Source organism: Musca domestica, unplaced genomic scaffold, assembly GCF_030504385.1.
Source record: "Musca domestica strain aabys unplaced genomic scaffold, Musca_domestica.polishedcontigs.V.1.1 59, whole genome shotgun sequence".
Lineage (NCBI taxonomy): Eukaryota > Metazoa > Arthropoda > Insecta > Diptera > Muscidae > Musca > Musca domestica.
The window spans coordinates 2,670,051-2,742,139 of record NW_026712362.1 but is presented as its reverse complement, the minus strand read 5'-3'; the positions used below and the strand labels follow the sequence as shown (position 1 = coordinate 2,742,139).

The following is a 72,089-nucleotide window of genomic DNA, read 5'->3' as shown; positions in this document are numbered from 1 at the left end:
TTCCAGAGGTAGTTATACCCTACACCACAAGGTGGTCAGGGTATTATGTTTTTGTGAATTTGTTTGTAACAGGCAAAAGGAAACGAGATAGACCCATAGTTCCTTTTGATGATCTGCATAGAATCACATTCTGAGTCGATGTATGCATGGCCGTCCGTCAGTCTGTCCATGCATTTTTGTAAATAGAGTACAGTTCGCATTTATTGCCCTATCCAGATGACATTTTGCACAGAACATTTGTTTGGCCCAAGGACAAATCCTATTGAAATTGGAGATAATCGGTCAAAATTTAGATATAGCTCCCATATATATCTTCGTCCGATTTGCCTTTTATTGCGCACCAAACGCCCGAATCAGCCCGAACAGTAGGTAATTTTGCACATACAACCATATTAGGCCTGAAAATAAGTGTGCCAAATTTGAAACCGAAATCGGTTCAGATATAGCTATAGCTCCCATATATATTGCTCATCCGATTTGTTATTTTTGTCCTCCACAGCCGTAATATGCACTCTGTAACAACACTATTTGGGGAAATATAGCAAATACAGCTCAGAAATATCTTTGCCAAATTTCATCGAGATCGGTTCAGATTTGGATATAGCTCCCATATATAACTTCGTCCAATTTAGCTTTTATTGTGCACCAAACGTCTAATATTTGTCCAAATGGAATGGAATTTGGCACTTACGACCGAATTGAGTCTAGAAGCTAGTATGTCAAATTTGATGAAGGTCGGGTCAGATATAGTTATAGCTCCCATATATATTGTTCATCCGATTTGTTATATTTGTTACCCACAACCGTAATATGCACTCCGTAACAACGATATTCAGGGAAATATATCAAATACAGCTCAGAAATATCTGTGCCAAATTTTATCGTGATCGGTTCCGATTTGGATATAGCTCCCATATATATTTTTATCCGATTTCAAATTAATTGAGCACCAAATGGGCAATACAAGTCCGAATTTAAGATGCAAATGCTTCGGCATATTTAGTCCTTTGAACTTTAAATTATAATCACAGCGTGTATGATTGAATTCTCCCATAAAAACTTTTAATTGTTATGTGGAGCTCTACTAAATTAGAAAAGTGGTGTAGGGTATCATAAAGTCGGTCCCGCCCGACTTTAAGACTTTCTTTACTGGTTTTATTTTGGCATTTACTCGTATAGCATCGCTACTGCTTTTCGCATAGTCCCTGCAATTATTCAATTTTCTTCTATTTTTGCACAATTTCTACGCAAAAAATATTCTCCCCTCTTTTCCCAGAATGTTGCATTATCATCAATCATTTGTCATCGGGCATATAAAGATTCGTCACACTGGGCCATTACAAATTTCCAAAACAAAAAATCACAAAAATTCCCTTAAAATTTGTAGGCCAAACAGCAAATATTGTTAATGGTTTTTTATTACGATTCGTCCGACCATCCATCCCTCCAAATGACCTTGTTGCTTTATTTTATAGCTGACCACAAACAACACGAAAATAAAATCACCCCCCTACTGATGACTTGACGTCGCTGAACTGTAAACCAAAATTAATGATGATAAAACTTTGGGTAATATCATCAGAATTTCTTCAACCATTTCTAAAGGGAGGCTGAATGTTGTAAAAAACAATGTCATAATTTCATTGAACGGGAGAACAAATAAAAACAGGATCATATTTTTCATATATTCAGTTTTTTGCCCATATTTTCTTCATCCACTTGCCTCGGCAGCAGCAGCAGGTCATGTCTCGTATGGCTTGTCAATGGACTGTAAAGTCATGCATGAAAGAATATTGTGAACCGACCGTTCATATGTGAACATTTATTGGCGAAAATATTATTATTTATGATATTGTTGAAATAGAGAAAGAGGCATTGTAAAACAACAGCAAAAACAACGCACAACATTCCGCCCATGTGCACTTGAACTTTCAAGGCAACAATATAAAAGCGACTTTTTCAAATTGCAATAAAAATTCGTTTTTTATTAATGATAAAACAAATTTCAATGATTTATGGTTATGTTGTTGAAGATGCGTTTTAATTTTTTTGAAATGGGAATTTTAGAGAATTTTCATAGACAGAAGGTGTTCTGTGAATAGAAGACTTATCAAAAGTCCTTTAAAGACAGAGGTTATTTGAAAACTTTCAATAGGAAATTTCATAGGTATATTGAAGACAGAAAAGCTTTTAAAGTTCATATGTAGATCGAAGAGCTTTTAAAGGCTCTCTAAGAGTAGTAGAAATTAGAAAAGTCTTTTTGGACACAAGACTTTGAAAAGACTTTTATGGAGAGAGTAGCTTTCAAAGAGCTTTCAATGTTCCCATAAAAAAAATCATAAATTAAGATCTTTCAAATATATTTTATAGGCAAAAGAGCTTCTAAAGTTCACAGGTGGGCAAAATAACTATTAAGGTATTTTTTAATAGAAGATGTTAAAAAGCCCTTCAATAGACAAAAGACTTTTGAAATTCCTGTGAAAATACTTTTACAGAAATAATAGCTTTTAAAGCCCTTTAGTGGACAAAAAAGCTTTTGAAGTTATTTGAAAAACTTTTAGATATTGCACAGACTACCTTTCAAAGACACTCTATAGACAAAAAAACTTTTTTGATACGTAGAGAGAAGAGCCTTCTCAGATCTTCCTTAGATGGGAGATCCGAGATTCTTGATTGGGACATCCGGAGAAGACTTTGGAAAGTTCTTTCAAATCATTCTGATTATAGGTATAAAGGACTCCTTTTCAAAAGGGATATTGCCTAGGTCTTCTGGAGGCAGAAGAGTTGTTTAAGTTGTTCAAATGTTGTTCAAATGTAGACAGATGAGCTTTTTTATAGATTGAAGAACCTTGAAAGTGCTCTTAAAGTCATTCAATGGAAGAAAAGCTTTTAGAAGTCTTTCAAATATGTTCACTTTACAGAATATCGTTCAAAGATACTACATAGACAAAAATGCTTGTAAAGGTATTCTTCAGAAGAAAGCTATCTATAGACAGAATACCTTCAGTAGAAATAAGACATATTTCTTAAAAATAGAGCTTTTAAAAACCTTTAATTGGCAAAAGAGCTTTTGAAGTTTTTGGAAAGACTTTCAGTTAGTGGACAGCCTATCTATATATCCTATTTAAAGGTTATTGTAGACAGAAGAGCTTTTCCAGCTCTTCCTTAGATGGATGACCCCGAAAGCTCTTTTATAAATAGAAGGCTTTGGAAAGATCTTTGAAAAATTTCTAAGTATAGAGATCATTTGAAAAGCTTCCAAAAGGCAGAGGATATTCCAAAAGGCTTCTGGAGGCTGAAGAGCTTTTTCTTAATTCAGAAGAACTTTTGAAAGTATTTTACAGATACAAGAACTTTGGAAGTGTTTTGAAGGTTTTAGTAGAGGAAAAAAAATGAAAGATTCTTCAATGGATGAATAGCTTTTAAAGTTCTTTGTAAAATTTTTCACAATCTTTCAAAGATACTATATATAGAAAAAGCTTTCAAGGCATTTCAGATACGAAACCTTAAAGAGGTCTCTATAGACAGAAAATCTTTAAGATGAAGATTTGGAAATATCTATGAGAGAAGAGCTTTCAAGGGCCTTCTATGGACATAAGTATTTTTCGGTTTCAAACGGAGGAGCTTTCAACGACATTCTATGGACAGAGGAGCTGTTTTTATTTCTAAAATATTCTATAGACAGAAGAGCTTTTCAAGATCTCCTACAGATGGAAGGCCTTAAAATACCTTAAAAAGTTCTTTCTTTAAAAAGTAAAAAAACATTAAGTTCGGCCAAGCCGAACTTCTAATGCCCTCCGTCATTTGGTAAAGAAAACATTTTTATGCAAAAGTATCTGAATTCAAACGTGTTCCATTTAAACTACCAAGATCGGTAGGAGAATGGTTGGAGCCGTTATATGGGGCCATATCTAAACGTGAGCCAAATTTTAAATAATTTCATAGGTAAATGTGACAAGGATGACTAGGACCAATGTTTTGACGCCGGTTGTAGAACCCATTTCGAAGTACAAGTACCAAATTTCACACAAATCTATTACAAAGTGTGGCTTTAATATAGGAAAACGTGGACCTAGATATTCAATGTTCTGCCCCGGAGATAGAACCCATTATAAACAACAAATACAATTTTTTAGACAAATCCGTGGAAGAATGTGGCTAAAAACATCAAAAATCCGAATATCGGGAGTTACAGTTATATGGGGGCTATACGAAAACGTGGATCTATATGTACAATGTTCCCTCACTAGAGCTAGAACCCATAACGAACTACAAATACAAATTTTTAGACCAATCCGTGGAAGAATGCGGCTAAAATCATTAAAAATCCGAATATCGGCAGGTACTGTTATACGGGAGCTATATGAAAATGTTGACCTATATGTACAATCTTCCGCAACTAGAGCTAGAACCCATAACGAACTAAAAATACTAATTTTTAGACAAATTGATATGTGGCTAAAACTATCAAAATTCCGAATATCGGGAGGTACCGTTATATGGGGACTATCCCAAAACGTGGACCGATATATCTGATTTTCAATACCAACCATCCTAGACACAATGCAAACTACTGAGCAAAATTTTTAAGCTCTGCGTCAGGCCAGACAGGCAGACAGACGAACATCGTTAAATTGACTTAGAATTTAATGCTGATCATGAATATATATATTTTATGGGATCTATCACGAATTTTTATACCACTTTTCCAAAGTGGAGGTTATAAAAAGATCTTAGAAAATACGACTTCACAGAGAAGAGCTTTAAAAGATCTTCAAAGTCCAGAAGAGCTTTTAGGAATGCAGCTATACACATAATTCTTTTAGCCGTAATGAGTATGCTGAAATCTTTTGCAGGACTTCTTTTGAAAGGCATTCTATAGACCGACGACAATTGAAACGTATTTTACACAATAGACAGAAGATCTTTGAAGAGACTTCTATAGGAAAAACGCTTTGTGTGTAATAGCCTCTGGAATATCGTAAATTTTAAGAATACCTTTTATAGGTCTTTTTCGGAAAAAAGTTATTTAAAACGCCTTCAATAGGCGAAAAAGTCTTTTAAATGCCTCATACATGTAAAGGTAAGACCAGGTAAGCTTTTAAATATTTCTATAGAAGGAAGACCTTCAGAAGGTCTTCTAGAATCATTAAATATATTCTGTATACAGAACACTTTCAAAAACAATGGTACCTCTTGGTACTATAACACCCCTTACGATCGAAAAAGTCTTAAAAAGAGGCCAAAATTTGAAGTAATAAAATGCCACCTTTACCCACACGCCTAAAAGAATGGCACAAACCCTAGTTTCTTATGGAAATTTTTCTACCGAAATTTGAATTTTCCTTATTTTGGCAATACACATCAAAGAACATAATTTTAATTCTCGGGTAAATCAGGTATTTATTTATCTGATTTAGTACCTTTTGAGTAATATAAGTATCATATTAGTTTGGATTTATAAAAACCCAGTACTATCCAACCTTTATACTCCAACATTGAGTCTTATTCCAAATATTAGAAAGTCTAGTTTTACCCATCCCACGTAGCATTTAGTACATTTTAGTACCCCTTTACTACACATGAACTTTTCAGCGGAAGAAAATTCTATAAACGAAAATTCTATAAATAAAATACCTATTAAAGACATTGTCTAAACCCTACACCTCCAGCAAAATTCCTTTGTTCCTACCCCGCTAATTTACTGTGAATCCTCTAAAATTAAGCTATGCAGCGAACTTCCTTATTTAACTTTTTTTATCGCCATAAATAACAAATCAAATCTTATATTAGGGTTAATTAGAAGGGCTATTGTTTTCCACCAAGTAGTCCCATAAAAAAACAACAAAAAATATGCAACAAGAATAAAATCTCGAAATTTATGTTCGAGCTATTTATTAAGCTTAATAGTGTTAAATTTTCCAAAACCACAAACAAATGACTTTCACTTTTCACGTTGCTTGTGGTCGCTGGTTTTGCAAAACGATTTCTCTCTTATCAGTGCTAAAATTTATAACCAACAACGACAACAATTGTTGTTCCCGGGAAACTTACTTTCCAAGTGGTCCTTGGCATTTACAAAATGGTCCAACAAGAAATCTAAGCCACACTCCCCCTCTTTTGAAATAGTGTCATTGTCTAAGGACAATATAGCTATCATCAGTGTCCACCCCAACTCCACTCCCTTTTGTGGAGTGAAAATCCCCCTCCCACTCGGAAATAAAAAGAAAGTGTTAAAATTTGTTCGCCAACAAAACACCATTCAAATCTCTTTCTTATCAATGCCAGAAAATCAGCAAACATTTGTTGTTTTTCGGTTTTTTGCTGTTTCGGTTTTATTTTCTTGTAGCTATGGTTGTTGTTATCCTACTTCTTTATACATTGCGCTTGAATAACTTTCACACCAACAATAACAAATTACGCACACACACACACACTGTCGCCCTCTTTCACCATCCGATTGATATTTGCCAATGTTTTGCTTTATCCTCTTCTTGTAAACCCCAATTTGAATCTAAATTTAAACTTCTTAAATCTTTTCGTGTAAGATGGCAATAAAAAGGGTTTAATCTCAAGGATTCTTTCGAAGAGAACGTCGTTGGATTTTCTTTTTATTTGAGTAAAATATATTTTATTTATAGTGAAGATAGTATCTGCAGTCACCATAGCTTCATCACTCACTTAGCCAGCAGCCACCAAACCAAAACCAGACTCCTTGCAATAACGCACACTTGCCTTGGGCTTCGTAACTAAGAGAGTGAGTGTGTGTGGGTGGGAAGAAATAAAGGATTATTTTAAGTAATTGCTAACCATTGTTTACATCTTAGAGTCGTTTCTTACAAATGCAAATATTTACTAATTTCTCTCAAACATGGTGAAAGTAGGTAGGGATTCCAAATGAAATAGAGATAACACGTAACAGCTACATTCATCGAGAAATGTGGCCTGTATGACAGTACATCGAATTTAATTTTGTGAGCCGAGGTCCCAGAAGAAATTGACAAATGTTGTCCATATTTGAATATAAACTTTTTGAGTTTCTTGAAACCAGTAAGAAAAGCATAAAATTAGCGGATTATTTGGTAACCTACATCAGTGACATCCTCAGATGGTATTTCAAGCCTATTTTGGGTGGCGGCGATCTAATAGCAACATATTAATTTTTCCATGTAAAATAAACTAAAACCAGTAAGGAAAGGTCAAAAGTTGGGCGGGGCCGACTTATGATACCCTACATCACTATGTGTATATAGTAGAACTCCCGTAACAAAAAACTATGGACCTTATTTGAATGCGAATCATGGCTTTAGAGTAGTCACAGTTTGGGAACTATATATCCAACTCTGAATCGATTTTCAACAAATTTGACAGAGGCTTTTGTACCTCTAGTACTAAATTAAATTAATTAAATTAAACAAGTAAAAAAGCTGTAAGTCGGGCCGGGCCGTACTTTGAATACCCTCCACCATTTGGAACGGCAATTCTGTTAAAATCATTAAAATACCAAATGTAGCTGTTATATTACGGTTTATACGACGACATGGACCTGCATAGGTAACTTTTGTCAAAAACCCTTACAATATTCAAATGAGAAACTTAAAAAAATCGGTGAATAATGTAGCTAATATCATAAAAATACCGAATATCGGGAGGTTCCGTTATATGCGGGCTATACGAAGACGTAGACCTTCACAGACAATTTTCTGTCTTAGGCATTAGTATCCATTACGAACTTCAAATACCAAATTTGAAAAAATTCCGGCGAGTAATGTCGCTAAAATCATCAAAATACCGAATATCGGGAGGTACCGTTATATAGGGGCTATACGAAGACGTGGATCTGCACAGACAATCTCCTCTCATAGGCTGTAGTATCCATTACGAACATCAAATACCAAATTTGAAGCATTTTCAATACCAAAAGTCCTCCAGACATAACATACATTTGAGTAAAATAATATCAACCTACTTAATTTCTTTCGGAAGCTAGAGTGATTTCCACAGACGGACATCCCTAAATCGACATAGAATTTAATGCTGATCAAGAATTATATACTTCGTGGGGTCTAAAATGTATATTTTGAGGTGTTACAAACGGAATGACAAATTTACTATACACTCCATACTATGGTGAAGGATATAAAAATATTTATTGGAACAGTTCATACACCAGACCGGGTTTCACCAAATGGAAAAAATTCGGTTGAAGATGAAAATATCTATCCAATTATGGCTGATATTATATAGAAAATATATAAAAATCTGAAATCATTATTGTGGAGTGTATATTACGCATGTGGGGGATTTTAGCATCAAATCGAATGAAACATATATATGGGAGCTATAGCTACATCTGAACCGATTTTCACTAAATTTGGACTACATGCTTCTAGACTTCATTCCGTCGGAAGTGCCAAAATTCACTTCATTTTGGCTGATATTAGCCATTTGGTTCACAATAAACCTGATATCGGATAAGGGTATACATTGAAGCTATATCTAAATCTGAACCGATCTTAATAAAGAGAGGTATTTCTTGGCTGTATCTGATATCTGGTACCAAATATTATACTTGTAGAGTGCATGTTACGAATGTGAGGGAATTAAAACCCCAAATCGGATGAAACATATATATGGGAGCTACAGCTTTAACTGAACCGATTTTCACCAAACATGCTTCTAGGATGAATCTAGTCGGATTTGCCAAAATTCAGATAATTTGGACTGATATTAGTCATTTGGCGTACGTTTAACACGAAATTTGATGAAGATATATATGGGAGCTATGTCGAAATTTGAACCGATTCTTACCAATTTCAATAGGGTTCGTTCTTGGGCCAAAATAAATATTTTTTTGAAAATTTCATCTCAATTGGATAATAAATGCGACCTGCATTTTGAAAAAAGTGAAAATAATGACCTTGAGACAGCTTTAAAATAAAATCGGATAAAACAGATATAAGTGAGATACAACATATCAGAATCGATTTGATCCCAAATTGGAGACTTTATTGTAGCCAAAATTTGATCGTTAGTATTTAATTTGCATTAAATCAGAGAGAGATTTTATGTGGGAGCTATATCAAAATCTGACCCGATTGAATGTACGAAATACCAGGTGGTCAGATATAATGATTGATAGCTATGTTTATTTGGGGAGTCATACGAATACGTGGACCTATGTAGTTCACGTTCTACCTTATAGTTTGTATACCCACTTCAAATATTAAATAAAAAATAAAACTTTATGATTTCCTTAACCCACTACAAAATTTAGTACTATTCAGTCCTTTTCGTATAATTATAGTACACATATCCAATACCAACATATCTCAGTTCCAAATACCAATATCAAATTTGAGGATTACAGCCTTATCCCTTCACACAATACCAAATTTAGTCCCAATTAGTACTTTTCGAACAACTAGAGTACGTATTTCCAATACCACTTCCATATCTTAAACTCCGGTTCTAAATGTTGTCTAAATATTAAATTTCGGGATTCCAGCTGTATCCCTTCACCCAATACCGAGTTTGGTACCACTTAGTATTTTTCGTACAATTATGGTACTCATTTCCAAAACCACCGTCATATGTCAGTTTTAGATACCAACTTTGTCGTCAATGTCAAATTTCAGTTCTATCCCTTCACTCCATACCAAATTTAGTAACATTTAGTACTTTTCGTACAAATATATGACATATTTCCACACTACCGCCAAATCTCAAACACAGTAATCTTAATATCAAATTTTAGAATTTTCTATCTATCCCTTCAACCAATATCGAATGTAGTACCATTTAGTACTTTTCGTACAATTATGGTACATATTTTCGAAACCACCTCCATATGTCAAGGCTACACGTGAACAACGACCTAATACAAAATTTCCAACTGCAAGCACCCAATTTACCCAATACCAAATTGTACCAAATATAGTACTATTTAGTACTTTTCGTGAATTTGTAGTAAACATTTGCAAAATAACCCCATTATCACAAACCTATCACCAGCAGGGACCCCAAATCGTAAATTTTTAAATTCCAGCGTCATCCATGCACCCTTAACCAGGCTGTTCCAAATTTAGTACCATTTAGTACAGTTCCCACACTTAGTACACATTTCCTTTATATATCAAACTTACTTTCCAAACATGGTTCTCATACCTTATTTCTCCTTAGCTCTCTTTCTATTCGTTCACGTAATACCAAAATCTATCATTTTGGAGATTTAGTACTATTTTAGAACTTTTCGCAACCTTAGAGTTTTCAAAAATAATGTTATACATCTAACCTGCATTCCATCAGTGACTCTCATTCCAAATTTCAGAATTCTAGTTCATTTAATTCGACTAATACATAGTATTCAATTTTTTGTAAATTTTTAGTACTCTTCGTACCTTTTCGCACCTAAAGAATGTTAAATTATTTTCCTCTAACTGATTTATATTAACATCCCATATCGTCATCCCTATCGTCTTTTGTAAGACATTTGAATCACACTTCCTCCATTTCCTCCCCCTCACACATATCTGTTTCAGTCTTTGATATACATTTTTGTGGGTGTTAAAGGATTGTTTGTTTTAGTCCTTACATTTATCTTATTAAAATCCTCAAAAGGAATCTGTTGGATGAGGAATCCGCCTCGCTAATGGTTTCCACTGGATTTTGAATAAAGATGCTATTGGTTCAAACAAACAGTATAACTTTATTTAATCCAACATATCTTATATTAAAATTCCTGAAAATATTCAAATTAATTTAAATGTACGGATTTCGATGTGGATATTCTTACTTTTTGGTATGGAAACCACTAGAATATCAATTGATGTGTTAGATATTTTTTGATTATTATCCGTCTAAAAATAATTATGTCCGGCCAGGCTAAGTACCAATTTCCAAAAGACGGAAATTGACGCCTAGTCATTGACAGAGAGGCCATAAACTAACTCCGAAAATATTTTCGACGAGTTAGTTACAAGCTGTTTTAAATGAAAGCTTAGCGTATAAAACACATCTACGAACTAAATAAGAGTTTTGCAGGTGGCGGCAACATCCTCCCCCCCAGTATGACAAGAGGAGTCCTCGCCGTCATACGACTTTTGGGAAGCCACATCCAAAACTGCCAGTTTCGCCACAGGTCTTTCCATTATTCCATTTGCCGTTAGAACCTTCGCACTTCTAACCTGTCCATCCTTTGCCAACCTAGTCTCCAGTATCTTACCTCGTGGCCAGACATTACGAGGAAAGGAAGGGTCAACGATTACCACCAAGTCCCCTTTACGAAGAGGAGCCTGCCTTTCAAACCACTTTGACCTACACGTTAATGTGGGCAAATATTCTGCCAGCCATCTCTTCCAGAACACATTTGCATACTGCTGAGAAACCAACCAACTGTGCCTTAACACTACGCCACTATCATCACACGTAGACATCGGTTTGAGCCCATTTGAACTACCCACTAGCAAATGATTCGGAGTAATCGCTTCTTCAAATTCGTCGCCTATCGGTACATACGTCAAAGGTCTTGAGTTCACAATATTTTCTACCTCGATTAAATTGCTAAACAGTATCTCGTCGGTGGGAGCTCTTGACGGGGTTATCTTATACAAAATAGTCTTTATCGACCGCACCAACCGCTCCCACGCACCTCCCATATGTGGAGAAGAAGGTGGATTAAAATTCCACTTTGTGGTAGTGGTGGTAAATGATCTGATGAATTCATTTTTGTCGACGTCATGTAGAGCTTCTCTCAGCTCACGTTCAGCACCGACGAAGTTCGTACCATTGTCGCTAAAAAATTCTCTCGGAATTCCTCTTCTCGACATAAAATTACGAATGGCTAGTATACAGGAACTAGTGTTAAGAGAATGCACGAACTCAATATGTACTGCTCTCACCGTCAGACATGTGAATAAACAACCATATCGCTTTTCTCTGTGACGACCAACAGTCACAATTAAGGGTCCAAAAAAATCCAAACCTGTGTAAGTAAAAGGTGACTCAGAAGAGGCTAGCCGAGCCCGTGGCAATTTAGCCATTTGGGGAGCGTTTGGCTTGCCCTTATACACTTTGCACCACTGACAATTTCTAACTACGTGTTTGTAAGCAGTACGTAGTTTATTGATAGAAAAAAGCTGTCTAATTTCGTTGACTGCAGTTTCATGATTCATGTGCTGAAATTTTACATGATAATCCATCATTAAAAGGCTCGTTATATAACTTGATTTAGGCAGGATTATAGGCGATTTCTGTTCATCCGGTATTTTGGCGTAATCAATCCTTCCATCAATTCTAAGAACTCCATTAGGGTCTAAGTAGGGTGATTTTTTATATATGTCACTAGATTTTGGAATCACTCCCCCAGCCTGCAAGCATGATATTTCATTGAAATATTTTTCCTGTTGAGCTTGTCGTGTAAGTAAGTTTATTGCTGTCGCCAATTCTTCCTGCGTAAGTTCCCCCTTCTGGATTTTTCTGCATCGTATGTAATTTACAAATCGAAGAGTATATGCAGTAGCTCTTACTAAACGCTTCCATTTGGAAAATCGTGAATAATCTATAAGTTCATTTGGCATTGTTATCTTAAAGGCATGGTGCTTCATTTCTTCATTAGTATCGGTAAATTCAGTGGATGTTCGTGGCCAATTACTCTCATCTTGGTATAGCATTTCAGGACCAATAAACCATCTACTACAGCTGTCAACTCGTGGTATTCGAGACCATTTTGTGGCCTCATCCGCTACATTTTGCTTCGAAGGTGTGTATCGCCAATCCTTTGTCGAAGTTAACTCCAAAATTTCTGTTATTCTAAAAGCCACAAATTGGCTATATTTCCTGTGGTCTGAGTTTATCCAGCTCAAAACGGTCTTAGAGTCCGACCAGAAGATTTTCTTGGAAATCTTTATTTCATGATTATCGCAAATATATTTTGAGTAACGAGCTCCGATCAATGCAGCCATTAATTCCAATCGAGGCACCGATGTTATCTTTAGAGGAGCTACTCGCGTTTTGGATCCAACTAAAGAGCAAGTCACTTTATTACCTTTTAACAATCGAAGATAGCAAACAGCAGCGTATCCATCTTTACTAGCATCGACGAAAGTGTGTAAATTAATATCGGTATTATTGTAATCAGAAAAGACTTGCAAATAGCAGCGGGGTATTTTGATATGTTGGACACTTGGCAAAACATCTATCCATTGCCGCCATTTTGAGGATAAAACGGGGGATATTTCCTCATCCCATTCAGTTTTGGATCTCCAAACTTCCTGTAGTAAGGTTTTAACATACATAATGATATTGCCGATAAGACCTAGTGGGTCAAAAATTGACATAACTATTCGAAGCATTTCGCGCTTTGTTGGGCATCTTTTGTGAAATATATCGCTATCTAATAACCATTGCGAAATTTTAAAAGTAATTACATCTTCTTCATGATCCCAAAAAACACCAAGAACCTTTTCAATTAGGTTAGTGTCTTTGGGATTTAAGCATTTGCTATTGTTACTACCAAGCGAGTCGGATAGACCGTTCAAAACCTCCTTACTGTTCGAAATCCAATTACGGATATAAAAGCCACCCTTTTGGTGTATATTTTTGATTTGCGATATCAATTTAATGGCTTCTTGGGAAGTGTCGCATGAAGTCAAAAGATCATCCACGTAGTGATTTCGTTTTATCGATTTTACAGCAAGAGGATATTCTTTTTCGAATCGCTCAGCATTCAAATTTTTGATGAATTGTGAAATGCTAGGTGCACATGAAGCACCAAAGATCATAACGTCCATAACGTAGACATCCGGCTCAGCAGTGGGATTGCAATCCCTCCACAAAAAACGTTGAACATCACGATCCTCCTGTCGTACATAAATTTGGTGAAACATTTCTTCAATGTCGCCACACACGGCCACCTTTCTTTCGCGAAACGCAAACAGCACTTTAGGTAATGATGCTAGCATATCAGGACCCTTTAATAAAAAGGAGTTGAGGGACACACCACTAACTTTAGCTGCGGCATCCCACACCACACGCGACTTTCCAGGCTTATTTTTATTAAAAACAGCAAAAATTGGTAAGTACCAAACTCTCTGGTGCGTACTGATTTCTTCAGCTGAAAGCTTTCTGATGTAACCCTTTGAAATGTATTTTACAATTGTATTCCTAAAAACATCTAAGAGCTCAGAATTCTCTTTTAACTTTCGCTCGAGGCAAAGGAGTCTTTTCATGGCCATTGGATAACTGTCGGGCAGATTTAAAATATCAAATTTCCACAACAATGGCGTTTCAAAGTGACCGTCATCCCTATATCTTACAAATTTCTTTAAAAGTTGAAGAGAACGCTCATCATCCTTGCTTATAAGAGGATCACTATGTACAATCCCTACACTATCCAGGGAATAAAAACTCTTTACCAAATCTTCTATTTCACGATCTTTCCTATTGCATTCGCAAACATGGTAACAAAAATTTTTACTTGCCTCCATATTTTGTGATATTGCTCCATAAATAACCCATCCAATGGGTGTCCGTACTGCAACAGGTTCATTTTGAGATCCTTGTTTAATTTTGGATGAAAGCAGCAAATTGAAATGATTCAGTCCAATAAGAATTTTTGGCATGGCGTTTGTGTAGCTTTTTATTGGTAAGTTGTTTAAATGCGGGTATTTATGCTTAAGGTCCTCGTAATTTAAAGTCTGACATGGAAGATCCAATGATTTTACAGTGTTTACGTTCAATGAAACACGCTTCCCTCTTTCACCTGAAATATGTATGGTTAACCTTTTGGAATTATTTTCACATCTCTCCATACCGCCTGTCCACCGAAGACACAAAGGGCTGGCCGCTCCAGTCAGTCCCAATCCATCTGCAAGTGACTCGTCCATTAAGCTTATTGACGAACCTTCGTCAATGAAAGCAAACGTATCAATCATTTTATTATTTCCCAACACTTTTATCGGAATTATTTTAAATAAAACTTTCATAAATTTACAACGGTGTGTATTAATTGCTTCCACTTTATCCACGTGTTCATTATTATTTTCGTATGTTTTATTGTTACCAGCTGATCGGGCACTATCATTTGTTGGAGAATGTCGATGTAAAGTGGAATGATGATAATATTGACATCCCTGCTCACCACATTGTGATTTCCTTTTACACTCTCCGTTGTGTTTGCATAAGCAATTCTTGCAAAGCTTATGTGCTCTTACAATATTCCACTTGTCGCTACGATTAAGAGAAAGGTATTTAGAACAGTTGGCAATTGATTTACAACTGCTCAAATTGCAAACATAACACCTGCGACCTTCGTTATGAGTGTGAATGTACGCCCTATTATTGTTGTTGTTTGATTGCATTCGTTCTCTTTTACTGGAATAAGAGTTTTCAACTGTTATACAGCTGGCAGATATTCCAATGTCAAATATCCATTGAGCGAATTCACTCATATTGGGGGTTTTGTTTTGATTTATTAATTGCAATTTTTGTGTTCCCCATTGTAGTTGATAAAAGGGCGGCATTTTTTGTATTAACTCTTGGAGAAGTGATGAGTTGTTCAATTCATCTAACAAATTAGATGATTCGATTGTGGCAATCAAACTTTTTACATTAATGGCAAATGTGGTAAATGATTTCAAATTTCTTTCATCAAGAGGAGGTGTATTTTTAATTCGACTTTTAATGGAATTTACGATCTTTTCAGGTTGCCCATATAGAAGGCGCAATATTGACATAACCCAAGTTACGTTTGTTGGATGCACCAAAATGTGTTGAACTTGTCTTAATGCATCTCCAGTTAAAGCTTTTTGTAGTCGAATAAGATTTTCGCTGTCGGTAAATCCACACACATCCGTGGACCATTCATACGTGGATGAAAATAAAGGCCAATCCTCTGGATGTCCCGAAAATGTTGGTAATTCCCTAGGAACAGATTTACGAGCTTGCTGTTGACTATGGTTCAGCTGAGTCGTCTCTAAGTATCTCGTTGAGGTCGTTGGTGCTGTAAATTCAACATTATTTGTGGACATGTTTGGTGATGAAAAATGATGAGTGGATTGAAAAGCACTGTGGTTGTTATTATTTGAATGCCTTTGTACATTTGTTACTATTGAATTGGTTGTTACTGGTCGCTCTTGTGAAGACGGAATGGATGCATTTTGGTTTATAGTATTTGAATTGGTGAATATAATGCCTGTTGATGGAATCTGACCAGATGTGCCGGTTAACGGAAGTGCATGTCCCTCTTGACAGTTGATATTAGAAGGTTCATGTGAAAGAAATGTAGCGGCTGGATTTATTCGACGTGTTGTAACAGGAATATTGGTAAGCCTCGTTTCAATGTTGTTATTCCGAATTTCGTTATTGAAAGTAGAAGTTGGATCAGTAATATTACTGAAATAAACTGATTTATTTGGCAAGCTGCATTGTGCTTGCGATTGGGCCGTTTTATTTGGATTCTCAGTTCTTGTTCCAGATTGGTCTGGAATTAGAACTATCGTTTTTTCTTGAGTTTGTTTATTTGGGGCTTCGTTGGTAGGAATTGTTTGATGTTGAAGCAATGGATCTATGCCATTTTGCACACCTTGTAACCATTGGTGAACCGATAGGGAACGTTGTGTCGACGACGTACTTAGACGATCATTTTCATGGCGTTTTAACAATCTATATTTCTTCTCTAAATATTGTTGATTGAGAGATCTCTCCTCTTCCAAGCGCTGGAGATCCAGCTGAAGGAACCGAGATTGGGAATCATTCGAATGTCTTGAGGAGTGATTACTTACACTGTTAGCAGAGCGAGATGACGCAATATCAACTTGGTTCGAGATGCAAGTGTGGCATTTGAAGGTTAGGATTGATAATTCGTCATTGTCATAGTTTGTGGGGGGTTCAAAGCTCTTGTGGCAAATTGTGCAGGTAATCAAATTTTGGTCGTGTGGGTTTTGGCAAGGTGGAGTCTTAGGACAATTTTGTTGACCCTCCATTGGTACTTACTGTGGTTGGCAAAACGGTGCTGATGAAGATTATTTCAACGGATAAAGTTGATAATGCTTGGTTGGCACAAAAAGAATTTTAAAAATGTTGGATGAGGAATCCGCCTCGCTAATGGTTTCCACTGGATTTTGAATAAAGATGCTATTGGTTCAAACAAACAGTATAACTTTATTTAATCCAACATATCTTATATTAAAATTCCTGAAAATATTCAAATTAATTTAAATGTACGGATTTCGATGTGGATATTCTTACTTTTTGGTATGGAAACCACTAGAATATCAATTGATGTGTTAGATATTTTTTGATTATTATCCGTCTAAAAATAATTATGTCCGGCCAGGCTAAGTACCAATTTCCAAAAGACGGAAATTGACGCCTAGTCATTGACAGAGAGGCCATAAACTAACTCCGAAAATATTTTCGACGAGTTAGTTACAAGCTGTTTTAAATGAAAGCTTAGCGTATAAAACACATCTACGAACTAAATAAGAGTTTTGCAGGTGGCGGCAACAGAATCTATGACGAAACGAAATCAGTTAAGATGTTAATAGTTGTGTACATATGTTCGAGGATTTTTTACAAGATATTCAATATTTTTTTGTGCGTAGTTTGTGAAAACAAATGGAAAAAACTAATGAGATCTCATGGAGAAATCTTAGAAGTTTGAGAAGACAGATGCTTCCATTAGAGATTTGAAAAGGAATTTAATTTCCAAATCATCCTTCAAATTGAAAAAGCTTTTTTTCAGCTTGACGAAATAAAATATATCTTGGCAAAAATTATCCATATGGAAATGTCTTACTCAACCTGCCTGAATACAGTTTTTGTTTAGGAAAATGATCTATTCGCACTGGCTGCAGATAATTTTCCATGAGAAAATCTTCTATTCAGCCTGATATACCCGACCGAGCTTTACCAAATGGTAAAATTCGGTTGAATATGAAAATATATATTCAATTTGGGCTGATATTACTTATATGGTGAGGAATCTGTGGAAGCTACATATAAATCTGAACCGATCTCGATAAAATTTGAGAGAGGTATTTGCAAGCAGTATCTAATGACCGGTATCAAATATCATTGTTGTGGAGTGCATATTTCGCATATGTGGGTCTTTAACACCGAATCGGTCGAAAAATATATCATCAAAATTTGAAGCACTTGTTTCAAGCCAGAATTCCGTTGGATGTGCCAAAACTCAGGTCATTTGGACTGATATTGACCATTTGGTGCACAATTAACCCAAAATCGGTTGAAGATATATATGGGAGCTGTATCAAAATCTGGCCTGATCTTGATACAAATTGGCAGAGGTGTTTCTGAGCTCTATCTGATATCTGGAGTACATATTACGAATGCGCGGGACTTAAGCACCAAATCGGATTAAACCTATATATGGGAGCTATAGCTATATCTGAACCGATTTTCTCCGAACTCAATTTACTTGCTTCTAGACTGAATTCGGTCGGATGTGCCAAAATTTGGAACGTTTGGACTGGTATTAGACATTTGGTGCACAATTAACACGAAATCGGTTAATAATATGTGTGAGAGCTATATCTACATTTGAACCGATTCTCATCAATTTCAATAGGGTTCGTCCTTGAGCCAAATACCCTCCACCATTTGGAAAGAATTTGTAAATTTTCAAAAAATAAAATCCGTTAAAATTTCGGTTCAATTCTTAAAAATACCGAATATAGCCGTTATATTGGAGTCAATATGACGTGGATCTACATAGGCATTATTTGTTATAATCCATTACCATATTATAAGCGGGTATAATGTAGCATTTTCAAAATACCGTATATAGGGAGGTACCGTTATATCGGAGCTATACGAAGACAATTTTCTGTCATAGGCTGTAGCATCTATTACGAACTTCAAATACGACATCTCAAACAATTTCGGTGAATATTGTATCTAACATCGTCAATATATCGAATATAGGGAGGTACTGATATATGGGGCCTATACGAAGACCTGGACCTGGCGTGAACCTGTACAGACAATTTTCTGTCCTGGGCTGTAGTATCCATTATGACATTCAAATACCAAATTTGAAAAAAATCCGGTGAATAATGTCGCTAAAATCATCAAAATACCGAAGAAATCGTGGTGGAGGTGAAAAAATATCTCATTCGGCAAGTTCCAGTAGGAGTTTCCCTATTTATAATAGGTCCATAAAATCTTCTTTCTACAGAAGAATTATAAAAAGTCTTCCATCTATAGAAAATTCCAAAAATACCTACCCATTTTTACTACTTACTGTATAAGCTAAGTAGGAGCTTATGTATGACTAATGTTGTATATATGTATGTGTTTAAGTGTATACATAGTGTTTATATACATACATGTATATATACTCACACATATATAAACCATATCAAGCGCATGACCCACTGTTGAACTCTCCAACATAAATTTTCGCACAGCAAAAAAAAACAGACACCCTCCAACAGCTACAAGGATATTATTGCTTCACACATATTCACCTCACACACACACACATACAGCAATATAACACCTCCCCTTTCTTCTCCGCTCAACACAAACGATAGCAAAAATCCATTTTCTTCCCACCTGAGTACCATCAAAATAACTGGGAGTGCAAAGTAGAGCAATGTGGCATTGGTTAGGAGAGAGAGAGAGTGAGAAAGAGAGAGAACAAACAAACTTCAAGATATTTCACAAATGTCTACCACAAAAGGATAAATAAAGTCAGGTAACTTAAATGTTTTGCAAAAAAAAAAAAAAAAAAAAAAAAAAAAAATTTCTTTACACATTCAAACACCTTTTTCTTCATTTGCTTGTTTGCGAGTGTACGTGTGTGGTAGGTTCGAGTGTGTATCCTTTGATATTTGGAATATTTGTATGTGTATGTGTGTGTGAGAGTATAAGTTGCAGTTATAAAGTTTATGGGAATTTCTTCGCAAGTTTCTTTTTAATGATAAGATGGAATTGATATTTTTCTTTCATAAGAGGAAAATATTGTGTAAACTTTGTAAGAGCAAATATGGGACCAAGTATCCCCAACATTTAAATTTATAGAAAATTGCCAGCAAGAAGCACAAGTTGTTGAAGCAGCATAGAGAGAATTTAAGGTATACCACTTAATGAGGACAATTTGCGTCTTTCGAACTACATATAAACCTAGTCTTGAATTTGTTTAAATTCAATAATTCCTGAATTTTAAGAAAACCATTTAAAATAATACTTTAGTAGGCAGAAAAAACGAGAAATCAGTAAGGAAAGGACAAAATTCATCCGGAGTCGACTATATGATACCCTATATCACTATCCATATTTACAAAGTTACCTGTAAAAAAAAATTATATTGATAATTTGTGTGAGGTAATCGGATGGAACTAATATATGGGAACTCTCAACTATAGCAAATGTCATTGCTATATAGTACATATTACAACTTTGGAATGGCTGAAATAAAAAATCAGATGAAACACATATATGGGAGCTATAACTGTATCTAAATGGATTTTGTCCACTCTTTGCAGACTTCATTCTAGTCCAAACTTGATCGTATGATCCAAAATTCAACCTAATTGAGTAAACATAGGAAGGTAGTTCCAAAATTTATATTTAAATAGAGTGCAACAGATATGAGAGCTATATCCAGAGCGGAACCGTGCCTTTAACGTACTGGCTTCCGGAACAAGTTCGATCGGTCGTGCCAAAAACCATTCAATTTGGGCTGATATTAAACTCTTGGTGAACAATCAACTTGAAATCGGAACATATTTCGACAAAAATTTGTCAAAAATTTTTCTATACAGTTTATATTACGTCTTTGGGAGCTTAAATATTTAATCGGAGGAAACATATATAAGGGAGCTATAGCTGTGTCTGAGCCTATCAACCGCAATGAACACACACAGTTTTTGGCAATATATTTATGGGATAAAATGAAACAAACCAGATTTTTTCCCAATTTTATCGATCGATCTAGATCTACCATTTTTGACCAACGGGTTTTTGGAAATCTGAACTTTAAGGCTACGAAAAATTCTAAAATAGTACTAAAAATCTAAAATGGTACCATTTGGTAATATGTGAACGGACAGAGCTTAAAAAGTGAAATTTGGTATCAGAACCAATGTTGGAAATTAAGTTTGATATATGAAGGTGGTTTTAGAAGTTTGTACCAAAAGTGCAAACTGTGCCAAATGGTACAAAATTTGGAATACTTAGGGTGAGCGGACGAAGCTGAAATTTTGTATTGAGTACTAATTTTAACATTTTGTATTGAGGTAAGTGATATGTTTGTGATAAAAATGGAGTTTTGTAATTAAAGTACTGAATAGTACTATATTTGGTACAATTTGGTATTGGGTGAACAAAGAGGGCTTGAATTGGGAAATTTGGTATTAGGGTCGCTGTTCATGTGTAGTCTCGACACATGGAGCTGGTTTCGGAAATGGGTACCATAACTTTACAAAAAGTACTGTATGGTACTATATTTGGTATTGGATGAAGAGATAGAGATACAATTCTGAAATTTGATATTTAGATTACTGATGATATATGTGTTTGAGATTTGGCGGTGGTTTATAATTGCGTCCTGTATTTGTACGAAAAGTACTAACTGGTACTAAATTTGGTGTTTGGTGAAGGGATAGAACCGGAATCCTTAAATTTGATACTGAGGTCTATATTGATATCTGGAATTGAGATGTGGAGGTGGGTTTGGAAATGTGTACAATAATTGTTCGAAAAGTGCTAAATGGTACTAAAATTAATATATAATGCAGGAAGAAATCCAAATGAGTACCCTATATTGTACGAAAAGTACTAGATTTGGAATAGAGTGTAGGAATATAGGTGGAATTATAAATTTTGGATACGGGTCCACTAAAATTGTCATTTATAAGGATAACTAATAGGGATCAATTCGTTTTCAGTAAAGGTAGGTGTCTTAATAAATCACAATGGGGCAAAAAGTACTATTTTTATTTTGTAATTGTTTAATATCAATAGCCGACCTTATATAGGCCTTGCACAAATCCATTGTATATGCACAAATCAAAAATCATTTATGAACAAATAAAGATAAATAATTAATTTCTTCAATCATTTAAAATATAAAAAGATATATATTTCTTTATTTTTGATTTTTTTTTTACTTTTCAAATTTTAGACCTTGAAATTCATAGCTGTTTAAATTAATCCATAATAGGCACATACATCTCAATTGCATGCCTATATTTTTTTTACGTAAAAAGAACACATCACGCGTTTTACCTTTAAATGTTGTCACGTTTATTTCACATTTCTTGCGTTCATATATTCCGAGGTCCCCAAGGTATAATATAAATAAATGAAGAAATGTCAAGATTTTGATGTTGTCATGTTAAGCTCTTTTTTAGTGATTTCAAATGTCATTGCACTCAACAATAGAACATCGTATTCCTAAGAGATGGTAGGCAATTTTACTTGTGCATGACATCAAATTTAAGATTTCTTTATTCCTTCAACAAATACCCAATATTATACCAATTAAAATTTTTCGTACAATTATCCGTTGATTCTCAGTCAGTCAGTTATTTCCCTACACGGGAAAACTGCAACAAAGTCAAACGCCATCATTTTTACATTTTTTTTTTTAAATTTCATTGAATGAAAGCAAACAATGTCGGAAATAGCATCCAATTTTAGAATAAGTTTAGATTTGTTCGAATTGGTCACCTTTAGCACGGCCAATAATCCGTCACACGCTGCACGAATGTTGCTCTGCGGTATTTTGGCCCATTCCTAGCGAAGCGCTTGCTTGAGGCGATCGACACTTTGGTATTTTTTTGTGCCAACCTTGCTTTCCAAAACACTCCTGACACAAAAGCCCAACGGATTGGTATCCGGAGATTTTGGCGGTGCCCATTGTGCGCTGGAAATGAAGCGAGGAATCTCATTTTGAAATTTAATTTTGTCTTGGGTGGTGCGTGCTGAGTGTGATGCTGCTGAGTCCTGTTGGAATTTCCAAGGTCTACGGCCAAAATGTTTGCATTCCCAAGGCTTTAATACACCCTCCAGAATATTTTCGCGATAATACTCGGCATTTATTGTGATGCCACGGTCGATTAATACGAGCGGAGGGCGACCATCGACTGTTATCGCGGCCCACATCATCACCATGGCCGGCGCTTGAGTTCTGGTGGCCAACTGAAGGTGCACATTTTCAGCTGACCTCTTTGGCAACTAAACACCATAATTTTGTTTGTTTACAAACTGCTGGACAGCGAATATTCTATCATCGGAGAAACCAAATTCGGCAGTTCACCACTTTCGGCCAAGCGAAGCAACTCTTTAGCCCTTTTGATGTATTTTCTTCCTGTTTTGGTGTAAGTTCTTGCACTTTTTGGAATTTCAATGGCTTTACCCCGTGCTCATTTTTCAATATTTGCCGAATAGAATATTGCGATGTGTTCAGCTCACGAGCAATTTTTCGGCCACTGCGACGCGGGTTTCGATCAAGTCGCTTCTTTACTTTTCGAATTATTTCTGCTGATGTTACTGTTTTCTTCCGTCCACTTCTATGACATCGGGCTAAGCTTCCAGTACGGTAACGAGCGATGGTACGAGACTCAAAAGATTTATTCACATTAAAATGCTGGAGTGCTCTAACGATAGCCACTTGTGGTTTTCCAGCCAAATATAAAGTAATCACATTACCACGCTTGAATTAGATCACGAATAACTTTTTTCTGGAAAATTCTCACCAAAATGCTTTTGTACGCTTGTAAACAATATATTGAGCTGTCACTGGAAAAATTTTAACAGCTGTCGGACGTGTGGCTTAGAAATGTCACACCCTGTATATGTTATACTTTTTATAACTCTAAAATATCTTTGATATTTATTTTATCTAAGAAGACAGTCTTACAGAATTTTTATCCATTGAGGTCCTTCTGATGGTTTATTTTTCTCTTCAAGGTCTTACTGCCAAAAACCCCCCCTCCAAAAAGTCTTGTCTTATCATACAAACATATAAAATATCATGCAATTTATTTCTATCACAAACACTTGACATTTATCCCCAGTCCCAAAGGATAAGTCGTGGTGTTGTCTTTCACATTCGAAAAAAATGAAAAGATAAGAGTTTGACACATTGTCGAATATTTTTCACAGACATTTGAGAGACGTCAATGCAATCAGTGATATGTCACTATCATTTACATCAATACATTTAATTTGATTTCCTCGCACCACCATCAGCAACCACCAACTAAAAAAACAACAACACATTTTTGTGGTAAATCTGAGTAGCCACTGGCCGCCAAACAGAGCCGCCTCAACTATTACCCACACTGTGATGACCATAAAAAAATCTTATCATATCTGATGTTTTTTGGTTTAAGGGGGTGTTTACGACCACTTAAGTGTGATGGTCAATATTTTGTTAGGTTGTTTTTGTTTTTCCGATTTGTGACACCCTCTGTGTTATAAGAGTTTTGCGGGGGGGAGGGAGGTGGTGTTTTTTTTATCACACTACTACTTGTGATATTGGCTGCTAACATGTCATAAAAAATAATGTACAAACTACACATATCTAATGCAGTCGTCGTCGTTGTTGCTGTTGTTATCATTCTGCATAACAAAAAGCTAAAGCCACAACTGAACCAACGATCCCATTAAGACAAGTGTTCTACGGGTTTTCCACATTCAGTTCCTGAGGGAATTCCGTTGATATTATCTCTCGAATATGGCAATTTTTTATTAAGCTTCTGTTGATGATATGATGTCATTAAGGAGTCATAAAATCAACTAAAAGTATTGAAAATAGGAAGTTTATTTTATGAGAGTAGTCCGTAACTCATAACCCATAAATATCGTTTAAGAAACATATGCTACCTAGACGGTAAGTAGGTAATTTATGGTGTGAATGGTTTTTGGGGGAATATTTGGGGTTTATATGCGGGTAATGTATTTTTGATAAAAAACAAACAATATGTTACCTTTTCAAGGAGATTTTCAATATAAATCCTGTCAAAATTCATCTGTCTATATAAGATTTTTCAAGAGTCATCTATCTATGGAGCAGGTTTTTTACCTCTTTTGTCTATGGAATTATTTTGAAAAGAAGTTGTTTATTTTTTTAATTTCTTTGCAATTGAAGGAAACTTTAAGTGGCCAATTTAAGTAGATTTACAAAGTCAATAGAAGGTCTGAATATAGCCTTCGTTCTATAGTAGACCTTAAGGTAATCTTTTGTTTATAACTAAGAACTAAGGAAGACCCGAAGAACATCTGACGAGACTTCCTTCAAAAGAAGGCTTGGAGAAGCTCTTTCGTCAATAGGAGGCCTAAAGAAAGTCTTGTGCCTTTCGAAGACTTGAAAATGTTCTTCCGTCTCCGGGAGATATAAAAAAGCTCTACTGATTTTAGAAGTTCTTAATAAAGTCTTTTGCCTAATGAGGTCTTCAAGATTGACATCTATAAAACTTAATAAATAATTAAAACAAGTAAAAAAGCTGTAAGTTCGGCCGGGCCGAACTTTGAATACGCTCAACCATTTGGAACGAATTTGGCAATTTTCAAAAAATAAAATCTGTTACAAATTCTGTTAAAATTTTAAAAATACCGAATGTAGCTGTTATATTAGGGTCTATACGACGACAAGGACCTGCATAGGTAAACTTTGTCATAAGCCATTACAATATTCTAATGCGAAACAAAAAAATCGGTGAATAATGTAGCTAAAATCATTGAAATACCGAATATCGGGAGGTACCATTATAAGGGGACCATACCAAAACGTGGTCTTGCACCGACAATTTTCTGTCATAGGCTGTAGTATGTAGTACGAATTTCAAATACCAAATTTGAAACAATTCCGGTAAATTATGTCGCTAAAATCATCAAAATACCGAATATCGGGAGGTATAGTTATATAGAAGCAATAAGAAGGCGTGGACCTGCACAGACACTTTTCTGTCCTTGGTTGCAGTATCCATTACGAACTTCAAATACCAAATTTGAAACAATTCCGGTGAATAATGCTGCTAAAATCATCAAAATACCGAATAGAGGGAGGTATCGTTATATGGGAGCTATATAAAGGCGTGTACTTGCACGGGTAAGTTTCTGTCATAGGCTGTGGTATCCATTACGAACTTCAAATACCAAATTTGAAAAAATTCCGGTGAATTATGTCGCTAAAATCATCAAAATACCGAATATCGGGAGGTATCGTTATATGGGAGCTATAAGAAGGCGTGGACCTGCACAGATAATTTTCTGTCATAGGCTGTAGTATCCATTACGAACTTCAAATACCACATTTGAAACAATTCCGGTGAATAATGTCGCTAAAATCATCAAAATACCGAATATCGGGAGGAACCATTATATGGGGGCTATATGAAGGCGTGGACCTGCACGGATAATTATCTGTCATATGTTGTAGTATCCATTACGAACTTCAAATACCCAATTTGAAACAATTCCGGTGAATAATGTCGCTAAAATCTTTAAAATACCGATTATAGGGAGCTACCATTATATGGGGGCTATAAGAAGGCGTGGACCTGCACGGATAATTTTCTGTCAAAGGCTGTGGTATCCATTACGAAATTCAAATAACAAATTTGAAACATTTCCGGTAAACAATGTCGTTAAAATCATCAAAGTACCGAATATCGGGAGGTGACGTTATATGGGGGCTATACCAAAACGTGGACCTACATGGACCATTTTCAATACCAAAAGTCCTGCAGACATATTATACATTTGAGTAAAATTTTATCAACCTACTTCGTTTCGTTCGGAAGCTAGAGTGATTTCCACAGACGGATAGACGGGCGGACATTGCTAAATCGACATAGAATTTTATGCTGATATATATACTTTGTGGGGCCTAAAATGTAAATTTCGAGGTGTAACAATCAGAATGACAAACTTAATATACCCTCCATACTATGGTGGAGGGTATACAAAATTTAATTAAAAGATTGAATATTTCAATTTCTACTAATGACTTAACAGTGAAAAACAACTATCTCTGGTCTTCTCTATAAAATACCATTTAATTGTCTTAAAAGTCTCCTGTCTATAAATACATTTTGAAATTCATCTTGTCTAAAATAACCGTATAAAGACAATCTTTTTACAAACTTCTCTGGATATAAAAACATTTGGTGTTCCTCGCTCCACATAGAATAGAATATCATTTTAAAACGTTGGTCTAGACATAGAATACCATTTAGAAACTTTGGTCAATTTGGAAATCTTTTAAGTCATCGTCTCTAAAAGGAAGCTTTATGAAAAGGAAAAGTTCTTTAAAATACCTCTAGAATGTATTTCACCGAATACCTTCAAGGTGCTTCCTTCTGTCTTACACTTATAAAATTCATTCCTATCAAAGCTATCGCTAAGGTCTACATATAAATACACATCTTTCATTTGCATGTGAAATCTAAGAACATATTTAAAAAATATATTTTTATTATTTCTTAATTCTTTTTCCTTCCAATTTGAGCTTCTATACTACAATTTTAACATTAATATTATTTCTTTTTTGTGTTTAACATTTACTGATATAAGTATACTGCTGTTTTCTTAATTATTTAGAATATATTTTATGCAAATTAGGAATAAAATGTTGTTATAAAAATTAACTGAGATACATTGAGATAAATCTAAAATGGTAGATATTTCGTTGCCAAAGGTAAAGTAAATATTTAAAATAAAGGCATATATGCATTTGATAAAAAAGTTAATATCTTCAATTCCATATTTGTTTTTGGAAAACTGTTAAATTTGAGTGTTAACAAACAAGCATTTCTAAATTATTATGAATACGGCAGTTAAAGTAATTTACAATTATGTTCTCTTTAAGATTTGTGTGTCCTGTTTGCAAACGAGCATAAACATACATACATTTAATATATGTGCTCAATTCAACATTGAAATATTTTTGATAAAAAATCTCTTTAATAAAAATGGTTTCCTTTAGTTTATTCCTCCAGTTTTTGTTTTTTGCATTTTTGTTCACCGCCAAACTCAGCATATTTATCTTCCAGAAACTTGAAAACCGAATCAAATGCTGAATATGAAGTCCACTCGTGTTTGGTATGGCCTAACAAAACAAGTAATTTTTTAAATATACTAGCTTTTACAACAATATTAATTTTAAATACCTGCTGAAACCATTTTAATGTCATCTTTGGATGAACTCAATTCTGTATCCAAAGGTTCACTGCTCGATACCCAATTACATGTTTTGCCCGCAATAATCTTACGTATCTCACCACTTATGCCAAAATGTGCCGAATCCGTTAGAGCAATGGCAAAGACTTTATTTTCGAAAAATTCAGGATATCGTCTAGCCTGTAAGGATAATTAAAACACTTTATTAATATCTACCAAAATATTTTAGTTGATATTTTTTCTTACCAAATCCAAAGTAACACCACCTCCAGCACTATGAGCCACAATAGCCACGGCTTCTGGTTCGCATGCCATTACATATTTCTCCCAAACATGAGCAGCATGAGATGTAGCCGAACTCAAACCCTGTATGGGTTTACGTTTGCCATCAACCAGACGATAATTATCATTGGTATTCGTCACCAATATATCATAACCCAATTCTTGTGCACGTTTTATATATGGTATTTGTGTTCCATGGTCCAGGGAATTATTAATTATAAGACTTTAGGAAGGGAGTGTTTGGGATAAGTTAATTAGAAAACAAAACTGAGGTGACTACAATTCTACTATACAGGGTGAGAGGAAAAAACTACAACCAACTTCAGACTGCTGTTATTTCTATGACACTCATCCGACAGCTATTAAAATTATTCCAGTGACAGCTCATTATATTGTTTACAAGCGTACAAAAGCATTTTGGTGAGAAGTTTCCCGAAAAAAGGTTATTCGTGATGGAGTTCAAGCGAGATGGTGTGATTTCTTGATATTTGGCTGGAAAACCACAAGTGACTATCGTTAAAGCACTCCAGCATTTAAATGTGAATAACTCTTTTGTGTCTCGTACTATCGCTTGTTACCGTGATACTGGTAGCGTAGCCAGACGTCAAGAAAGTGGACGGAACAACAGCAACATCATCAGAAATGGTTCGAAAAGTAAAGAAGCGACTTGATCGAAACCCGCGTCGCAGTGACCGAAAAATGGCTCGTGAACTGAATATCTCACAATATTCCATTCGGCAAATAATGAAAAATGAGCTCGGGGTAAAGTCATTGAAATTCAAAAAAAAGTGAAAGAACTTACACCGCAACAGAAAGAAAATAGACTCAAAAGAGCTAAAGAGTTGCTTCGCTTGGCCGAAAGTGGTGAACTACCGAATTAGGTTTTCCCCGATGAGAAAACAGTCCTTGTCCAGCAGTTTGTAAACAGACAAAATGATCGTGTTTACTTGCCAAAGAGGTCAGCTGAAAATGTGCACCTTCGGTTGGACACCAGATCTTAAGCGCCGGCCATGGTGATGATGTGGGCCACCATAACAGCCGATGGTCGCTCTCCGCCCGTATTAATCGACCGTGACATCAGAATAAATGCCGAATATTATTGTGAAAATATTTTGGAGTTTATATTGAAGCCATGGGCACGCAAACAGGACTCAGCACGCGCCACGCAAGAGTGGTTACAAATTGAGGTTACTCGCTTCATTTCCAGCTCACAATAACCAAAATCTCCGGATACCAATCCAATATGGAGTATTTTGGAAAGCAAGGTTGGCACTAAAAAATACCAAAGTGTCGATCACGTCAAGCAAGTGCTTCGCCGGGAATGGGCCAATATACCGCAGAGCAACATTCGAGCAGCTTTTTAAGGTTTGATTGGCCGTTTGAAGGCCATAATTCGTGCCAAAGGTAACCAATTCGAACAAATCTAAACTTTATCTAAAATTTGGTGCTATTTCCGACATTTTTATACCCTCCACCATGCTATGGAGGGTATATTAATTTTGTCATTCCGTTTGTAACTCCTCGAAATACTCATGTCAGACCCAACAAAGTATATATATATGATCAGCGTAAAATTCTAAGACGATTTAGCCATGTCCGTCTGTTTGTCTGTGTGTCTGTCCGTCTGTCTGTCTGTCTGTTGTAATCACGCTCGAACAAATTGAGATAGAAGGCTAAATTTTTGCAGACATGTATATTTTGCCAGTAGGCAGGTTAAGTTCGTAAATGGGCCATGTAGGTCCAAGTTATCATATAGCCCCCATATAACGGTACCTCCCGATATTCGGTATTTTGATGATTTTAGCGACATTATTTACCGGGATTGTTTCAAATTTCGCAGCCCATGCTAGAAAATTGTCTGTGCAGGTTCACGTCTTCGTATAACCCCCATATAACGGTACCCCCTATATTCGGTATTTTGATGATTTTAGCTACATTATAAACAGATTAGCTACATTATAAACAGATTTGTGATAACTTATGACAAAAATTGCCTATGCAGGTCCACGTCGTCGTATAGGCATTCGATATTTTTAATATTTTAACAGCATTTTTAACGGATTCTATTTTTTTGGAAATTGCCAAATTTGTACCAAATGGTGGAGGGTATTAAAAGTTCGGCCCAGCCGAACTTACAGCTTTTTTACTTGTTTGCTTTCATTTTGACTTCGTTGCAGTTTTTTTCTCTCACCCTGTATGAGATATACTAGAAGATTACCTACTACATGCGATATATTAGAAGATTGCCAAACTTTTTAGATCTTGTGGTCCGATATGGGAAAATTTTCTCCCTGTCTTCCGTTAAGGGAAACTTTTAAAGGTAGAATTGCAAGAACATATTCTGGCACTTATTGGAAGAATATTTGACCTTCTATTATATGCCCTCCTGACCTTTCGTTAGAGAACCTACTGGCCTTATATCAGATCTTAAAATATTTTATTAAACATATTTGACCACACGTTAGAATTTTAAACCTACTATTAGAAAATCTTCGGTCGTTTTATCAAAAGCCCTTTTATTTCTCCTAGCACAACTTCTGTTGCTTAACACCTCCAAGGCGATCGTCTATGAGAAATTTTGTTGGTTTATAATTGGCATCATTCAGGTATTTTATTATATGTTCTGACCTTTTTATGCGATATTCTAGACTTCCATTCTTAGTGTTGTTACATTTTGCTGTAAAACAGAAGATGTTCTGGCCTTATATTAAAAAACATTCTGGTCTTTCATTGCAAGATTTGTATGGCCTTATTTTAGAAGAACAGCTGGTGGTATGGGTAAAACGTTCTCACCTTTTGTCAGAAGCCTTTTATATTTTCTATTTCAATATTGTTTAAATAGCTTCGGACCTATAGAAAACCTGTTGACATTTCATTAGATCTCCTCGCCTTACATAAGAATTCTTGGTCAAAATCCTTTAAGATATTGAAGCAGAAGAACATCTAGTGTTCTCTATGAAATCCTTCTCTTTGGCCATCAGTAAGAAATCATATCGTTCCCGCATAACAGACTTCCTGGTCTTTCCTAAAAAGCTTTTATTTTTCTAGAAGTCATTCAAGTCTTCCAGGAAGAAAAAAATTTGGTCTTTGTCCAAAAAACCTTCTTGCATTGCATTGGACTCTTGTCTTCCTTAAAGATATTACAATTCTTTTTCCTGGAAAAAATTCTATTGATTGCGAAGTACTCCTACGCATCGAATATAAAATGTTGGCCATGACAAAGATAAGCACGAACATACACGGTGAAAATGGGTGAGTGTAACGAAAAAATTTGGCACAAATTTTCAATTACAAATAGCAATAATTGATGCTAACAATTACTCTACGAATTGTTGTCCAAAACAAGTAATACGCTAAAAACAAAACACCCACTCACAAACATTCTCACCTTCTGGCCCATTGACCGGCGCGAACATAACCACTGCCATGTATAATAACAATCAATTTTTTCGGTTTATCCAATTGTTCTGGCTTGGTGAAGAAAAATGTCGCTTCATCGGCTGGCACCTGTTCAGGAATGTATGTTCGTGTCAAACCGTTCTGTTCCAACAAGTCATAGACAATTTCGGGTATTTGCTAAACATTTGCATTTTTGGAAAAATAAAAAAGAGGTGGAATTTGGTTAATACATCATTTTAACAAAAAAAACAGGACACTTCATCACCCTACTTACATCAGCCAATTTCTCATAGTGGGCCTGATTCTTGGCATGATCCTTGAAAACATCAAATTCGAATGGCTCATCAGTTACTTCTCCAGTATTCTTGTCAATTTTACGTAATTGTCCAGCTAAATGTGGGTGGTAAAATCAAATTATAGTAATTATCTTTGATTGATGGCCTGCCTTCTGCGTTTTTGGCAACCTTACCCGAATTGAAAGCATAGCCAAATTCCTTTAACTTCTGCAGAGCTTGGCCACTCTTAGAAGTGGGACTTGTTGAGCCCGATGAACTCATATCAACAGACATTGTTTTCTGATTGTTTTATTTGATATAATTTTGTTATCCTTTCTTAAACAAAAATACTTGCTTCCTTTACCTTCAACGTTCTTGTTGATGTCCTCCAAATGGAAAAGGATTTCCAACAACTTCTTAACAACTTTGACATTTAGTTTGTTGTAGAAGATATGGGAGATGTGGTAACCCTGCGATAGGTATGTCGATTAATCGAATAATCGATTTTGGCAAACCACAATGAAAGACGTCCCTAACGAAACGAATAAAAAGGCCCAAATGGAATACTTAATAAAAAATAAATAGAAAGCAAAATCCCCGAGAGACCTCTGTTGTTTACGAATGAGTGTAATGCATAACCCGAGGGACCTCTGTTGTTTACGAATGATACATGCAGAAAACTAAACACATTCACTAAAAGAGCGTGGAACTAGCTACGGGAGACGTGGTAACCCTGCGTTTATTTACAGCTGTTACATATGGCGGTGAAGCAAGAATTAGTGGAAACGTAAACAAAATGACGTAGTGACGTAAACAAAGTGACATTTTTCGTTCATCCAGTTCACGTACTTCATTTAACATCTTTTGCTCATCCAAGCCATGTGGCAACTCAACGTTTTTTACAGCTGCTACCGACGGCGGGAAACCACAGTTAGTGGAAATGTAGACTAAGTGACGTAAATTTATCCCCAAATATGAATCGTTGAATTTAAAATGAACATTTTAAATATTTTTTCAAAGTTATAAGGCCACAGAGGGTTCCATAAGGTGGGCTTATGTTTAAGACTTTTGCAACTCTATTCGGAGTTTTGATAAATTGGATTAATTTTTTTCTAGAAGAAAAATGCTGGGATGTCTATTGTGAGACATACAAACAGGGATATCTCAATTAAATAGAATCAAGTTAGAAAGAAGTACAAACGTGGGGACCAACAACGCGGTCTTCTTAAACATATGCCCAAGGGTTTCAAAAATCTATCAAAATTTTAAGAATATTTTCAATGTTTTTCAAAGATCTATCAACTTGGAATTCCCAAAGCTATTCAAAAATTTACTTTTAAACCTCGTCTTAAATTTTTAAAACCATCCACCATAAAAAAATCTATCAAATACTATTTAATCTCATTCAAAACAATAATTAAAAAAAATCTCATCAAATTCAATTAAAAATTTCGATTTATTTTACAACAAGGTTAATCACAGATTGGTAAAACTACAATAAAAAAACATAATATTAACAATTTATTGAATATCAAAATCGTTGAAGCCACCTCCACCAAATGCCACTAAGAACTACTCGACGAACTTTGTGCAGACAGAGCAGCACTTGCACTACCACTGCTGGCAGCAAATACTTGTTTCAGATTCTTAAAGAAACCCCAAACGCGACTTCCAATCGACCCAATTACCTCCAAGAATTTCAAATCGGTACTTTCATTTATCATTTCACGTTCCTCTTCCGTTTCAATGGCCGGTGAAGTTTCATTTTCCATCATTTGGCCATGCATAGACAACAAGTGATGGCGTTCGGGCTTAACGTGTTCCGTGTCATTAAGGGCTCCATCTCGTACGCTGTTTACCAAATGGCGTACCGATTCCAAGACCGGTATACTTTGTTTTGAACGCTGCCACATGGTCTCATTTATTTGAGACTCATGTTGTTCATTGGTCGGCATAACGGCGTCCAGGGTATTGGCCTGCAACTCGAAGAGATCATCTGTGTCGGGGTTTTGGAAAATATCATTGTCTTCCACACGTGTTTCCTCCTGAAGAGCGGCATTTTTAGCCACCGTTGCCATCTTTTCCGCTGGCGGTCTTCCCAAGTTGTCTAAATTTGTCTCTAAATTTTGTACAAATCTACCAAAGAGTTGCTGTAGGGCTCCACGCATTTCAGGATTCTCCGCAGTTAGATTGGAATTGAAATTTTCAAAATCAAAGCTGGAGAATTCATTATGATCCCCCGGCTTTTGGGATTTGGCCAATTTACGTTGATGCACATAGCTAACAATGTGTGTTGACTCCTGACTGGTACTTGGGGTGGCTGGCAGAGCTTCGATGTGTTGTGGCACGAGTAGCTGAAAGAAATGTGTGAGTTATATATTAGTATTTTTTTAAACATTTTGAGAAGGGTTTTACTAAGGGACATCTTTATGGCGCCTATGTTACCAGAAATGTCTTTTGAATACATTGGAGGGTTGGTAGCTACTTTGGGGCTTTATGAAGAAGTAAATACGATTTTAAGAAAGGTTAGTTATAAAAGTAATTTGAATTATTTAAGAATATGTCCGTGTCCATACAGGAACCTACAAATGCGACTTTTAGGAATCTCAATGATTTATAAACGTGGCTTTTTAAATAGGTTTTCCAACAAACGTAGATCTTTCATAATTTAATTTATTTAATAATTTTCAAGGCCATAAAACCCCAAATAAACAGGAATTTTGGGAATTTCCAAGGCTATACAGAGATCTATAAACGTGGAATTTTGAGAATATTTCTGGGGCTATAAGCAGATCTTTAAACTACCAGTTTAAACAAACAAACAGACACCTTTTTAAAGATATTTTCAAATCTTTGCTGAAATTCATTCAAGTGGCTATTGATAGCTGACTATCAATGGCTCTGAAATTTTGTAAGATTTCATTTCCATAGAATATTTTATAGATAGGATTGTATAATTGTAGTTGCTCATTTATATGCAATTAAAGAATCTATGAATGAGCTTCGATGTAATCTCACGTTAAAAAAAAAAAAAAAACATTTGTGTCTTTTGAATACAAATATCTGTTAATGTTGGGTGAGGTTGAGTCTAATACGTTAAAAGCGTTGTGCTATAATGTTATTGTATTGCATAAGATTTTGGAAATTTTCTGATTAAAGGAAAACGCAATGTCAAATGAATGGAATTGCAACCCAGAATGAAGGCAGTCAAATTAGATATGGGATTTAAAAATTAATAGGAAGACATAAAATGATAAAAACAAAACAAGTGAAAATATTTAGAGGTGATGTCCACAATGGAGATATATAAAAAGTAGCTAAGTTCGGCCGGGCCAAAATTTTAAAGAACTTAAAAATTTCAAAAAAAAAAAAAAAAAGAAAAAAAAATAGAAAAATAACTCTGACATGATATACGAATTTTTTTTCCATGTTGTTGTAGTACCCATGGTGCAATAAGGAGGTAGAACAGCTTCGTGAAACTACAGAAATACAGCACTGAGACTATGTCCGTTTCCTATCAGACTCATTTAAAATTATATAATACAAGTTGTTTTCATTTTTTCCTAATTTTTAAAATTAGTTAAATAGCATGAAAAATAAACGAAATGCCTGGTAGAACCCATTACGAACTTCAATTACGAAATTTGAAACAATTCTGGTAAAAAATTTCGCTAAATTCATCAAAATGCCGAATATTGGGAGGTACCGTTATATGGAGGCTATACGAAGACTTGAACCTGCATAGACCATTTTATGTCACAGACTATAGTACCCGTTACGAACTTCAAATACGAAACAGTTCCGTTGAATATTGTACCTATATTCGTCAAAATAGCGAATATTGGGGGCTATACGAAGGCCTAGACCAGCATAGAAAATCTTTTGTCATAGGCTGTAGTATCCATTACGAACTTTAAATACCAAATTTGAAACAATTCCGGTAAAAATGTCGTTAAAATCACAAAAAAATAAAAACCGAATATCGTGCCGTTATATGGGGGCTATACGAAGGCGTGGACCCGCACGGATAATTTTCTGTCATACAGACAATTTTTTGTCATAGGCTTTAGTATCTATTACGAACTTTAAATACCAAATTTGAAGGAATTCCGGTGAATAGTGTCACTTAGATCACCAAAATACCGAAAATAGGAAAGTACCATTATATGGGTGCTGTACCAAAACGTGGAGCTACATGGCCCATTTTCAATACCAAAAGTCCTACAGACATAATATACATTTGAGTAACATTTTATCAACCTACTTCATTTCGTTCGGAAGCTAGAGTGATTTCCACAGACGGACGGACATCGCAAAATATGTACACCTCAAATATTTTGAGGTGTTACAAACGAAATGACAAAATTAATATACCCTCCATACTATGGTGGAGGGTATAAAACACAATTATAGAACAGTATAACAAACAAAATATTTAGTAAACCAGAAATTTGGGCTCAACATTTTATTCCATAGACTTTTTGGTCAGTCTCTGACTTAAAATGGTCTAACTCTCTGTTATAATTACGTAACAACAGAATTAGATCCACCTGAGACTCAATTCTTGTTTCATGAAAATAAAAAAATCCTTGTGTGAAATGGAAAAAGGAAAGAGGGGTCAAATAAAGAAAATTATTTTCCACTTCCGTCCTTCATAGAGTAAGAATTCAGCATCTGGTGTCAATATTTTGAGTATGTTATATCCTATATTTATACTTCTATGTCTTATATTCTTGGATTGATACTGGAAAATGTTTTATTAGTCCAATATAAAGTTCTTGTTGAAATTAGGTTAGCTTATCCATACTACAAGCACTCAAAGCCTTATATTGGCTCTAAGTTCCATTTGAGGAAAAACCTTCACTTTTTGTAAGATGCTAGGGGAATAGTAATTAATATTTGAATGTTCTTAATCCAATTTTTTAAATTTTTTTGAATTTTTGAATCACGAATGGTAAAAATGGCAAAACTATCCCATTATTGCTAGTTCTGTTCCCAAAACTTAGTAAAATCTACTTATTTTGCGTTTTTCCGACATGATAATGGAAAAACGGTTATTGTAGTAACATTTCACATTGTTGCAGGTTCTAGAACAGACCAAGGCCATGGAATAGACACTTTTAGGCACAATAATTCTTTTCTTTAACTTTCCTTTTTTAAAATTACGAATGCTTTACATTTTTACACAAATTCAAAAAAAAATTTCCAAATTCTTAAATTTTATTGTCAAAAAGGTACACTTACTCCATTTAACACTACCACCACTGACCAACACAATATTATTCTTAACATTTTTTCTTCTTTTTTTTGGTAACCGTTCAAGGTCATTCAATGCTTAGACATAAAATTATTAAACCAAAAAACTCAAAATGTGTGATGATCGCGACCCACAATTATTATTAAAGTCAAAGTCGTACCGTATCCGCCAAATAGTCAAATCAAACTGACCGCCAACCGTTTTGTTTTCGTCTATTCGAATTCGAACAGAACAGTGAAGAATTCCAACAATGAATTGTTGGTCGGACCGTCATTTTGGATTTGAGCGGGCAATTAATATGCATAATGCGTCCGTTTACACCTCTAAAACGAAATGAGTGATGTGGGTTTGTGCGGGTGTATGTATGTCTGTAAAGTTCATGTTTATTTTGCGCAGAATAGTTTGTCAACGAAACTGCAATAAATTCTTTAGGTCTGAAGTGATGACTAAGACTAAGGATGGATGAATGGAAATGGCTAGAAGTGTGTGGTCAAGGCGTAATCTCTGTTTCGTTGCGAAAAGATTTTGGGGAATATTACGGGAATGAAGAAAGAAAATGTATTTTATTTTGACTGTTCAATTTCGAAATGTTATAGATTTATAGTAAAGGAAGAGGAGGTTCAAAAAATCCATCTGCCGATTATCTATTTAGAACAAGAAAAAAACGTTTAGTTAGGCCAAACATATAATAACCATGCGATAAGGAAAATATTGTTCTGTTCCAGAACCTACCAGTTTCTCACCTTTTTTCGAAAGAGAAAATGGGTTGTCTTAGTAAAAACTTACATTCTTGCAGTTCTGGAACAGAGCAATTTATTAACAAGTAAAAAAATTAAGTTCTGCCGGCCGAACTTTTAATACCCTCCACCTTTGAATAGAAAAATGTTATATGAAAGTATCTGAATTTAAACTGTTCTACTTTAAAGTACAAATCCCAGTAAGACCTTGTGGATAATGCTGTTAAACTTTTCAAAAAACCATAAAGTGGGTGAGGCCTTTGTATGGGCACCATACCAAAACGGGAACCTCTATAGACAACTTTATAGTTCAAGAATTGTGATCTACCAAATCTTCTTAAATACCTAAATTGAAACAATTTCGTAGGTAAATGTGACTAGAATTATCAAAATACCGAATATCCGTAGGTATCGTTATATGTGCGCTATACGAAAACGTGGACCTATACATACTATGTTCCGGCACAAGAGCTAGAACCCATCACTAACTACTCATAACTATTTTCGGACAAATCCGAGGAAAAATTTGCCAAAAATTATCAAAATACCGAATATCGGGAGGTAAGGTTAAATTGAAGCTATGCTAAAACGTAAACCTATACTTAGAATGTTTCACCACTGGAGCTAGAACCCATTGTGACCTACAAATGCTAATTTTTAGACAAATTCGTAGAAAAATGTGGCAAAAATCATCAAAATACCGAATATCGAGAGGTACCGTTATATGGGGACTATACCAAAACGTAGACCGATTTTTAACATCAACTATCCTAGACACAATACAAATTGTTCTGCCAAATTTTGACGCACTACGTCAAATAATGTGGGCTGTATCGTGGTTTCAACAGACAGACAGATGGAAATCGTTAAATCGGTAATAGATCCACTTTAAACGACATAAAATTTAAGGCTGGTTACAAATATAAATAGATGAGACGCCCTTTATACCGTTCTTTAAATGGTCCCCTGCTATGAAAGCCGTATTAAATGCCTATCGCACAAAATTACCTTTCTACCACTACCTATGTATATAAATTCTATGATAATAACGCGTTCGCTATTACTTCGAGCTGATCGACTGCCGTCGTCAAGTTTACAAAATTTGAACTTTTCTGTTCATAACTAAAATAAAACGGGCTTATCCGATAAGAAACAACCGAAAGTTCAGTCCTCTGGATTTACAATGGAGGAAGAGTATGTACTCCAATATTTAAGCCGCAGTGTAAGCACAAAATCATCGGCACTTTTTTACGCCAATGCCTTCATCATCTTCACAATCTCCATGTGGTCTTTCTGGAGTATCCACAACTTGGACTTGTTGTTCAGGGCAATCTTCTTCATTCTTTTGCCTGGTGTAAGATTCTACCTAATGGCAATGGCCTATAAGAATATAAAATTCCAACGTAAGCCCACAATTGTCATACGTCGCGAAGTTGTTACTCGTCTCATTACCCCTCAAATGGGTGATTATAAGAAAGTGACCCGCAAAGAAAAGGAAGACCAACCCTTATAGAAAAATAACGTAGCTGACTGTGAAGAAATCATCTATTCCATTTTCTACAACAATGCCTTGTTTTTGCCCATCACCTTCTTCATTAGATTTTCCTTGTTGAGGAACTCTGCTCCCTTGGTGAACTACTTATATTCCATTGGTTTGGCTATTGAGGCCTTTGCCCTTTTCTCCACCATCACATAATCCAATTAGTAAGAGAACAGTACTTTGGTAACTCTTTGAGGTCTCTGACGATTATAACACAATTAATATGACCTCCACCTTGCCGGGAATGCACTCATTACAAATATGCAATAATTCAAAAATACTCTACACTTCCTACAACCTTTTCATATTTTCACAGCAACCTAGAATATTTCGGTCATACATTTCAAAATTAATTTAAAAAATTTAAAAAAATTCTACAAATATATTTTTCTTTTCGATTTCGGCCTCTTTTTACAAAATTTTACGTGATTTTTTTCAAATAAATGCTAAACAATGCGAATATTGGCCAATGTACGACCCATTCTAAAGGTAAGGATTCGAAATTAAAGGGGATTTTAAGAAAATTCTCAAATTTATTTTCTATTCCAGTTCTCGAAAGGTATAACAGGAACTTTCTGCCATGGCCATCATCAGTACACATCGCTGGTCCAGGTTTTGCAAAGCAAACGACTATTTAATAATGTCAATATCAATGGCCCCAGGGAGTTGACGACGTTAAAATGTAAAGAAAATTCATGGAATGAGACTCCAAATAAATATTTGGGTATAAGGACACATATGCAAGATGTTGGTGGGGTTACGAAGGCAATATCGATGTCAATAAGTCCCCGGGAATTAGCCAAGAAGACAGCTAACATGATAACGCCTAAACTTCCTACCAAAGAAAATGGTAATCATTCAAGGGATATGATTCTAAAATCATTAGAAATGAGTAAAGAACATATCCAAGCACTTACAAATTCAAACAACAACATTATTCTTTTGGAAATTGAGACTGTAGAATTGAATGGCTTCTTACAAAAATATCACAAATACTACGCCGTTCTCCACTTTAAATCGGGAGATCGAAATTTATCCCATTTTGAGGACGAAATTATGGTAAAGACGCTTTTTGGAGCATTTGGTAGACATTACGAACAACAGCACGCCAGATATTTGGACATGAAAAATCACGATAATACAAACCATTATAACCTCAATTTTTCACGGGGACGAAATTTGCTTCCAATTGGAAACTGGAAAATTCATATATTTGCTTGGAATCATAATAGGAGCTTTGAGATCTTAACTAAATCCTTAAAGCCCTCTCGTCATTCAAAAATAAATTCAAATTTCCTCCAAAATTGTATTCCATTTGGTTACAGAACAGACGGAATGTCAAATAACAAAGCCGGCCCTGGAGTTACATTTCGCAAATATTCCACAGATTCATCTTCAAATAAATTTGCACCCCAACGCCATATTCCCAATGACGTTACCAAATCTAAAATGGTTTACTACAACTCCCCATTTGTCTTGGAACTATTAGGCGGTCATAAATATCCCCTTAGTCATGATACCTATCCCAAGGCTGTCGAAGAGGCCAACAGGCGAAGGGCGGCCTTAAAGTTCGCACACTCCAAGAACAATATCTTAGCTAAAAAAGAGTCAGACATAACTTCCAATATTGACCCCAGTAAACCAGTGAATCTCCTTGGCGATAAAGGCAACAATACAACAAACCCTCCAACCAGCCCTTCAAAAATAAGAGATAAAGGCAAACACCCAAGGAAACAAGCTCCAACGGGTTGTGTTTCTCCAAAATGTAAAAAGGAAGATCCATGTTCCAACCTAGGACCCAATAAAAATAAAAAAGTTGCGGACAAGGGCAATATATTGGGGACTGATTCCACGCACCCCTTAGCAAGTTTAGGATTTAGAAATGTACCATTGAATTTATCCAGTAATAAAACCGGAAGTGGCCTTTGCAATGGCTGCACTAGTTTTAGTGGCAAGGACAAAAATAAGCCTGGAAGCAATCCACCCAAACCGGGAAATTGTTCCAAAGATAAAGGAAAATCCAAAAAACCAGGATCATGCAGCGAAGACGATAAGCCTTATCAGCCGAAATGCAACAAAAACCCCTGTGACGGTGATGGAGGAACAAAACCCCAATCACCCTGTGCCAAAAAGAAGGAAGATCCCAAAAAGGGTCCCTGTGGAACGGAAAAGAAATTAGATGGCAGCAGCAAACAACTCAATAAGGGACCCCCTAAACCATCAGGACAAAATGAGAAAGGCCAAACAGGCCAATCATGTGCCCAAAAGAAGGATAGTCCATGCTCAAAGAAACCAAGCCCCTGTGACAAGAAAGACAAATCCAAGAATGATCCTTGTGCCAAGAAGAAGGATCCTTGTGCCAAGAAGGATCCCTGTTCTAAGAAAAAGGATCCCTGTGCCAAGAAGAAGGATCCCTGTTCAAAAAAACTCAGCCCATGTGGCAAAAAAGACAAAGGCAATCCCTGTACTAAGAAAGAAAAAGATACTTGTTCGAAAAAGCCCAGTCCATGTGCCAAAAAGGATAAACCTAAAGCCAAACCTTGTGGAACAAAGGACAAAGCAAAACCTTGTGGTGCAAAAGATAAACCCAAATCCGAGAAGCCATGTGCTGGTCCTTGTAATAAAAACCCACAAAGTCCCTGTGGAAAGAAAGACAAACCAAAGTCGGATCCATGTGCCAAGAAACCTCCCAATCCATGTGACAAAAAGATAAGACCCCAAACGGAGACCAATCAATTTCCCTGTACCAGACAAAAAGAAAAGAAAAAGGGCAACACTTGTGGTAAAGAAAAAAAGAGTAAATCACCCTGTACAGGACCCTGTGCAGAGAAGAAGAAACCAAGCAATCCCTGCAAGAAAAACAATCCTTGCAATAAGAAATCAAGTCCATGTGGCAAAAAATCAGATCCATGTGCAAAGAAATCCACTAGCAACTCAGGATGTTCTCAAAACCAACATCCTTGTGGTAAAAAACCTCGAGATACTAAGCCCAAATGTAAACCAAAAGGAGATCAAAACAAGAAATGTTATTCCACAGTTGCCGGAAATGTAATAACTCCCAGTCCGTCGACATTAAATAGGAATTTCCACTGCTTTAGTTTCACACGTCGTTATAGCGATTCAAAGAGTAAAAAGGGTGCAGGTGACAGCAAATGCAAGTTAATTCAAACCAAAATGCCTGCCCATCGTCAAATGGAAAAATATCATCAGAGACAACGTCCCAAAGATGGCCTACGTTCGTGTTATCCAGCCTACGATATGGATTGTCCCAAAAAACTGTGTAAGGATCCCCGGAAAACTGCCTGTTCAAGATTTAATCATTTGAAGGGAGAACATAAGAATAGTGGTGGGAAGAAATAGGCAAGAGATTTGGACTATAGGATTGGCGAAATTGGATTTCAAAGCAATATTTAAAGAAATGAAATCGGAGTGGGATGTTAGAGGTATATAAGTCGTCTAATATGAAACCTTTTCCAACTATACCGCCAGCAAAACTTAAAATCGGTCTGCAAATATTGGCATATCAGGTTCAGCGATTGGAGAGCACATTAAAGCCCAAAAACAAAAGGATCTGAAAATACGTTACACGGATGATCTATGATTATGCCATCCCGCCCATTATCCCATAAAATATTAAGGATTCCGTCTAAACTGCCTGTTCGAGATCTGGAAAAAAGATTGAACCCCAAATAATTTATTAAAACTATTCTTTTCAGCAAAAGTCTTTCCTTGGAAATTACAAGTTATTGTGGGAACGAGACTCTGCCAAATCAGAATCCATGTGATATAAGAAAGTAATTTTGAAACGACAGGATATTGTATGCAAATGAAGGACCTATCTAAGTTTGAAAAAAACGTTTATTTCAAAATTCTGAGTGGATAATTATTAAAAAGGTCAATATTTTAATATTTCCATTGTTTAGAAAATAAATTACATGTATATATTTAGAAAATATTATTTTTTTCTTTAAATCTTTAACATTCCATAGAGGGAGATCGGTTTGGCAGATCTACTAAAGATAGGACATCGATTCACAAGTCTATCGTTAAGCTGTCTTCTTTCTTTTTAAAATAATTTATTTAATTTATTTAGAAAATATTTTATAAATATGTCCTTTAAATTGCCTCCGATAGATTAAGATTAAGGGTGCTTAAAGGGTTCCTTAAGGGTGCCTTTAAAAAGAAGACCCCCTAAATTATAATTTTTTATTTAGGTATTTATTAATGTTATCTCTTATTTATATGTATTTATTTATACATTCCTTTGGTCTACTTTTGATATAGAAATTGAATGGGTTTCTAGAAAGTCTTCCATGGATAGTTCTTCTATAAAGAGAAATTAAGGATAATTAAAGATAGACCAAACTTTCAGCTACTAAAAGAGCTTTCTGTTTTCGAAAGAGAACTTTCTATGATATATTTATTTATTCATTAATGTGTAAGCTTTTTTATTCATATTAATTTATTTTTTATTCTTTTATTTATTAATTTTGATTAATTTCCAACATTTTCTATTGTCCAACAGATGGCGCTAGATACACAGTATAATTGTTTGGTTATATGGCAACCCCTGGCAGTCTTTCTCGAGTGTAAAAGAGAGGAAAATGTACTTTCTCTCTTTCATTACTAATTCTTACCGTTTTTGATCATTAAAAACCTATACTTTTGACGTTTTCCTGTTCCTTCATTCGTAAATAACACTTCATTTTGTTCGTATTCTACTGCACGTGTTACATTCTGAGAGAAAAATATAAAATAATTAATTTTTATATAAATAAAGAAACATTCGAACTTTGAATCATGGGAAAGCTGAATGTAACCGTGTTGCGTTATCTAACGAAGGAGGATTTTCGTGTTCTAACAGCCGTAAGTAAAGGAAAACTTGATTTCAAACTACAACCCACCCATATTTTGTTTTTCTTGCTTTCCAGATTGAAATGGGCATGAAGAATCACGAACTGGTGCCGGGACCATTGGCTGCAGCCATTGCCAATTTAAAGGCGGGAGGAGTACATAAAATCCTCAAGGAATTGTGCAAACACAAACTGTTGTCCTATGAACGTGGCAAGAAGTGTATGTATTCCATTTGTTGCCAAAACAAACAGTGAATTATTAACTCCTACTTTTCATTTTGCCCTTTTTGCAGATGATGGTTATCGCCTAACCAACACTGGCTATGATTATTTGGCCCTTAAATCGTTGACTCTTCGCGGCTCCGTATCTTCGTTTGGCAATCAAATTGGTATTGGCAAGGAGTCCAATATTTATGTTGTGGCCGATGAGGAAGGCAAACCAATTTGTTTGAAACTACATCGTTTGGGTCGTACATGTTTCCGTAACGTCAAGTCCAAACGTGATTATCATGGACGTCGCCATAAGGCATCATGGTTGTATTTGTCTAGGATTTCGGCCACACGAGAATTTGCCTATATGACGGCATTGTATGATCGTGGTTTCCCGGTACCAAAACCCATTGATTTCAATCGTCATTGTGTTCTCATGGAATTGGTTAATGGCTGGCCAATGTGAGTTTAGAAACAGATTGTCCAAGGGGTTAAAATAATTTATAATTTTATTGTTTTTTCTAGGACCCAAATCCATGAGCTGCGCGATCCCGAACAAGTCTATGATGATTTAATGAATTTGATTGTCCGTTTGGGTAACTCTGGTGTAATTCATGGTGATTTCAATGAATTCAATTTAATGCTGGCCGATGATGGCAAACCAATTTTGATTGATTTTCCACAAATGATGTCCACATCCCATGAAAATGCTGAATTGTAAGTATGAATCAGATTAGAAAATTACTTTTTATTGTGTTTTAGTTTTCTTCCAAAAAAGGACCAAAATATGGATTGAGATTTTCTGTTCACGAGTTAAAAGGCACAAAGTTCTTCAATATTTTAGTGTTTCCAATGGGTACACAACTATGTAACTTAATGGACAACCCTTTTACGATCCAGTATAGATTCAAACCCCTTAAAAGGCTTTCTACAGACATAAAATACTTAGAACTGATTTTTAGTGAATTTTTTGGAAAGGTTTTTTGAAATAGAAGACCTATAAATGACCATAGATTGAATATTGAAGTATATATTAAATTGCCTCTTTGCATAGAAGTTTTTTAGATTGTGAAAGAAAGGTCTTCTGAAAAAGGTGAAAAAGGTCTTCTTGGATACATTTGAGAATAATTCAAACTTATACATTTTTCATTGTAAAGCGCTCCTGTTTCCATTAGCTGCTCAACTATACAACTAAATGGACGGCAATTTAAACGAACCAGTATCGACACAATAGTCATTTAAAGGCTTTCCACAAACAGAAAATCTCGAGAATGGTAGAAGAGTTTGTAGGTCTTTTATGAATAGAATACCCTTAAAAAGTCCATGGACAGAATTTCATTCGAATATACATCAAATGACTTTCTTGGGATAGAAGAGGCTCAATGATAATTAGATTATAAAAATCTCAACAGGTATGAGGTTCTTAAAATATCTTCAAGGATACCTTTAAGAATTCTTAAATATCAATTTTTCATGACAGCTTCTGTAGATGAAAGACTTTTTAGAGGTACTGATTTCTTTAGACAAAGAAGAATCTGAAAATCTTACGATGAACCTAATTTCCCACGTTTGTGTTGTTTGAAACTAAGGAAAATCATGATCCTGATTTTCTTCGAATAGGAAAAACATTTGTCTTAAAGGTCTAAAGGACTCTCTTTTTTTGCTATCCAAAAATATCCAATTTTCATAAATTTTTAAACTAACCCCACACTTCTTGTTTTTTTTTTCTCAGTTTCTTCGAACGTGATGTTAATTGTGTACGTGAACTCTTCCGTCGCAAATATAACTATGAAAGTGAAGATTATCCCAAATTCTCAGATCTGAAGAGAGAAGATGATTTGGACACAGAGGTTCATTGTACTGGATATGGTTTTACCAAAGAAATGGAAAAGGATTTGCTACAGGTATTTCAGGAAAAAATCAGCTAAAATATATTTCTAATAACAAAGTGTTTCTTTTCTCCCCAAGGAATATGGCATGATTGAAGAGTCCGATGAAGAAGAATATGAAGATGATGAAGATACAGTACCCAAATTGGTAGATGGGGAGAAGACAGGAAACAACTATACAAACGATGAGCTCGATGAATATCGCCAACAGTTGGAAAATGAAATTAGTTTTAGTGAAGTGAAAGCCTCGAGCAAGGCAGATGATTCTATAAGGAAGTACATTGAATCGTGCACACAATATTTGGGTAATATTAAAATTGGACCTGAGGTTGATATACCAGAAAATATACCAACACCCAAATTAATTGTGGAACAGCAAATGGCAAAGAAAGAAAAAATAGAAAACACAGAAACCAAGGAGGAAAACACCACAACTGCCAACGAACCCACGGCCAATGATAACGATTCCAATAAGGCTGATCATGATTCGGACGCCCATTCAATGAGTTCCAATGATTTGGAAACTGATAATGTTCCCGAATTGGCTGACATAGATCCCAATTCACGTATGTATCGTTTGAAAATGGTCGAAAAACTTTTGAATGATGCCCGTTCACAACGTTCATATTCCACGACTGCCAGTACCATTGCTCCCTCCGTTATTACGGATCGTATTAAACGTAATATGGATAAAAAGGAGAACATTGAAATGCGTAAACGTTGTGTGGCCAAGGGTGAGGCGAGTGCCGTACATCGTCATCGTAAAGAGAATAAGAGTGTTGTCAAAGAATATGCTGGCTGGGATTTTTAATAATGTTGATATATTCTGCTTATTTTTAGTTTGTAGGAAAATTTGTATAATTGTATTAAGAAAATGAAAAAAAAAAAACGAAATATTTTTTGGAATAAAAGCTTATTTTTACGAAAATAAAATAATATTCATAAACTAAATTGAATGGTGGTTTGCATTTTTTTCGTATAATAAATCCGAAAAATCGGTTAATTAGCAATATTTTTACATTCTTGGAGGTTCTGGAACACAGCATTGGTACATAATATTTGACACTGGCATAATGTATATGTGTGATAATTATTTCATCTAAACCTTTCTGTGGTAATGTTTTTGATTTACCCGGTTATGAGTGAACATCTGTAACATACATATTTACATATGAATGTGCATAAAGTATGTTTTATATTTGAACTCATTTGTTAAAAATACCGTTATAATTTCCGCTCATAATTGCAATGAGTAATTTGAGATTAGTTGCGATGAGAAGCTCTTGGATAGAACTTTTCATGAAACATATTTTTAAACAAATTATTTTCCTTTTTTTTAATTTTTTATTTTAATGTTGTACATAATTAGTTAATGTTTTTTTTAATATGTTTAAATTAGTGTTAATTGTGTTTTTTGTGGTATTACAATGCCACAGCTTTTCGGTGTTAACAAGCCAAAGGGATGGCTTGCAGTTGGATGATACAACACCAGCATGGCCAAGTGATAAGATCCAAAAAGAATCAACCATTTTGAATAAACCTCAAATGGTTGAATATGAAGAGGATTCAAACGGTAAGATGATGGGAATAGACAAACGGACATGGAACACATACGTCGATCGGAGTGAAAAAATAAAAAAATGGAGGCCATAAAATGATATTATACTTATATGTTGATCGGCGAAATTCCAAGCTTCTTTTGTTCAATTTTAGTTAGCCGCGATTTGGAAATGTAAAATACAGTTGGTCATGAAAATAAGGATAAATGGATCAGAGAAATTTCAAGTTCTATCAAAAATATGATATATTATTAATTGGTGTAGAACTGCAAGAATGTGAAAAAAACTAGTAGAATCTTGCAGGTTCTGGAACAAAGCATATGTTGTATTTACTAATAATTGTAATTACCAATAGAGAACTAAAGCGATTTGGGAATGGGGTGACATTCTATGCCTTGATGTTACTCGACAATTAGCTTTGCTTGTGACACAGAGGTATTAGACAGTTTTTTTCATTTCCGTGAAAGCAGCTGATTTTTTACTTTTTATCCATATATGCCGATCTTGCCACGATAGAAAAGTTAAAATAATGTTGAAGCGGGAAGAGGTTGCTAATTCTTCTTCAAGTCTATAAAAACATAAATAATGGGGACATGGAAATGAGTCTACAAACCTGTCTCCTTTAAACTGATACGATACGGTACGATCTTTTCTGTTGCAAAGATGATTGTAGTATTTATACATTGGTCCCCCGGTATTATATTTTTGTACCCTACGACACCATGTGTTGGGGGTATTATAAGTTTGATTGGGCCACAAATTTTTGTAACACCTCGAAATATTGATTTCTCACATAGGAAAGTATATATGGATCTTCTTATCTCGCCTAGCTGATCTAGCTATGTATGTCCGTCCGTCTGTCCATGTTAGTTTTTAATCAAGCTACAGGTCGCAACTATGGCCCGATCCTCACGAAATTGAAAATGGAGGTGGGGTTAGAGTCAGAAGAGAAGCATATTGTTTTTGGAGAATAATGCAAAATATTGAAGGGTTGAAGTGGACCAAAAACAGAAAAAATCTTGACTTTGCCGTTGCTCTACAGGCCATAATTATTGATTGATGTTAGTTATTCCGCTTATAAGTCAAGAACCGCTAGACGATTTTCACCAAAAATTGCGTAAAAATTTGCGCACAAAAAATTTATCCCGCACGTTTTTTTATAACTTATGTATCTTTCATTCTTATCCTTCCAGCCAATCCCAAAACCCATCCAACAATGACGGCAAAATGTGATCCCTGCCCTGAGGGTGTTATGTGTGTGCCACAAATACAATGTCCAGCCCATGTACGAATGCAGGATCATGAAAAGCCACAGATATGTGATTTACCAGGTGGAAAATTTGGCTATTGCTGTGTAACGGGTCAAAATCATACAGGTGAGTGGTGAAATGGTTAAAATATTCAAATTACACCAAAGGTCTTCGAATATTCGTGTTTGTATATTAGGATGCAACACATACTATCGTCGATAGTTTGCTATGAAATAGAGTCAATCGAATTTTCCAAAAATAAGTATTAAAATCAGAAAGCAGAAGAACGAATTTTTTAGATATACAAAAAACAAAAAAAAAAAAAAAATAGGAAGTCTTCAGAGATGACCTGGATCAATAAGTCAGGGACAAACTAAAGATTATAGAAAAAAGTTTGTAAAACTGTATCAGAGCTGTACAAGACTTTAAGGTTTGAGTTAGGCGGTAAATTAATAAATGTAGAGAGTGAAAACTCTTTGTGTATAAGTCTATAAAGACGGCCTAAAACTGGAATGAACGAAATTTGTTTTAGACATACAAAAACAAAAATCAGAAAATCTTCAGAGGCAACCTATGGATCAAAAAGCTTTCAGGGGCAGGCTAAAGTATGGAGTGTTAATAAGGAATTAAACTGGAGCAGCTGTACAAGTCTTCAGTGACGGAATGAGTGTAATGGTATATAAAGAGTGTTCTGAAGCGGGGAGTACTTAAAAAAAGTCTGTAGAGACAGACTAAAGCTAGGAACGTTTAGAATACTGAAGTCAAGAGGACAATTAGGGAATTTTTTAAAAGACTGCTAGTGTAGGATATTTATACCCTACAACACTATGTGTTGGGGGTATTATAAGTTTGATTGGGCCAGAATTTATGTAACACCTCGAAATATTGGTTTCCCATATAGGAAAGTATATATGGATCTTCCTAGCTCGCCGAGCTGAGTCGATCTAGCTATGTATGTCCGTCCGTCCGTCTGTCCGTCTGTCCGTCTGTCCGTCTGTCCGTCTGTCCATGTTAATTTGTAATCACTCTACAGGTCGCAATTATGGCCCGATCTTCACGAAATTTAGAATGGTGGTGGGGCTTAGGTCAGAATAGAACCCTATTTTTTTGGAGATGATCGCATAATATTTAGGGGTTGAAATGGACCAAATACTGAAAAAATGTCGGATTTTGCAGTAGCTATACAGGTCGCAATTATAGACCAATCTCGGAATTTCGCATGTAGCTAGAGTTTAGGGCGGAGAAGAAGCCTACCAATTTGGGTGGTCATCGGATAATATTTAGCGGGTAAAATAGACCATATCTTTTGTGTTGAAGAAATTCAAAAATTTTCGTTAAACCGCGAATATTTTAAATACCGGCGAAATCACAAAGCCATGACAAGGTTACTTCTGACCTTTACATTGATGTTAACATCCAACAAATCGGATATATAACGAAATATGTGCGATATATCTCTTATATGTCGAGAACGGCTGAACTGATTTCGACAGTTCTCATTAATTCAGAATGGCCTCTTGGCAGGAAAGAAACAACGTCTAAAAAATCGCATAAAAATATCTCTCTAAAGATGAAAATATTGATTTTGTAATATTTTCTCATATTTTTTCCATTTTGTCATATTTTTGGCATATTTTTTCTTTTTGGCATATTTCTACAGCTAACAAAACTAAGTAGTTAGGATATCATATACAGATCGCATTTATGGCCCGATCCTTACGAAATTTTGCATGGGGATAAGATGAGGGTCAGAATAGAAGCCTACTCTTTTTGGAGATGATCGTCATATATTTAGGGGTTGAAATGGACCAAAAAACTGCAAAATTGTAAGCAGGTCGTAATTATCAACCGATCCTCACGCATATTTGAATGGGGGTTACCGGACATTGCAAAAGCCAAGCAGTTTTGGATGGCCATCCAAAAATATTCAATGTGTGAAATAGTTTGCCAACTTTTGTAGACAAAATACGAAAATGTCCATTACAGTGACTTCTTGGAGAATTCACAAATACAGGAAAGACGCACTTCTGACTATTTCGTTAAGGCTGATTTCGTTAAAGAATATAGTCAAATGTCTGTATCTCATATAGATGCGTTTCAGTCAAAAACCAATAATAAATGTTAATCTTTTGCCACTTCTGAGAGATTATAGGTCTTTGGGAAATATTGGTTCCAGATCTAGGAAGACCATTTAAATTAGTTTAAGTTGCTATTGCTCGAAAATTAGAAAAAAAACGAAACCTGATGATTTTCTTTTATTATTTGTCACAATATCTTGTGGAATTCTTTCGAGTATCTCGCCTATATAAACTGTATCGTTTATTATAGTGTTGTAGGGTATTCAACGGTCGGCCCCGCACGACTGTAGCCTTTGCTTACTTGTTTCTACATACAGCGTGTCTTTATAAACGAATTGAAGCAGAAATTGCCTATAGACGACCTAACGTATTTATAGAGGAGTCGATGTTTGTAAAACAAACTGAATCTGAATGGTATTTATAGATGAGCCGGTTAGGGTTATTTAACCTTAAATATCTACAAGTTTTAGAGGTGAGTTGCGGAACTAGACAGAGTTTCTTTTCTCTGCAAGTCTTTAGAGAATGTCTGAAGTAAGGAGTGTCTACGAAGGCTTTAATACACGAGCATAAACTAGGAGTATGTATATGAGTGAGAAGAGAAGTACTGAGTCTGGAAAAGATGAGGTGAAAAAGGAAGTCTCTGTAAATAAACCCAGAAATTAGGGGGTCTTTACATTCTGGCAAGACGGTCTGAGTTAGAATTTTTTTATAGATGAGCTGGGTAGAAATATATATGTAATATATCTATAATTTTTAGAGACGAGCTGACGAGCTACGTAGAGTTTCTTCTTTCCAAATGTTTTTAAAAAATGTCTGAAATAGGGTGCTGAAATAAAAAGTCTAAATAGGTAGGAGGATGTAAGTAATGGGCCTTTATAAGTAGGAACGAGGAAGTAGGGAGATTTTAATATCTGAAGACGAACTGAATTAGGAATTTATTTATGGACGAGCTGGGTAGAAATCTCGGTTAAGTGTTTACAAAATTTTAGAGATGTGCTGCTAAACAAGGTAAGTTTTATTTCCTCGACAAGGTTGAAAGCACGAGTCTGAATAGAAGTGTGAAGAGAAGGGGTGGGCCTACATGAAAGAGATGAAGTATGAAGTTTTTACAAAAGACGATCTGATGGTCTTTAAAAAATATTTTATTTTAGCTCGGTGTAACAGTACCTCCCGATAGTCGGTATTTTGACGTTTTCAGCAACATTATTCACCGGAATCGTTTCAAATTTCGTATTAGAAGTTCGTAATGGATACTACCGCCTAAGACAGAAAATTGTCTGTGCAGGTCCACGTCTTCCTATAGCCCCCATATAACTGTACCTCCCGATATTTGGTATTTTTATGATTTTAGAGACATTATTTACCGGAACTATTTCAAATTTGGTATATGACGTTCGTAATGGATACTACAGCCTAAGACAAAAAATTTTCTGTGCAGATCCACGTCTTGGTATAGTCTCAATATAACGGGTTTTATTTAAGTGGTAGTTTACGGTATTTTTAAGTTCCTTCCAACTGGTGGAGGGTATTAAAAGTTCAGCCCGGCCGAACTTAGTAGCTTTTTTACTTGTTTTTGGCAACATTGGTGCAAAAATTCTTTTGATATACAACCAGTAAGGAAAGCTCAAAAGTCGGGCGGGGCCGACTATATGATACCCTACACCACTATGCATATTTAGTAGAGCTCTCGTAAAAAGATTTATACAGGGCATTTCAGAGCTCTATGAGATATTTGGTACAAAATCAAAATCTATCTAATTCTATCGTGCATTTTACGAACTATAGCTATCTCTGAACCGGGTTTCTCCAAATTTTACGTATTAGCTTCTAGACTGGTGATTTGGGCTGATATTGACCATTTAGTGCACATTTAACCCGAAATCGGATGAAGATATATATGAGAGCTATATCCAAATCTGAACCGATTTCGATAAAATTTAAAACAGCTATTCCTGTGCTCCACCTAATACCTGGTACCAAATATCACGGTTGTGGAGTGAATATTACGAATGTGTGGGACTAAAACTCTAAATCGGATGAAACATGTATATGGTTGCTATATCTATATCTGAACCGATTTTCACTAAATTTGATATACTTGCTTCTAGGCTGAATTTGGTCCGATGTACTAAAATTCAGTCCATTTGGACTTATATCGGCCATTTGGTGCACAATTAACCCGAAATCGGATGAAGATATATATGGGAGCTATATCCAAATCAGAACCGATTTCGATAAAATTACAAACAGCTATTTCTGGGCTGTATCTTATATCTGGTACCAAATATCATTCTTGTGGAGTGCATATTATGAATGTGAGAGGCTTAAACACCAAATCGGATGAAAGATATATATGGGAGCTATAGCTATATCTGAACCGATTTTCTCCAAATTTAATATACTTGCTTCTAGGCCGAACTCGGTTGGGTGTGCCAAAATTCAGGTAATTTGGACTGATAGTGGACATTTGGTGCACATTTAACCCGAAATCGGATGAATATATATATGGGAGCTATAGCTGTTTCTGAACCGATTTTCTCCAAATTTGTTGTATTTGCTTTAAGGCTAATCTCGGTCACATGTGCCAAAATTCGGGCCATTTGGGCTGATATTGGCCATTTGGTGGTCAATTAACCCGAAATCGGATGAAGATATATGTGGGAGCTATATCCAAATCTGAACCGATTTCGATAAAATTTAAAACAGCTATTTCTGTGCTTCATCTAATACCTGGTACGAAATATCACGGCTGTGGAGTGCATAGTAGGAATGTGAGGGACTTAAAGATCAAATCGGATGAAAGATATATATAGGAGCTATAGCTATATCTGAACCGATTTTCTCCAAATTTGATATACTTGCTTCTAGGCCGAACTCGGTTGGGTGTGCCAAAATTCAGGTAATTTGGACTGATAGTGGATATTTGGTGCACATTTAACCCGAAATCGGATGAAGATATATATGGGAGCTATAACTAAATTTGATCCGATTCTCACCAAATTCAATAGGGTTCGTCCTTGGGCCAAAAAATTATTGTTTGGAAAATTTCATCTCAATCGGATAATAAATGCGACCTGCATTTTGTTCACAAGAATACATGGACAGACGGACGGACTGACATGCATAAATCGACTCAGAAAGTGATTCTATGAAGGTTCTCAAAAGTAACTATGGGTCTATCTCGTTTCCTTCTCCATGTTACAAACAAATGCACAAAGACATAATACCCTTACCACTATGTGGTGTAGGGTATAATGAAATAGATATATCTTTTTCGGTGACTTATGGTAAAATTTGATGAAGAATATAATTGTCTATGACATCATCTTTCTAAAATTATGCTTGACTGGAGATTTTTGCACAAAGTACGGATTTAAACCTAAAAAGTGTTTTTAATATTTTTTGAATTCCTGGCGTTTAGATAAAATAGGTATAGAGATTTTGATGAACTTTCAAAACGCCGCTTTTTTGTCCCCTTCTTTTATCTTTACTTTTATCATCTACTGGTCTTTTTCTGAATTTATAAAAAAATTGAATTTTGTTCCACCGTATTATTTTCTGTTATAATCTTCCCAAATTTTCCTGCAAAGTGTATTTATATCGTATTCTCTCCCTCTCTTTTCAGCATCACCCAAAAATAAAGCTCGAATACCGCACATTACATTCATCCCCACCGGTGTCATAGATGAAGCACGTCTTAGATTTCAAAATTTAATGCACCAGATCTCATTCGTTCCCGTTACACGGGGGCAACCGGAATTTGCCCATAATATGGTATTTCATTCCACGCCACAAGAGGATATGCAAAACTTTCAGCTAAGTAAATCGGCCATGGAGCAGGTGATTACCACGCAGGTTTTTACCGAAAAGTAAGCAATGATAAAAAACTTTAAAATTTAGAAATTTTTTATATTTTATTTTTAACTTTAGAGAACACATTCCCGTGGAGGATATCATTACGAATAATATTGACTTGGAATTTAAGGAAACTCCCTTGGAACATCATTGCCATCCGCCCAGATCATGTTTAAATAAACGATCAAAATATCGCACCTTTGATGGTAGCTGTAATAATATTCGGCCACATCGTTCCCATTGGGGAGCTGCTGGACAGCCAATGGAACGTTTGTTGCCACCGGCCTATGAGGATGGTATTTGGACACCTCGCATCCATGCCAAGGATGGTTCATTGCTGACGGGTGCAAGGGAAATTTCCCGTATACTCTTGGGCGATTCGGATAGGCCACATCCTAAGTATAATCTCTTGCTGATGCAGTTTGGACAATTTATTGCTCACGATGTGACGCAATCGAGTTCTGTGAGATTGGGTGAGAGAAGAATTTGGATATTATATAACTTATTTGATTTTTTTTAATAAAAATATTCCTTTACAGAAACTGGCGAGTCCATACAATGCTGTGCTCCCAACAATCGTGCCGTCTTGCCGCCGGAGCGCAGACATTTTGCCTGCATGCCCATTGCAGTGGAGCCCCATGATGAATTCTATGCTAATTTTGGTATACGTTGCATGAACTTTGTACGCCTCTCATTGGCTCCGAATATGGATTGCAGGGCCACATTTGGTAAGCAGCGTAGCAAAGTGACCCACTTCTTGGATGCCTCGCCGGTATATGGTTCCAGTTTGGAGACAGCCAGGGAACTGCGTTTATTTCAAGGTGGCAGGCTTCGCATGTTTAATGATTTCGGTAGGGATATGCTGCCGCTGACCAATGATAAGAGTGCCTGTGGTAATGATGATCCCTCAATGACTTGTTTTAAATCGGGTAAGGAAAACACTTTTCGCATCCGTCAAAGGCCAAATGCCTCACTTTTTCTTTCTCTTCTTTTGGATAGGTGACGGTCGCACAAATCAAATAATATCCCTGGTTGTGCTGCACATCCTTTTTGCACGCGAACATAATCGCATTGCCGGCATACTCAGTCAAATTAATCCACGTGCCAATGATGAGCTACTCTATCAGGAGGCCCGGCGCATTGTCATTGCCGAAATGCAACACATCATTTATAATGAGTATTTACCCTCCGTCATTGGGCCGATGCAAATGAAACGTTTCCGTTTGGTGCCTCAACATCACGGCTATAGCAATGAGTATAATGCCGATGTTAATCCGGCAATAACGAATGCCTTTTCAGGTGCTGCCTTTCGTATGGGCCATTCAAGTGTTGATGGCAAATTTCATATTCATCAGCAACAGTCGCCGCAGCAGCCGCCGTTGCAGCGGGGACATGCCGATGAAATTATCCTTATACCCGATGTCATGTTCAATCCGTCACGCATGAGATTGCGTACATTTTTGGATGATATGATGTCGACAATGTTGCATCAGCCAATGCAAAGGGTTGACAGTGCCATTACCCAGGGGGTAAGTGGTTGGGAATTGCGATGCGATGCCTTAAGACAATTTCAAAAATGAAAAATTCTTTTCACAGCTCAGCCGATTTTTGTTCCGTGGCCATAACCCATTTGGCTTAGATTTGGCTGCCTTTAATATACAACGTGGACGGGATCAAGGACTGCGTTGCTACAATGATTACATGGAGGTGATGGGACATCGTAGAATACAGAGTTTCAGTCAGCTGCCACCGGAGGTAATTTGAAGGGGATAATTAAAAAAAATACAAGTAAAAAAGCTGTAAGTTCGGCTGGGCCGATCTTTGAATACCCTCCACCATCTGGAACGATTTTGGCAATTTTCAAAAAAAAAAAAAAAATCCGTTAAAAATTCTGTTAAAATCTTAAAAATACCGAATGTAGCTATTATTTTAGGGTCTATACGACGATGTGGACCTGCATAGGCAACTTTTGTCATAAGCCATTCAAATGCGAAACTTAAAAAAATCGGTGAATGAAATAAATACCGAATATCGGGAGGTACCGTCATATGGAGGCTATACGAAAACGTGGACCTGCACAGACAATTTTCAGTCATAGCCTGTAGCATCCGTTATGAACTTCAAATACCAAATTTGAAACAATTCCGGTGAATAATGTAGCTAAATTCATCAAAATACCGAATATCGGGAGGTAACGTCATATAGGGGCTATATGAAAACGTGGACCTGCACAGATAATTTTCTGTCTTAGGCTGTAGTATCCCTTTTGAACTTCAAATACCAATTTTGAAACAAATCCGGTGAATAATGTCGCGAAAATCATCAAAATACCGAATATCCGGAGGTTCCGTTATATGGGGGCTATACGAAGACGTGGACCTGCACAGACAATTTTCTGTCTTAGACTGTAGTATCCATTTCGAACTTTAAATACCAAAGTTGAAACAATTTCAGATGAATAATGTCGCTTAACTCACCAAAATGCCGAATATCGGGAGATACCGTTATATGGGGGCTATACCAAAACATGGACCTACATGGCCCATTTTCAAAACCAAAAGTTCTGCAGACATAATATACATTTGATTACAATTTTATCAATCTACTTCAATTCGTTCGGAAGCTAGAGTGATTTTAACAGAAGGACAGACGGACGGGCATCGCTAAATCGACATATAATTTTATGATGATCAAGAATATATAAACTTTGAGGGGTCTAAAATGTATATTTCGAGGTGTTACAAACGAAATGACAAACTTAATATACCCCCTATACTATGGTGGAGGACAGTGTTTTCATAAAACGACCTCAAGAGGTCTTCATTTTTAGAAGTTTTAAAAGGGGTCATCGTTAAATTACCTATATCTACGAAGGACATATTTAAATAACAGGCATTCAAAAGCCTTTTTTATAAAGACGATTTTTTCTTAGAGGTTATCTACAGGACTTCTATATATCTTTAGGGGGTTTATGTATATATTTTCAACCCCTCCGAATCACGGTTATATTATTAATCATCCTTTATCAATTCCAGGTTGGTCGCAAATTATCCCAAGTCTATCGTCATCCTGATGATATCGATCTTTGGGTTGGTGGTCTCTTGGAGAAATCGGTGGAGGGTGGTATTGTTGGCATAACCTTCTCGGAAATAATTGCCGATCAATTTTCTCGTTTTAAGACTGGAGATCGTTATTATTATGAATATAACAGCTCGATAAATCCCGGGGCCTTTACCATTGATCAACTGCATGAGATACGTAAGGTGACAATGGCACGTCTGATATGCGATAATGCCGATCATTTGACCTTGCATGGGGTTTCGCCGGCCGCTTTTATGCGACCCGATTTGACGGGGTAAGTAAATGTGTAATACTTCACACTCTGTTATGAGAGAGGGGTAGGGGAGGAGGATTAGAGAACACCTAACACTTCCTATATTTTATTACAGCAATTCACCGGTCCGTTGTGATAGTGCCCAGATACCGGTAATCGATTTGGAGGCATGGCGTCTTTGATTATTTACCTTATTTTTAAATCTTTGGCAAATAAATAAATAAATCAGTTTTTTTTTTGTTTTTATTTATTATTTAAATCGCTGTGTGTGTTGAATTCATGTTCGTAGAGGTATTTTTCCGCTTTCTTCATTAGCTGGAGATCGTTTAAAATATGTCTAAGAATTCATTTTACATAGGCATGCTAATTACGTGAAGGCAGATTGGAATTAATGGGCGGTGGGACCATGTTTATAGAAGAAATAATTAAAAAACGAAGCAAGACGAAACACAAAGCCCAAGAGTTATTTATTTGATATTACAAAAATAATTCATTTTGTTTATGCCATTCATTTATTTTGTGGATGTAAAAATAATTCAAATATATTTTAAAAACAAAATCCATAGTGTGTTTGCATTGCATTATTGAACGTGAAGGTTGGTTTGGATATATTCAAATGGGTCGAATGGTAGAGTTATGTGAGCGGTTTAGAAAATGTGGATATTTGAAGAGTAATAATTTTCTGTAGGACTTTAAAAGATATTGCTCTAAACCCTATAGAGCAATGCAGGCTATAATCGTAGATTTTCAAAGAATATCATTCAGGGACATCAAAGTTAAGATTGCGGATTTTGTTAACCAATATTTTTAATGGTCATCAAAGCTATAATCGTGAATATTTTAAAGAATGTTTCTCAAGGACCATCAATGATATAATGGTGGATTTTTAAGTATGTTTTCAAGGACCATCAGGGCTATAATGGTGCATTTTTAAAGAACATGCTTCAAGGACCATCAAATCTGTAAAATCGGAATTTTTTAAAAATATTTCTCAGGAAACATCAAGGCAAAAATTGTGGATTTTTAAAGAATATTTTTCAAGGACTATCAAGGCTATAATAGTGGATTTTTATGCATACATACCAAACGACTACCAAATAATGGATTTTTTAAAGAATTTTTCAATTGTTCTAGGGACAAAGGAACATTAATGGTGGATTTTTGAGGAATAGTTTTCAAGGACCAACAAGACTTTAACTTTTCAATTTTTTCATCGTGGATTTTTTAAAGAATATTTTTCAAGGACCATTGAGGCTAGCTATGTATGTCCGTCCGTCCGTCTGTCCGTCTGTCCGTCTGTCCATGTTAATTTGTAATCACTCTACAGGTCGCAATTATGGCCCGATCTTCACAAAATTTAGAATGGAGATGCGGGTAGGGCCAGAATAGAACCCTATTGCTTTTGGAGATGATCGCATAATATTTAGGGGTTGAAATGGACCAAATACTGAAAAAATTTTGGATTTTGCAGTGCCTATACAGGTCGCAATTGTAGACCAATCGACGCGGAATTTCGCATGTAGCTAGAGTTTAGGGCGGGGAAGAAGCCTACCAATTTGGGTGGTCATCGGATAATATTTAGCGGGTAAAATAGATAATATATTTTGTGTTGAAAAAATTCAACATTTTTCATTAAACCGCGAATATTTTAAATCCCGGCGAAATCACGAAGCCATGACAAGGTTACTTCTGACCTTTACATTGATGTTAACATCCAACAAATCGGATATATAGCAAAATATGTGCGATATATATGTCTATCAAAGAAGATATGCTTGAAAGATCTCATATATGTCGAGAACGGCTGAACTGATTTCGACAGTTCTCATTAATTCAGAATGGCCTCTTGGCAGGAAAGAAAAAACGTCAATGAAAATCGCATGCAAACATCTCTCTAAAGATGAAAATATTGATTTTGTACAATTTTCTCATATTTTTTTAAGTTTGTCATATTTTTGGCATATTTTCATTTTGAATTAAACATTTGGTAATATTTCTACAGCTAGCAAAACTAAGTAGTTAGGATATCAGGATATCATATACAGATCGCATTTATGGTCCGATCCTTACGAAATTTTGCATGAAGATAAGATGAGGATCAGAATAGATGCCTACTCTTTTTGGAGATGATCGCCATATATTTAGGGGTTGAAATGGACCAAAAAACTGCAAAATTTTCAGCAGGTCGTAATTATCGCCCGATCCTCACGCACATTTCAATGGGGGTTACCGCACATTGCAAAAGCCAAGCAGTTTTGGATGGCCATCCAAAAATATTCAATGTGTGAAATAGTTTGCCAACTTTTGTAGACAAAGTGCCTTTTTTGGAGAATTCACAGGAAAGACGCACTTCTGACTATTTCGTTAACGCTGATTTCGTTGAAGAATATAGTCAAATGTCTCTATCTCATATAGATGCGTTTCAGTCAAAAACCAATAATAAATGTTAATCTTTTGCCACTTCTGAGAGATTATAGGTCTTTGGGAAATATTGGTTCCAGATCTAGGAAGACCATTTACGTGCAACATCTACCAATAAATTGGAAATGAGCAAATTAGTTGAAAAAGTTGATATTATTCGAAAATTAGAGAACGAAACCTCATGGATTTCTTTTATTATTTGTCATAATATCTTGTGGAATTCTTTCGAGTATCTCGCCTATATAAACTGTATCGTTTATTATAGTGTTGTAGGGTATTCAACGGTCGGCCCCGCTCGACTGTAGCCTTTGCTTACTTGTTTAAAGAATGTTTCTTAAGGACTGTCAGGTCTATTATGGTATGTATTTTTTCAAAGAGCCTCAGGGCTATAATCGTGGTGATTTTAATGAGTGTGTAATCAAGGAGCATTGAGGCTGTAATTGTAGATATTTTAAAAAATATTTTTCAAGGACCATCAGACGTAGATTTTTTAAAGAATATTTTTAAAGGACCAACAAATGTGGAATTTTTAAAGAATATTTTTCAAGGACCAAACGACCATCAATCGTGGATTTTTTAAAGAATATTTTTCAAGAACCAAAGACTATCAAACGTGGATTTTTTAAAGAATATTTTTTAAGGACCAAGTGACACCAAACGTGTATTTTTATAAAGAATATTTTTCAAGGACCAAACGAACATCAAACGTGGATTTTTTAAAGAATATTTTTCAAGGACCAAACGAACATCAAACGTGGATTTTTTAAAGAATATCTTTCAAGGACCAAACGAACATCAAACGTGCATTTTTTAAAGAATATTTTTCAAGAACCAAACGACCATCAAACGTGCATTTTTTAAAGAATATTTTTCAAGAACCAAACGACCATCAAACGTGGATTTTTTAAAGAATATTTTTCAAGAACCATACGACCATCAAACGTGGATTTTTTAAAGAATATTTTTCAAGAACCAAACGACCATCAAACGTGGATTTTTTAAAGAATATTTTTCAAGAACCAAACGACCATCAAACGTGCATTTTTTAAAGAATATTTTTCAAGAACCATACGAACATCAAACGTGGATTTTTTAAAGAATATTTTTCAAGAACCAAACGACCATCAAACGTGGATTTTTTAAAGAATATTTTTCAATGACCAAACGACCATCAAGCGGGGATTTTTTAAAGAATATTTTTCAAGGACCAATCGACCATCAAACGTGGATTTTTAAAGAATATTTTTCAAGGACCAAACGACCATCAAGCGGGGATTTTTTAAAGAATATTTTTCAAGGACCAATCGACCATCAAACGTGGATTTTTTAAAAAATATTTTTCAAGGACCAATCGATCATCAAACGTGAATTTTTTAAAAAATATTTTTCAAGGACCAATCGATCATCAAACGTGGATTTTTTAAAAAATATTTTTCAAGGACCAATCGATCATCAAACGTGGATTTTTTAAAAAATATTTTTCAAGGACCAATCGATCATCAAACGTGGATTTTTTAAAAAATATTTTTCAAGGACCAATCGATCATCAAACGTGGATTTTTTAAAAAATATTTTTCAAGGACCAACCGATCATCAAACGTGGATTTTTTAAAAAATATTTTTCAAGGACCAATCCATCAGGACCAATCGATCATCAAACGTGGATTTTTTAAAAAATATTTTTCAAGGACCAATCGATCATCAAACGTGGATTTTTTAAAAAATATTTTTCAAGGACCAATCGATCATTAAACGTGGATTTTTTAAAAAATATTTTTCAAGGACCAATCGATCAGGACCAATCGATCATCAAACGTGGATCAGGACCAATCGATCATCAAACGTGGATTTTTTAAAAAATATTTTTCAAGGACCAATCGATCAGGATCAATCGATCATCAAACGTGGATCAGGATCAATCGATCATCAAACGTTGATTTTTTAAAAAATATTTTTCAAGGACCAATCGATCAGGACCAATCGATCATCAAACGTGGATCAGGACCAATCGATCATCAAACGTGGATTTTTTAAAAAATATTTTTCAAGGACCAATCCATCAGGACCAATCGATCATCAAACGTGGATTTTTTAAAAAATATTTTTCAAGGACCAAAAGCCCTTTAATCGTAGAATGACCAAAAGCCCTTTTATCGTCAAAGGTGCATTTTTTTAAGAGTGTTTTCCAAGGATCAAATGACCATCAAACGTGGATTTTAAAAGAATATTTGTTTGTTTGTTTGTGACTAACAAACGTGGATTTTTTAAAGAATATTTTTGAATATCATAAAGAATATTTTTCAAGAACCAAACGACCATCAAACGTGGATTTTTTAAAGAATATTTTTCAAGGACTAAATGACCATCAAACATGGATTTTTTAAAGAATGTTTTTCAAGGACCAAATGACCATCAAACGTGGATTTTTTAAAGAATATGTTTAAGGACCAAACAACCTTCAAACGTGGATTTTTAAAAAAATATTTTTCAAGGACAAAACGACCTTCAAACCTGGATATTTTAAAGATAATTTTTAAGGACCAAACAACCTTCAAACGTGGATTTTTAAAAAAAATATTTTTCAAGGACAAAACGACCTTCAAACCTGGATATTTTAAAGATAATTTTTAAGGACCAAACAACCTTCAAACGTGGATTTTTAAAAAAAATATTTTTCAAGATCCAATCGAACATCTATCGTCGATTTTTAAAGAATATTTTTCAAGAACCAAACGTCCATCAAAAGTGGATTTATTATAGGATATTTTTCAAGAACCAAACGACCATCAAACGTGGATTTTTTTTAAAAAATATTTATTCAAAGACTAAACGATTTTTTTAAAGAATATTTATTCAAAGACTAAACGACCATTAAAATTTGGATTTCTTAAAAAATTATTTTCAAGAACCAAACGATCATCAATCGTGGATTTTTAAAGATTTTTTTTGAGGACCTATCAAATTTAGTAGCGTTTAGTACAAATATAGGATGCAATTCCAAAAACAGATACCAACAGAGACTTCAATGTCAAATTTCTTCTTCATCTATCCCTTCGATCAGTACCAAATTTAGCATCATTTAGTACTTTTCTTTTAAGTATGGTTTACATTTCCTATTCGCCACTAATCCTCATCAATCAATAATCAGCAATCTAAATATCAAATATCAATATTTCAACTCTAGTCCTTCACTCAATACCAAATTTAGTACCTTTCAGCACTTTTTGTACTAAAAAAGGAAATATGTCCAAAACCACCTCTATATCTCAATCCCAGATATCAACAGAAATCCAAATATCAAATTTCGGGATTTCAGCGATAAATACCTAAATTAGTACTAATCAGTACTTTTCGTATAATTATAGGACGTAATTCCAAACCACCGCCAAATCACAAACACAAATACCATCAGTAATCTTAATATTAAAATTCATTTGTATTTTAATTTTATACATTTTATATTTATTTTTCCAAATCGATAATCAAATTGTTTTTTCCTGGGCTCCAGAAAAATCTCCCAAAGATCTTCCAGCCAGATCTCTAGTTCTTTCCCACATGGACAAATTAAAATATTGACAAATAATGAATAATAAAAATGTCCAATATTTGTTAACATAAATAATATATCAAAATATTATAAAATGAATAATTAAAGGAACGAAAGAAAAGCAGAAAATGATAACAGCAATGCACACATACACACACATGTACTTACGTATACACCAACCCCAGCAGCCGTCGATACTACACATTTTCATTAATAAATTAAATTAACATCTCATTGTAAATTAGACACAATAACTAATTTGTTTGAATTGAAAAAAAATGGGGTGTTGACGTGTGTGGGCGGGTACCAGGGGAGTGGTGAATATCAACAATCAATCATACCCTTATGGTGTAATAAATACGTACCAGCCAAGTCATTTTGGCAGTGTACAGCTCTGATTCTATATAATTTATTCAAGTAAATCGATAGGTAGTTAGACAAAGAAACAAATAAATTGTCATGGAAAGATAATAGAGAGATATATGCAAAAAAGGTGGCTGGATGGAAAATCTGACAGGTTGTTAGGAAAGTTTTTGCATATTTAGAGATACAATGTTTACGTGAGATCAATGATAGATCGAATTCGAGGGGTGGTATTTATAAAGGGAGATTAATTTGTTAGACAATAACTGATCTATGAAGGTGGATTTTTAAAGAATATTTTTCAAGGACCTATAGACCAATAAACGTGGATTTTTTAAAGAATATTTTTCAAGGACCTATAGACCAATAAACGTGGATTTTTTAAAGAATATTTTTCAAGGACCTATAGACCAATAAACGTGGATTTTTTAATGAAAAATTTTCAAGGACCTGTAGAGCAATTAACGTGGATTTTTTAAAGAATATTTTTTAAGGATTTATAGAGCAATAAACGTGGATTTTTTAATTAATATTTTTCAAGGACCTATAGACCAATAAACGTGAATTTTTTAAAGAATATTTTTCAAGGACCTATTGACCAATAAACGTGAATTTTCTAAAGAATATTTTTCAAGGACCTATAGACCAATGAACGTGGATTTTAAAAAAAAAAAATTTCCTAGGACCTATAGACCAATAAACATGGATTTTTTAATGAATATTTTTCCTAGGTCGTATAGACCAATAACGGAAGATTTTTAAGAATATATTTCAAGGAGTATAGACCAATAAACGTGGATTTTTTAAAAATATTTTTCAAGGACCTATGTAACAATAAACGTGGATTTTTTAAAAATACTTTTCAAGGACCTATGAAGCAATAAAAGTGGATTTTTTTAAAAATATTTTTCAAGGACCTATAGAGCAATAAATGTGGGCTTTTTAAGGAATACTTTTCAAGGACCTATAGAGCAATATACGTGGGCTTTTTAAGGAATACTTTTCAAGGACCTATAAAGCAATATACGTGGACTTTTTAATTAATTTTTTCGAGGACCTAAGAACAATAAACGTGGATTTTTTTAAAAAATATTTTTCAAGGACCTATAGAGCAATAAACGTGGATTTTTAATGGATATTTTTCAAGGACCTATGGAGCGATAAACGTGGATTTTTTAAAGAATATTTTTCAAGGACCAAACGACGATCAAACGTGGATTTTTCAAAGAATATTTTTCAAGGACCAAACGACCATCAAACGTGGATTTTCAAAGAATATTTTTCAAGGACCAAACGACCATCAAACGTGGATTTCTTCAGAGAATATTTTTCAAGGACCAAAAGACGATCAAACGTGGATTTTTTAAAGAATATTTTTCAAGGACCAAACGACGATTAAACGTGGATTTTTCAAAGAATATTTTTCAAGGACCAAACGACCATCAAACGTGGATTTTCAAAGAATATTTTTCAAGGACCAAACGACCATCAAACGTGGATTTTCAAAGAATATTTTTCAAGGACCAAACGACCATCAAACGTGGATTTTTCAAAGAATATTTTTCAAGGACCTATAGAGACCAATAAACGTGGATTTTTTTAATGAATATTTTTCAAGGAGCTGTAGAGTAATAAACGTGAATTTTTTAATTAATATTTTTCAAGGACCTATAGAGCAATAAACGTGGATTTTTTAAAGAATATTTTTCAAGGACCTATAGAGCAATAAACGTGGATTTTTTAACGAATATTTTTTAAGGACCTATAGAGCAATAAGTTTGGATTTTTTAAAAAATATTTTTTAAGGACCTATAGAGCAATAAGTGTTGATTTTTAACGAATATTTTTTAAGGAATTTTTTTTAAGAACCCATAGAGCAAAAATGTGGATTTTTAAACAATAGTTTTCAAGAACATACAGAGCAATAAACGGGATATTTTAAATATTTTTCAAGGACCAAAAGACGATCAAACGTGTTTTTTTCAGAGAATATTTTTCAAGGACCAAAAGACGACCAAACGTGGATTTTTAATGAATAATTTTTCAAGGACCTATAGAGCAATAAACGTGGATTTTTTAATGAATATTTTTCAAGGACCTATAGACCAATAAACGTGAATTTTTTTAAGGAATATTTTTCAAGGACCTATAGACCAATAAACCTGGATTTTTTAAAAATATTTTTCCAAGGACCTATAGGCCAATAAACGTGGATTTTTTAAAATAGCATTTTCAAGCCGTCGGACAAACCTAACATGTACTCCTTTCCACGATACGGTATATTTAAATAAACGCCATAGAAAGTGCACAGAATTTACAAATTAAGTTTCTAGTCCGTCGTGTAGTCATAAAATATGCCATAATAAAATTAAATTCATTAAAAAACACGATCGTATATTAAAACAAGTAAGCAAAGGCTACAGTCGAGCGGGGCCGACCGTTGAATACCCTACAACACTATAATAAACGATACAGTTTATATAGGCGAGATACTCGAAAGAATTCCACAAGATATTGTGACAAATTATAAAAGAAAACCATCAGGTTTCGTTCTCTAATTTTCGAATAATAGCAACTAATGTTGCACTTAAATGGTCTTCCTAGATCTGGAACCAATATTTCTCAAAGACCTATAATCTCCTAGAAGTGGCAAAAGATTAACATTTATTATTGGTTTTTGACTGAAACGCATCTATATGAGATACAGACATTTGACTATATTCTTCAACGAAATCAGCGTTAACGAAATAGTCAGAAGTGCGTCTTTCCTGTATTTGTGAATTCTCCAAAAAGTCACTGGAATCGACATTTTCGTATATATGGCGATCATCTCCAAAAAGAGTAGGCTTCTATTCTGACCCTCATCTTATCCCCATGCAAAATTTCGTAAGGATCGGGCCATAAATGCGATCTGTATATGATATTCTGATGTCATAACTACTTAGTTTTGTTAGCTGTAGAAATATTACCAAATGTTTAATTCAAAATGAAAATATGCCAAAAATATGACAAAATTGAAAAAATATGAGAAAATTTTAGAAAATCAATATTTTCATCTTTAGAGAGATATTTTTATGCGATTTTTTTAGACGTTTTTTCTTTCCAGCCAAGAGGCCATTCTGAATTAATGAGAACTGTCGAAATCAGTTCAGCCGTTCTCGACATATGAGAGATTTTCCAAGCATATCTTCTTTGATAGACATATATATCGCACATATTTTGCTATATATCCGATTTGTTGGATGTTAACATCAATGTAAAGGTCAGTAGTAACCTTGTCATGGCTTTGGGATTTCGCCGGGATTTAAAATATTCGCGGTTTAATGAAAAATTTTGAATTTTTTCAACACAAAATATATGGTCTATTTTACCCGCTAAATATTATCCGATGACCACCCAAATTGGTAGGCTTCTTCCCCGTCCTAAACTCTAGCTACATGCGAAATTCCGCGTCGATTGGTCTATAATTGCGACCTGTATAGCTACTGCAAAATCCGACATTTTTTCAGTACTTGGTCCATTTCAACCCCTAAACATTTGGCGATCATCTCAAAAAGAAATAGGGTTCTATTCTGGCCCAACCCCGACCTCCATTCCAAATTTCGTGAAGATCGGGCCATAATTGCGACCTGTAGAGTGATTACAAATTAACATGGACAGACGGACAGACGGACAGACGGACAGACGGACGGACGGACATACATAGCTAGATCGACTCAGCTCGGCGAGCTAGGATGATCCATATATACTTTCCTATATGGGAAACCAATATTTCGTGGTGTTACATAATTTTTGGCCCAATCAAACTTATAATACCCCCAACACATAGTGTTGTAGGGTATAAAAAAAAAAACAATAACAGTATTTAGTAATTCAATAATTAATTAAATGGATTGATGGTCCAACAGCCATTTGATATATTACATGCACCCACTCGTAATTAATTAATGAATGAGAGCAGACGGTCGGTGTTTAGATACGTTTAGGCGATCACAGGGGAGAGGGATAGAGAGATTCGAATATCTAATTTAAAACACATGATAAAAAGGGGGATTCCTTTGCAAGCTCAAAAAACCGCAAAGTGGGTGTAAAAATGCAAACACCTAAACCAGTTCAAAACAATTATGGCGTACTGAAAATTAAAGGAAATCTGTTTGTTGGGGGTAATGAATACAAAGTGTGCAAGTGTCAAGGCTAGACAATTAAAACGATACAGTTTGGACAGACATTTCTCTGAGAGCACTTTTGGCATAACCCAGTTCTAGAAAGATGATGGAAACCTGATTTATAATTTTTTCCCAATTGTAAGAGGTGAAACATGATTTTCAAAATTTTTGTTATTTTTTTTAAACACAAGTATTGATTTGGAATACTTGCTTTGGAACTTGTTCAATTGGGGAAATATGAAAAAATGCCAATTAAAAATATTTCATATCAAAACGGTAGAATAATAATCCCTAAAATTTGAAATAGCATCATTGTGTCAAAAAATATAAACACGTGTTCCAGATATCTAATGATGCGCTAGACCATGAAGTGTAAAAGCAAAAAAAATTAATCGGGCTTATTAACACATGTTGGGACCACTTAACAATATACAGACCACACAGGTCTACAAAATTATAGAAGTTTTCGAGAATTTTTAAAATTTTCATATTTCCAATAGGCCATTAGTTTTGGATTTCTTAAGGAATGTCTTTCAAGGACCAACAAAACACTAATAGTGAATTTTTAATAAAATATTTTCGAAGGACTGAATGATCATCAATCGTGGATTCTGTAAAAAAAGTTAAGGACCAAACGATCATCAAACGTAGATTTTTAAAGAATATTTTTCAAGGACCTATTGACCAATAAACGTGGATTTTTTAAAGAATATTTTTCAAGGACCTATTGACCAATAAACGTGGATTTTTTTAAAGAATATTTTTCAAGGACCTATTGACCAATAAACGTGGATTTTTTAAAGAATATTTTTCAAGGACCTATTGACCAATAAACGTGGATTTTTTAAAGAATATTTTTCAAGGACCTATTGACCAATAAACGTGGATTTTTTAAAGAATATTTTTCAAGGACCTATTGGTCAATAAACGTGGATTTTTTAAAGAATATTTTTCAAGGACCTATTGGCTAATAAACGTGGATTTTTTAAAGAATATTTTTCAAGGACCTATTGACTAATAAACGTGGATTTTTTAAAGAATATTTTTCAAGGACCTATTGACTAGTAAACGTGTATTTTTTAAAGAATATTTTTCATGGACCTATTGAAAGAATATTTTTTATTTTTTTAAAGAATATTAAAAAAAAAATTTATTAAAGAATATTTTTCAACGACCTATAGACCAATAAACGTGGATTATATTTGCATATTTTGGTAATTTTTTAATTTTTTTTTAAAGAATATTTTTTATTTTTTTTAAAGAATATAAAAAAATATTATTTAAAGAATATTAAAAGAATAAATTATTTAGTAATGCAATTAAATCTGCACCGATTCCCATTCAACTTTATAATTGCTGGCATAAGTGCGTTCCCAGGAAAATTGATGCCCTAACAAATGATTTATTGTCATGGGAATTAGTTGATCACTTACAAATTGTTGCTATTGTTAAATTAATTTTATTGTTTAATTTTTGTTTTTGACAAGTTCGCAATACAAATCATTGTTATATTTATTAATTAATAAGATCGCCATAATTTTGCAAAATCATCTTCAACTTTTTTTTTTATTTTTTTTTGTTAGGTAAAAACTTGTTTGAGTTGTTACTGTACCCATTATTGTCAGATCACGCGAATCACCATCTAAAAACTATATTCGAACACAGGCTAAAGAGGTGGTACGAAAAACCCAGCTAATTCTATTATATTAGTTCACAAGTCCATATTTATTTTTATTTTTTTTTTTTTAATTTTAGCAAAAGAAATATTAAACCTCAATTTGAAGGCGAACAAAATCAAGACCTATAACTACTGGCCAACAACGTCCTACATGACTCTAGCTGACCTGGAACCTATTGAATGGTAGGTAGTTGTAATTATACTCCAGCTTTTGTTTAATTTTGTTTGCCTAATTACAATGGCTGCCTCCCATAGCTCAATGATTCTCCTATTTATTATCTTAATCATAGACTGCTGCCCTGGTTGCATCCCGTTTTTTTGTTTGCCCATTATCCTCTGTAACCAAATTTTCCCTGGATTATTTGAACCACAATTACAGTAATTTTCATTTTGCAATGAAAAAAAGAAACAACCACAACAAAAAAATTAGCATTGACGAGATTAAGGTCGTACTTTACCCTATTTATCTTCAGTTCAGTGATGAAAGCACAAAACTCCAGAATCAACAGGTGATGCATATCCTGTAACGAATTGAATTGGGAAAAGGTGTGAGAAGTTATCTACGTGTGTGTGAGTAGTTGTGATTTCACCATAGAGTAATGTTAAGGCTAATGTTAATCTAAAATGTTAACCCAGTGAACTTTTCAACTCGAATTAGATTTTAATTCAGATAAACGCATATTGGAAATGCGTACGGCACACAAAAGCGAAAGAGAATAACTGAACAACTAACAGTGGCTATGGAAGACCCGAAGGTTTTATCATAGAAAACCAGGATGCTTTTTCAGAAAAAGTGGAAGACAGAAAGAATTTTTATCGATGGGCGGTTTTCTGATAAAGAGCAGAAGATGTTCCCAGAGACAAGTAGGAGATTTTTTTATATGATTTTCTCATAAAAGAGCAGAAGGTTTTATTTTGTTATTTCAAAAATATTTTTAAAACAATTCACGACTAAAGGTCGTTTGGTCCTTGAAAATTTTCCTTTAAAAGATCCACGATTTATAACCCGTTGGTCCTTGAAAATTGCCTAAAAAAAATCAACTATTGATGATCGTTTAGTCCTTAGAAAATATTCTTAAAAAATCAAGATTGCTAGTCGTTTTACTCTTGAAAATACAGGAAATATTTATAGAAGAACAGAAGAAGAAGCAGAAGGTCTTCTCCGTGAAGAGCAGAAGGTCTTCTTAGATAAGAGCAGAAGGTCTTCTTAGATAAGAGCAGAAGGTCTTCTCATAGAAGAG

General features: G+C 35.0%; 5 protein-coding genes and 1 pseudogene across 6 annotated transcripts; 4 read left to right on the top strand and 2 right to left on the bottom strand.

Moving 5' to 3' along the window:
* Nucleotides 1-27,929: 27,929 nt before the first annotated feature.
* LOC101893022 (FAM172 family protein homolog CG10038) lies at nucleotides 27,930-32,630 on the bottom strand. The gene is made up of 7 exons (XM_005183994.4): nucleotides 32,476-32,630; nucleotides 32,306-32,411; nucleotides 32,111-32,226; nucleotides 31,826-32,013; nucleotides 28,402-28,660; nucleotides 28,146-28,335; nucleotides 27,930-28,084 (listed from the first exon to the last, which is right to left on the bottom strand). The coding sequence occupies exons 1-7, from the start codon at nucleotides 32,542-32,544 to the stop codon at nucleotides 27,963-27,965; spliced, it is 1,050 nt and encodes a 349-aa protein (XP_005184051.1). The 5' UTR covers nucleotides 32,545-32,630; the 3' UTR covers nucleotides 27,930-27,962.
* A 918-nt stretch (nucleotides 32,631-33,548) lies between these two features.
* LOC101893205 (uncharacterized) lies at nucleotides 33,549-37,604 on the bottom strand. Its single transcript, XM_005183995.3, has 2 exons — nucleotides 37,356-37,604; nucleotides 33,549-34,465 (listed from the first exon to the last, which is right to left on the bottom strand). Exons 1-2 carry the CDS (start codon nucleotides 37,437-37,439, stop codon nucleotides 33,677-33,679), a joined length of 873 nt encoding a protein of 290 aa, XP_005184052.1. The 5' UTR covers nucleotides 37,440-37,604; the 3' UTR covers nucleotides 33,549-33,676.
* A 1,630-nt stretch (nucleotides 37,605-39,234) lies between these two features.
* Nucleotides 39,235-39,810, top strand: LOC101893863 (translocon-associated protein subunit gamma-like; annotated as a pseudogene).
* Nucleotides 39,811-39,980: 170 nt separating this feature from the next.
* On the top strand, nucleotides 39,981-43,487 carry LOC101893366 (uncharacterized). Of its 2 annotated transcripts, none has more exons than XM_005183996.3 (2): nucleotides 39,981-40,134; nucleotides 40,195-43,487. In XM_005183996.3, the coding sequence occupies exons 1-2, from the start codon at nucleotides 40,099-40,101 to the stop codon at nucleotides 43,003-43,005; spliced, it is 2,847 nt and encodes a 948-aa protein (XP_005184053.1). In that variant the 5' UTR covers nucleotides 39,981-40,098; the 3' UTR covers nucleotides 43,006-43,487. The 2 variants fall into 2 exon arrangements, with proteins under 2 accessions (XP_005184053.1, XP_019892492.1); XM_020036933.2 differs by having other exon boundaries at nucleotides 40,009-40,116.
* An 850-nt stretch (nucleotides 43,488-44,337) lies between these two features.
* Nucleotides 44,338-47,493, top strand: LOC101893533 (uncharacterized). Its single transcript, XM_005183997.4, has 6 exons — nucleotides 44,338-44,511; nucleotides 44,577-44,718; nucleotides 44,792-45,170; nucleotides 45,234-45,425; nucleotides 46,441-46,612; nucleotides 46,677-47,493. The coding sequence occupies exons 1-6, from the start codon at nucleotides 44,446-44,448 to the stop codon at nucleotides 47,406-47,408; spliced, it is 1,683 nt and encodes a 560-aa protein (XP_005184054.1). The 5' UTR covers nucleotides 44,338-44,445; the 3' UTR covers nucleotides 47,409-47,493.
* A 379-nt stretch (nucleotides 47,494-47,872) lies between these two features.
* On the top strand, nucleotides 47,873-58,903 carry LOC101894036 (chorion peroxidase). Its single transcript, XM_011294426.3, has 9 exons — nucleotides 47,873-48,170; nucleotides 49,350-49,532; nucleotides 55,110-55,353; nucleotides 55,415-55,812; nucleotides 55,879-56,268; nucleotides 56,339-56,868; nucleotides 56,936-57,094; nucleotides 58,375-58,694; nucleotides 58,789-58,903. Exons 1-9 carry the CDS (start codon nucleotides 47,984-47,986, stop codon nucleotides 58,853-58,855), a joined length of 2,478 nt encoding a protein of 825 aa, XP_011292728.1. The 5' UTR covers nucleotides 47,873-47,983; the 3' UTR covers nucleotides 58,856-58,903.
* Nucleotides 58,904-72,089: the final 13,186 nt, after the last annotated feature.

What these genes read in the sequence shown, in the direction of transcription:
- LOC101893022 (XM_005183994.4), bottom strand. Translation starts at nt 32,544, where the DNA reads ATGTCAAAGTTGTTAAGAAGTTGTTGGAAATCCTTTTCCATTTGGAGG. An exon ending in ACTATGAGAAATTGGCTGAT is followed by an intron (nt 32,014 to 32,110) that starts GTAAGTAGGGTG and finishes GCAAATGTTTAG; the next exon opens with CAAATACCCGAAATTGTCTA. An exon ending in GTGGTGTTACTTTGGATTTG is followed by an intron (nt 28,336 to 28,401) that starts GTAAGAAAAAAT and finishes TTATCCTTACAG; the next exon opens with GCTAGACGATATCCTGAATT.
- LOC101893205 (XM_005183995.3), bottom strand. Translation starts at nt 37,439, where the DNA reads ATGACCTTGAACGGTTACCAAAAAAAAGAAGAAAAAATGTTAAGAATA. An exon ending in TGGTGGTAGTGTTAAATGGA is followed by an intron (nt 34,466 to 37,355) that starts GTAAGTGTACCT and finishes CATTTCTTTCAG; the next exon opens with CTACTCGTGCCACAACACAT.
- LOC101893366 (XM_005183996.3), top strand. Translation starts at nt 40,099, where the DNA reads ATGCGAATATTGGCCAATGTACGACCCATTCTAAAG. An exon ending in ATGTACGACCCATTCTAAAG is followed by an intron (nt 40,135 to 40,194) that starts GTAAGGATTCGA and finishes TTTCTATTCCAG; the next exon opens with TTCTCGAAAGGTATAACAGG.
- LOC101893533 (XM_005183997.4), top strand. Translation starts at nt 44,446, where the DNA reads ATGGGAAAGCTGAATGTAACCGTGTTGCGTTATCTAACGAAGGAGGAT. An exon ending in CTATGAACGTGGCAAGAAGT is followed by an intron (nt 44,719 to 44,791) that starts GTATGTATTCCA and finishes CCCTTTTTGCAG; the next exon opens with ATGATGGTTATCGCCTAACC. An exon ending in TCCCATGAAAATGCTGAATT is followed by an intron (nt 45,426 to 46,440) that starts GTAAGTATGAAT and finishes TTTTTTTCTCAG; the next exon opens with TTTCTTCGAACGTGATGTTA.
- LOC101894036 (XM_011294426.3), top strand. Translation starts at nt 47,984, where the DNA reads ATGTTTAAATTAGTGTTAATTGTGTTTTTTGTGGTATTACAATGCCAC. An exon ending in ATATGAAGAGGATTCAAACG is followed by an intron (nt 48,171 to 49,349) that starts GTAAGATGATGG and finishes TTATCCTTCCAG; the next exon opens with CCAATCCCAAAACCCATCCA. An exon ending in ACGCAGGTTTTTACCGAAAA is followed by an intron (nt 55,354 to 55,414) that starts GTAAGCAATGAT and finishes TTTTAACTTTAG; the next exon opens with AGAACACATTCCCGTGGAGG.